The 72,089-nt window shown below is 42.5% G+C and overlaps 1 protein-coding gene across 7 annotated transcripts; it reads left to right on the forward strand.

Annotated features, from left to right (window-relative positions):
* The first annotated feature begins 25,912 nt into the window (after positions 1-25,912).
* RBM39 (RNA binding motif protein 39) lies at positions 25,913-53,698 on the forward strand. Of its 7 annotated transcripts, none has more exons than XM_073683708.1 (20): positions 25,970-26,290; positions 36,510-36,570; positions 36,787-36,952; positions 37,709-37,861; positions 38,212-38,261; positions 43,691-43,885; positions 44,890-44,955; positions 46,105-46,155; positions 46,722-46,839; positions 46,940-47,092; positions 47,956-48,093; positions 48,203-48,268; positions 48,354-48,558; positions 49,742-49,819; positions 50,179-50,235; positions 50,397-50,429; positions 51,670-51,799; positions 52,071-52,176; positions 52,737-52,815; positions 52,901-53,698. In XM_073683708.1, the coding sequence occupies exons 7-20, from the start codon at positions 44,915-44,917 to the stop codon at positions 52,999-53,001; spliced, it is 1,356 nt and encodes a 451-aa protein (XP_073539809.1). In that variant the 5' UTR covers positions 25,970-26,290; positions 36,510-36,570; positions 36,787-36,952; positions 37,709-37,861; positions 38,212-38,261; positions 43,691-43,885; positions 44,890-44,914; the 3' UTR covers positions 53,002-53,698. The 7 variants fall into 7 exon arrangements, with proteins under 7 accessions (XP_073539805.1, XP_073539809.1, XP_073539810.1 ...); XM_073683709.1 differs by having other exon boundaries at positions 36,787-36,859; XM_073683704.1 differs by lacking the exons at positions 36,787-36,952; positions 37,709-37,861 and having other exon boundaries at positions 25,913-26,057; positions 26,209-26,290.
* Positions 53,699-72,089: the final 18,391 nt, after the last annotated feature.

Raw genomic sequence — 72,089 nt, forward strand, 5'->3', positions numbered from 1 at the left:
TTAATTATAGTTGCTACACCTGCTTTTTTCTTTTTATTCATTGTTTTGAATATATGGGGGTAATTTTTATGATTAAATTGTGGTTGCTTATCCGCTGCAAATTTTATTTCTTGTAAGCAGATGATTTCTGCCTTATATTTATTACTTATGGAGAGTGACACACCAGCTCTGGCATGTCAAGGTAAGGAGGCTTATTCGCCATGCAATGCTCCTCTGGGAAATTTAATATGCAAATTGCCTCTTCGGAGAAAAAGAGGACTCGTACTCTATAGCGCCACCTATTGGAAGTAGCGATCCTACAAGTCACAATCAACCCTTTAACGAGTCGTGCAATATGAATCTTGGCTAGGTGAGAGGCTCTGGACCCCTTAGACCTCAGTTCAGAGCCTCTCAACTAGCAAAATCAGTTCTCATACTTTGCACTGACGAGGGCCAACAGCCCGAAACACCGTGTCTGCAAATTGAGATTCTGATTTGGCTTTTATCCTAAGTCATATTGCATGACTCGTTAAAGGGTTGATTGTGACTTGTAGGATCGCTACTTCCAATAGGTGGCGCTATAGAGTACAAGTCCTCTTTTTCTCCGAAGAGGCAATTAGCATATTATATTTATTAAGCTCTTTCCAGAGTGTAAATCTTTAGTGTGGTCTATTCAGCCCTCTAACATTGTATGTAAGTATGTTAAGACTCATTTCGAGTAGTTATAGGTAAATTACTTCCTAAGATTGGTTATAAGTTGGAGCCAATTAAAAAAAAAATGGACTGTTTTATAAATAGACTTGGACTATATGAATTCTAGATTTATCTATATATTTAGTATTCTAACAATAACAATACAAGATTTAAGTGTCACAAAGTGTAACAACGTATTACAATGTATTATATGTCAAAATAACATTCAAAATTCTAAATAGTTAAATCAGAGTTCTTGGAAGATCCTACCAAAAGTAGGATATCTATTATCCTGGGAAAGTTTGTGTGAGAGCCCTTGGGGCAAACCCCAGTGCTTGAAGATTCCCTCAATTAAGAGAGCAAAATCAATTAATCAGGAACACATTAAAACAAGATAATAGTACCTATTAAACAAAATTGGCTATCAATAAAAGTCATGTTATCATTAGTTTTCAACGCTTGGGGAGATGTGTTAAAGAGGATGTTGTCTTGGCACCACAGCCTTCTTTAAATGCCATTATAAATTTTAGCCCGTCCTCGGGATTTAAGAGAGGAGTTGTTTTCACCTCATAAAAAAACAATAGCTTCCAAGGAAAACCCCATCTGTATTTAATTCCCTTATTTCTTAAGGTAGTAGTGGTTTCCTTAAAAGCTTTCCTGCCTTCAATAGTCTCTTTAGAGAGATCTGCAAAAATTTTCAGGTTATCAAAAGGCTCTGGGAAGGTTTTATGTTCTTTTAAGAAATTTTGTATCTTTACCTTCGTGTTATAAAAATGAATACGCATTATGGTATCTCTAGGAGAGTCGACTGAGATGTGGTTCGGACGTGGGAGTCTATGAATTCTATCTATTGTTAGTTCAGAATCGGGAATAGAGGGAAGAATTTTTTTACATAGAGATTTAATGTAGCCCTCTAAATCATTTGGTACAACACTTTCTGGGATTCCACGGATTTTCAGGTTATTCCTGCGATTATGGTCTTCAAGGTCAGCTAATTTATTTTTAAGTTTGCTTATTTCTTTTTGCGTGTCATAGTTTATTTCAGAATTTTTACTCACTATTTCTTCTACTCTCAATAGCCTGTTTTCACTCTCTTCCAATCTTTTATTAAAAGACTCAAGAGAAGATTGAATGAAAATCGCTTGTTTTTCAAAATTGAGTTTCATATTCTCATTGATGACCCTGACCAAATTTGACATGTATACTTTTGTAAAATTTTTGGGTGGGGGAAGATTATTGTGACTACATGACTGGTGTCCCTCTGAATCTGAAACGTACGGAGAATTATCTATTTTTTGTTTATTTTTCTCTGGGCTAGGATTAGGGGAAGAGTCATCAAAATTTGGCTCTAAATCAGATTCCTCTCTTAGGCTGCGTGCACACGATGTGTTTTTCATGCGTTTATGCTGCGGAATTTCTGCAGCGGAAACGCATCAAAAACGCATGGTAATCCGCACCCCATGGTCCCCAATGGCATTCCGCAATGTCAATGCACATGCTGCGGATTTTTCCGCAGTGTTTCTGCAGTGCAAATAAATCCGCAGCATGTTCATTAATTTTGCGGAAGCGCCGCCATTGACTTGCATTGAGACGCATAGAATCCGTCTCTGTACATTTGTACAAGCGGATTCTATGCGTCTCTATGTGCGGATGGTACCCAGTTCTGGAGGAGAGAAGACTCTCCTCCAGACCTGGGACACTTTTTTCCTTTGCACACAGCACTGCAGGGGAAATAACAGTCTCTGGTGATTTAGACCCGCCGGCTTTCACAGCTTATTTCTTCACCAATATTTGGCCAAATTCTGTGGGAGATGTCTCAAAATGTTCCAGAGACTCTCTAGAATATGCCCCAATAAAGATTATGAGGGAAATCTTCTTTAACCCCTTTAAAGCCCATGACGTACTAATACGCGTCTGTGCCCTGGGCTTTAAGAGTCTGACCCGTATTAGTACGTCATCGGGATCGTGCGCGCACACAGGCTGTGCGGGCGCGATCGCCGACGGGTGTCAGCTGATTGTCACAGCTGACACCCGGTACTATGTGCAGGGAGCGGTCCCGCACCGCTCCCGGCACATTAACCCCCGCAATGCTGCGATCGAAGTCGATCGCAGCATTGTGGTGGCTTAGGGGAGGTGATCGGTATACTCACCTCCTCTTCCGGCCTCCAGCGCTGTCTGCCGCGGCTTCCCGGGTGTTGCCATGACGACTCGATGTCGTCATGACAACATCCGGGTCACCAGACAGCAGGAAGATTGTTTGGTCATGCGCAGTGCACGACCAAACAATCTTATCATTGTGCAGCGCTGACTGCCTGCATAGCACAGAGATGGTGCTCCATCACTATGCTATGCAGGCGATCAGAATAAAAAAAAGTGAAAGTCCCACAGTGGGACAAAGTAAAAAAGTAAAAAAACTCCCAGAAAGTGCAAAAAACTGAAAAAAAAATTGTAAAAATATAAAAAAAAATAAAAAAAATAATCCACTAAAAATAAAAATATAATGTACCCATCAATAAATATTATTATGAAAAAAAAACAAACAATAAAAGTACACATATTTGGTATCGCCGCGTCCGTAACGACCTGACCTATAAAACTGTTCCACTATTTAACCCCTTCAGTGAACACAGTAAAAAAAAAAAAAAACGAAGCAAAAAACAATGCTTTATCATCATACCGCCAAACAAAAAATGGAATAACACGCGATCAAAAAGATGAATATAAATAAAAATGGTAACGCTGAAAACGTCATCTTGTCCCGCAAAAAACAAGCCACCATACAGCTCCATCATCCAAAAAATCAAAAAGTTATAGCTCTCAGAATAAAGCGATGCAAAAAAATATTTTTTTCTATAAAATAGCTTTTATTGTGTAAAAGCTCCAAAACATAGAAAAACTATATAAATGTGGTACCGCAGTAAACATACTGACCCGAAGAATAAAGCTGCCTTATCAATTTTACCACACGCGGAGTAGAATAAAAAAATAAAAAAAAAAAACAATTCCTGAATTGTTGGTTTTTGTTTATTCTGCTTCCCAAAAGCTGGAATAGAAAGCGATCAAAAAATGTCACGTGCCTGAAAATGGCACCAATAAAAACGTCAACTCATCCCGCAAAAAACAAGCCATCGCATGACTCTGTCGGCCAAAATATGGAAAAATTATAGATCTCAAAATATGGCGATGCAAGAACTAGATTTTACAAAATATTTGTCTTTTAGTGTGTGACAGCTGTCAATCATAAAAACCCGATATGATTCTGGTATCTCTGTAATCGCACCGACCCGAAGTATAAAGTCGTCTAATCACTTATACCGCACTAGGAACGGCGTAAAAAATAAACGCTAGGGCTGGGGTTGGGGTTGTGCTAATGTTAGGGTTGGGGTTGTTTTTTTTTTCAAAAGTAAAAAAAAAAAAAAAAAAAAGATGACGATATGGCAACTAGTGTTGAACACAAGTGCTCACTACTTGAGATTGCATCGGGTGCTCGGGTATGCACTGAGTATCGCGGGTGCTCGAGTCTCCGCCCCATATGCTTCACGGCCAAAAAAACCTCACGGGGATTGCCTGCCATGCACGAGCGATCCCCGCATGTTTTTTTGGGGGTGTCTAATAACCGTGAAACATGCGGGCGGGGACTCAAGCATTTCACTTGAGCACCCGTGATACATGGTGCATACCTGAGTACCCGATGCAAACTCAAGCAGCGAGCACTTGCGCTCAAGAGTAATGACAACTTATTCAATATGATGACCTAATGTTATCAAATTCGGTGTCGCACCTCTGGGTTCAAAATGTTCACTATACCCCTTAATAAAATCCTTGAGGGGTATAGTTTCCAAAATGGGGTCACTTGTGGGGGAGCTCCACTGTTTAGGCACATCAGGGTGCGACATGGTGTCCGCTAACAAATTGAATGGAAAATGGGCTCAAAATGTTAGCGGACACCATGTTGCGTTTGGAGAGCCCCTGTGTGCCTAAACATTGGAGCTCCCCCACAAGTGACCCCATTTTGGAAACTAGACCACCCAAGGCACCTATCTAGATGCATAGTGAGCACTTGGAACCCCCAGGTGCTTCACAAATTAACTCGTAAAAATGAAAAAGTGTTTTTTTTTTTCACTTTTTCATTTTTACAAATCAATTTGTGAAGCACCTTGGGGTTCCCAGTGCTCACTATGCATCTAGATAGGTGCCTTGGGTGGTCTAGTTTCCAAAATGGAGTCACTTATGGGGGAGCTCCAATGTTTAGGCATCACGGTGTCCTAAACTGTGCTCCTGCACAGGCGCACTTCTCTCTTCCCTGCCTAAAGTAGAACAAAGTTCGGTAGTGTGCATGCGGCAGCTTTACCTACTTGTCATCAGTGGTCTTTTGCCTTTCCTCGCTCATGCACACTACAGTACTTTGCTCTACCCTCGGCAGGGCAGAGAGAAGTGCGCCTGCGCAGGAGCGTGGTTGGGGGACACCGTGATGATGACGTTGGACGCATCATCCACATGAAGTAGAGAAGGAGGATGATGAATGTAAGAAGACAGGAGGTGCCGGATCAAGACCACAGACGCCCATTGGAACGGACCACACTGTCTGTGCTTTGCATAGGGGATTGGGGACATATATACAGCATTCTAGTATGCTGTAACAGAGGACTTAAAGGTGCTGGCTGTACTTTACATGGGGAAAACCTGGTGACAGGCTCCCTGTAATTTTCAAGGTCATAACGGTGCATCAAAGTTTAGACCACGCCAAGGGTCCATAGAAGTGTCTTCATTTGCATATTAAATGCCGCTTTTTCAGTAAATATTACGCTAAACTATATATGCCTGGTATTATTTTAGTAGGGGCTATGTCCCCTATGTAAATCTGTATGCAGTCTAATTATCATTTTGGGGTGACAGACTCCCTTTTAGTAAGCTTAAAATTCATTTCATCCAACAAATGAATGTTTTGCTCGTGCATTGGGTGATTGAAAGCCTGTTTAGATAAGTAGATATCAGTTTCCCACTATCAGCTGCAGTGTTAAAGGGGTTGTCTGGTCTAAAACTACAAATCTGCAGTCACTCTATGTGACTCTAAGTGACTGCAGATTTGTGAATCCTCACATCAGGCATTACTTGCTGTGAGGATTCTCCGGTGTCAGCGTTGGGAACGGTGGTTATGTGACTGCAAGTATTTGATTTGCATACTGTCCACAATCAGACTATGCAAGTAAATTGAGTGAGGCCGTGTCCATCTAGTCGGATTGTGGCTAGGAGTATGCATATCGCATGCTTGCTGTCACATGACCACTGTTCCCAACACTGACACCAGAAAATCCTCACAGCAAACAGTGCGTGATATGATGGGTCACAAGTCTGCAGTCACAAAGAGTGATTGCAAATTTGTAGTTTTAAATCGACAACCCCTTTAATTCTTCTTATAGAAGAACCCCTTTAATTCTTCTTAAAGGGGTTATTTTAAGTTGGAAAGTTATCCGGTTCTCAGGATCGGTGGGAATCATGGCAGTTGATTAAAAAGTTATTCCCTATCCAGTGGATGGGGAATAACTTTCAAACTTGAGATATCCACTTTAACCCCTTAACAACATCTGACGTACTAATACGCGTCTGTGCCCTGGGACTTAAGAGCCAGACCCGTATTAGTACGTCTTGGCGATCGCGCGCGCACACAGGCTGTGCGGGCGCGATCGCCGACGGGTGTCAGCTGATTGTTACAGCTGACACCCGATACTATGTGCAGGGAGCGGTCCTGCACCACTCCCAGCACATTAACCCCCGCGATGCTGCGATCGAAGTCGATCGCAGCATTGCGGGGGCAAGGGGAGGTGATCGCAGATACTCACCTCCTCTTCCGGCTTCCAGCGCTGTCTGCAAAGGCTTCCCGGGTGTTGCCATGACGACCCGATGTCGTCATGACAACATCCGGGTCACCAGACAGCAGGAAGATTGTTTGGACATGCGCAGTGCATCTCCAAACAATCTTCTCCCTTTCCAGCGCTGACAGCCTGCATGGCACAGGGATGGTGCTGCATTCCTGTGCCATGCAGGCGATCAGAATAAAAAAAGTGAAAGTCCCACAGTGGGACATAGTAAAAAAGTATATAAACTTTCAGAAAGTCGAAAAAAAAAAAAAAAAATTGCAAAAATATAAAAAAAAAAATAAATAATAATAATCCACCAAAAATAAAAATATAATGTACCCATCAATAAATATTATTATAAAAAAAAAAAAAAAAAAAAAACAATAAAAGTACACATATTTGGTATCGCCGCGTCCGGAACAACCTGACCTATAAAACTGTCCCACTAGTTAACCCCTTCAGTGAACACGGTAAAAAAAAAAAAAAAACGAAGCAAAAAACAATGCTTTATCACCATACCGCCAAACAAAAAATGGAATAACACGCGATCAAAAAGACAAATATAAATAAAAATGGTACCGCTGAAAACGTCATCTCGTCCCGCAAAAAACAAGCCGCCATACAGCTCCATCAGCCAAAAAATAAAAAAGTTATAGCTCTCAGAATAAAGCTATGCTAAAAAATAATGTTTTCTATAAAATTGCTTTTATTATGTAAAAGTGCAAAACATAGAAAAACGATATAAATGTGGTACCGCTGTAAACGTACTGACCTGAAGAATAAAGCTGCCTTATCAATTTTACCACACGCGGAACAGAATAAAAAAAAACAAAAAAAACAATTCCTGAATTGTTGGTTTTTGTTTATTCTGCCTCCCAAAAATCGGAATAGAAAGCGATCAAAAAATGTCACGTGCCTGAAAATGGCACCAATAACAACGTCAACTCATCCCGCAAAAAATGAGCCGTCACATGACTGTCTGCCAAAATCTGGAAAAATTATAGCTCTCAAAATATGGCGATGCAAAAACTAGATTTACAAAAAATGCGTCTTTTAGTGTGTGACAGCTGTCAGTCATAAAAACCCCATATGATTTCTGGTATTGCTGTAATCACACCGACCCGAAGAATAAAGTCGTCTAATCACTTATACCGCACTAGGAACGGCGTCAAAAATAAACTCTTGGGTTAGGATTGGGCTAGGGTTAGGGCTGGGTTTGGGGTTGGGGTTGTGCTAGGGTTAGGGTTGTGCTAGGGTTAGGGTTGTGCTAGGGTTAGGGTTGTGCTACCGTTAGGGCTGGGGTTGGAGTTAGGGTTGGGGTTAGGGTTGTGATGGGGTTGGGATTTTTTTCAAAAGTAAGAAAAAAAGATGACGATATGGCGACTAGTGTTGAGCGCAAGTGCTCGCTACTTGAGTTTGCATCGGGTGCTCTGGTATGCATTGAGTATCGTGGGTATTTGAGTGACATGCTCGAATCTCTGCCCCATATGCTTCGCGGCCAAAAAAACTTTACGGGGATTGCCTGCCATGCACGAGCGATCCCTGCATGTTTTTTTTTGGGCGTCTAATAACCGTGAAACATGTGGAGCAGGGACTCGAGCATGTCACTCGATCACACGCTGTACATGGTGCATACCTGAGTACCCGATGCAAACTCAAGTAGCGAGCACTTGCGCTCAAGACTAATGACAACTTATTCAATATGATGACCTAATGTAAACAAATTCTGTGTCGTACCTCTGGGTTCAAAATGTTCACTATACACCTTAATAAAATCCTTGAGGGGTATAGTTTCCAAAATGGGGTCATTTGTGGGGGAGCTCCACTGTTTAGGCACATCACGGGCTCTCCAAACGCGACATGGTGTCCACTAACAAATTGAATGGAAAATCGGCTCAAATTGTTAGCGGACGCCATGTTGCGTTTGGAGAGCCCCTGCGTGCCCAAACATTGGAGCTCCCCCACAAGTGACCCCATTTTGAAAACTAGACCCCCAAGGCACCTATCTAGATGCATAGTGAGCACTTGGAACCCCCAGGTGCTTCACAAATTGATTCATAAAAATGAAAAAGTGTTTTTTTTTTCACTTTTTAATTTTTATGAATCAATTTGTGAAGCACCTGGAGGTTCCAAGTGCTCACTATGCATCTAGATAGGTGCCTTGGGGAGTCTAGTTTCCAAAATGGGGTCACTTGTGGGGGAGCTCCAATGTTTGGGCACACAGGGGCTCTCCAAACGCAACATGGTGTCTGCTAACAATTTGAGCCGACAATTTGTTAGCGGATACCATGTTGCATTTGGAGAGTCCCTGTGTGCCCAAACATTGGAGCTCCCCCACAAGTGACCCCATTTTGGAAACTAGACCCCCCAAGGCACCTATCTAGATGCATAGTGAGCACTTGGAACCCCTAGGTGCTTCACAAATTGATTCGTAAAAATGAAAAAATGAAAAAAAAAACACTTTTTAATTTTTACGAATCAATTTGTGAAGCACCTAGGGGGTTCCAGGTGCTCACTATGCATCTAGATAGGTGCCTTGGGGGGTCTAGTTTCCAAAATGGGGTCACTTGTGGGGGAGCTCCAATGTTTGGGCACACAGGGGCTCTCCAAACGCAACATGGTGTCCGCTAACAATTTGAGCCGATTTTCCATTCAATTTGTTAGCGGATACCATGTTGCATTTGGAGAGTCCCTGTGTGCCCAAACAGTGGAGCTCCCCCACAAGTGACCCCATTTTGGAAACTAGACCCCCCAAGGCACCTATCTAGATGCATAGTGAGCACTTGGAACCCCCAGGTGCTTCACAAATTGATTTTTAAAAATGAAAAAGTGTTTTTTTTTTTCACTTTTTCATTTTTATGAATAAATTTGTGAAGCACCTGGGGGTTCCAAGTGCTCACTATGCATCTATATAGGTGCCTTGGGGGGTCTAGTTTCCAAAATGGGGTCACTTGTGGGAGAGCTCCAATGTTTGGGCACACAGGGGCTCTCCAAACACAAAATGGCGTCCGCTAATTATTCAAGCAAATTTTACAATCAAAAAGTCAAATGGCGCTCCTTCCCTTCCGAGCCCTGCCGTGCGCCCAAACAGTGTTTTTTCCCCACATATTGGATATCTGCGTGCCCAGGGGAAATTGCACAACAAATTTTGGGGTCCATTTTTTCTTGTTACCCCTGTGAAAATAAAAAAAATTGGGTCTAAAGTAACATTTTTGTGAAAAAAGTTAAATGTTCATTTTTTTCTTCCACACTCAAAAAATTCCTGTGAAGTACCTGAAGGGTTAATAAAGTTCTTGAATGTGGTTTTGAGCACCTTGAGGGGTGCAGTTTTTAGAATGGTGTCACTTTTGGGTATTTTCTGTCATAAAGACCTCTCAAAGTGACTTCAAATGTGATGTGGTCCCTAAAAAATGGTTTTGTAAATTTTGTTGGAGAAATGAGAAATCGCTGGTCAACTTTTAACCCTTATAGCTCCCTAACAAAAAAAAATGTTGGTTCCAAAATTGTGCTGATGTAAAGTAGACATGTGGGAAATGTTATTTATTAACTCTTTTGTGTGACATATCTCTCTGATTTAAGGGCATAAAAATTCAAATTTTGAAAATTGCAAAATTTTAAAAATTTTTGCCAAATTTCCATTTTTTTCACAAATAAACGCAAGTGATATCGAAGAAATTTTACCACAATCATGAAGTACAATATGTCACGAAAAAACATTCTCAGAATCAGGGGGATCCGTTGAAGCGTTCCAGAGTAATTACCTCATAAAGTGACAGTGGTCAGAATTGTAAACATTGGCCTGGTCATTAACGTGCAAACCACCCTCGGGGCTTAAGGGGTTAAAGAGTATCTAAACTTTTGGGATATTTTTTAGGGTTTACACCCATTCTGAACAGATCGGTGGGTCACCCAGTTCTGAGGCCCACACCAGTCGCTAAACAAAGACCTCCTAGAAGACCACAGCTCAGGAGAGCATGCACACAGCACAGAGTGGATCCAGTGAGTAGAAAATCATAGTCCTGTCTCCTGAGCTGTGCACTTCTAAGAGATCTTTTAAGCAATCAGTGTGGGTCTCAGGTCCAACCCCATAATGCCTTTTCTCCACACTGAGCCATCTTCAGACTCACACCAATCTGCTGAGATTTAATGGACCTAACACATACAGTGGGTACGGAAAGTATTCAGACCCCTTTAAATTTTTCACTCTTTGGTTCATTGCAGCCATTTGTTAAATTCTAAAAAGTATTTTTTTTTCTCATTAACCCCTTTCTGGCCCAGGGCGTATTAATACGTATCTGTGCCCTGGACCCTATGGGCCTGATACGTATTAATACACCCTGGCGATTTCGCCCGCACACAAGCGGTGCGGGCGAGATCGCCGCCGGGTGTCAGCTGATTGTTACAGCTAACACCCGGTACTATGTGCAGGGAGCGGTCCCGCACCGCTCCCGACACATTAACCCCCGAATGCTGCGATCGAAATCGATCGCAGCATTCCGGTGGCAAGAGGAGGTAAGCGCTATACTTACCTTCTCTGCCGGCGTCTGAGTCCGGTCCCAGATGTTGCCATGGTGACCCGAAGTCATCATGACAACATTCGGGACACCAGGAGGCAGGAAGTTGCTTTGGTCATGCGCAGTGTACGACCAAAGTAACTTCTCCCTGTGCAGCGCTGACAGGCTGCATGGCATAGGGAGCTGCTGTTCTCTATGCCACGCAGCGGATCAGGCTGCAAAAAGTGAAAGTTCCATAGTGGGACAATGTGAAAAAGTAATAAAAATGTCAGAAAGTGAAAAAAAAATGTAAAAATATATATAAAAAAATGAAAATAATAATAATAAAAAAATAAAATATATCGTACCCATAAATAAATAATCTTATGAAAAAAATAAATAAATAAACCAATAAAAGTACACATATTTGGTATCCCCCCCGTCCGGAACGACCTGACCTATAAAACTGTCCCACTAGTTAACCCCTTTAGTGTACATGGTAAAAAAAAAAAAAAAGAAAAAGAAGAAACCTAAAACGATGTTTTATCATCATACCGCCCCAAAAAAAATGGAATAAAATGCGATCAAAAAGATGAATGTAAATAAAAATGGTACCACTGAAAACGTCATCTTGTCCCGCAAAAAACAAGTCACCATACAGCTCCAACGGCCGAAAAATAAAAAAGTTATAGCTCTCAGAATAAAGCGATGCAAAAACAATTCTTTTTTCTATAAAATAGTTTTTATTGTGTAAAAGCTCCAAATTATAAAAAAATATATAAATGCAGTACCGCTGTAAACGTACTGACCCGAAGAATAAAGCTACCTCATCAATTTTACCACACGCAGAACGGCATAAATACCCCCCCAAAAAGCCAATTCCTGAATTGTTGTTTTTTGTTTATTCAGCCTTCTAAAAATCAGAATAGAAAGTGATCAAAAAATGTCACGTGCCCGAAAATGGTACCAATAAAAACGTCAACTTGTCCCGCAAAAAACAAGCCCTCACATGACTCTGTCGGACGAAATATGGAAAAATTATAGCTCTCAAAATATGGCGATGTAAAAACTAGTCTTTGCAAAAAAATGCGTCTTTTAGTGTTGACAGCTGTCAATCATAAAAACCCGATATGAATCTGGCATCGCTGTAATTGCACTGACCCGAAGAATAAAAACGTCTAATCACTTATACCGCACGAGGAACGGCGTAAAAAATAAACTTTAGGGTTAGGGTTGTGCTAGGGTTAGGGTTGTGCTAGGGTTAGGGTTGTGCTAGGGTTAAGGTTAGGGTTGTGCTAGGGATAGGGTCGTGCTAGGATTAGGGTTGGGGTTGGGCTAGAGTTGGGCTAGAGTTAAGGTTGTGCTAGGGTTAGGGTTGGGCTAGGGTTAGGGTTGGGCTAGGGTTACAGTTTTGCTAGGGTTAGGGTTGTGCTATGGTTAGGCTAAGGTTAGGCTTAGGCTAGTGTTAGAGTTGGGCAAGTGTTGGGCTAGGGTTAGGGTTGGGATTTTTTCAGAAGTAAAGAAAAAAAAATGACGACGATATGGCGACTAATGTTGAGCAAGAGCTCGCTACTTGAGTTTGCATCGGGTGCTCGAGTGACATGCTCGAGTCTCCGCCCCAAATGTTTTGCAGCTGTTATACAGCCAAAACAACCTTGCGGGGATTGCCTGCCATGCACGAGCGATCCCCGCATGTTTTTTTTGGGTGTCTAATAACCGTGAAACATGCGGGGCAGGGACTCAAGCATGTCACTTGAGTACCCGCGATACTTGGTGCATACCTGAGTACCTGATGCAAATTCAAGTAGCAAGCACTTGCACTCAAGATTAGTGACAACTTATTCAATATGATGACCTAATGTTACCAAATTCTGTGTCGTACCTCTGGGTTTAAAATGTTCACTATACCCCTTGATAAAATCCTTGAGGGGTCTAGTTCCAAAATGGAGTCACTGGGGGGAGGTGGGGGTGGTTTCCACTATTTAGGCACATCAGGGACTCCCCAAAAGCAACATGGCATCCGCTAATTATTCAAGCAAATTTTACATTCAAAAAGTCAAATGGCGCTCCTTCCCTTCCGAACCCTGCCATGTGCCCAAACAGTGGTTTTCCCCCACATATGGGGTATCGGCTTACTCAGGAGAAATTGCACAACAAATTGCATGGTGCAATTTCTCCTGTTACCTTTGTAAAAATGCAAAATTGGGGGCTGAAAAACATTTTTGTTGAAAAAATGTGAAAATTTTATTTTTACAGTTCAATGTTATAAACTTCTGTGAAGCACCTTGGGGTTCAGGGTGCTCACCACACATCTAGATAAGTTCCCTAAGGGGTCTAGTTTCCAAAATGGGGTCACTTGTGGGGGGTTTCCACTGTTTAGGCACATCAGGGGCTCTCCAAACGTAACATGGTGTCTGCTAATTATTCAAGCAAATTTTACAATCAAAAAGTCAAATGGCGCTCCTTCCCTTCCGAGCCCTGCCGTGCGCCCAAACAGTGGTTTTTCCTCACATATGGGGTATCTGCATGCTCAGGGGAAATTGCACAACAAATTTTGGGGTCCATTTTTTCCTGTTACCCCTGCAAAAATAAAAAAATTTGGGTCTAAAGTAACATTTTTGTGTAAAAAGTTAAATGTTCATTTTTTTCCTCCACATTCCAAAAATTCCTGTGAAGAACCTGAAGGGTTAATAAAGTTCTTGAATGTGGTTTTGAGGGGTGCAGTTTTTAGAACGGTGTCACTTTTGGGTATTTTCTGTCATAAAGACCCCTCAAAGTGACTTCAAATGTGATGCGGTCCCTAAAAAAATGGTTTTGTAAATTTTATTGTAAAAATGAGAAATCGCTGGTCAACTTTTAACCCTTATAGCTCCATACTAAAAAAAAATTTTGGTTCTAAAATTGTGCTGATGTAAAGTAGACATGTGGGAAATGTTATTTATTAACTATTTTGTGTAACATATCTCTCTAATTTAAGGGCATAAAAATGTAAATTTTGAAAATTGCGAAATTTTCAAAATTTTTGCCAAATTTCTGATTTTTTCACAAATAAATGCAAGTGATATTGAATAAATTTTACCACTATCATGAAGTATAATATGTCACGAAAAAACAATCTCAGAATCAGTGGGATCCGTTGAAGCGTTCCAGAGTAATTACTTCATAAAGTGACAGTGGTCAGAATTGTAAAAATCAGCCTGGTCATTAAGGTGCAAACCACCCTCGGGGGTAAAGGGGTTAAAGTACACTCTGCACCCCATCTTGAATGAAAAAAAAAACAGAAATGTAGAGATTTTTGCAAATTTATTCAAAAACAAATACTGAAATATCACATGGTCATAAGTATTCAGACCCTTTGCTCAGACACTCATATTTAAGTCACATGCTGTCCATTTCCTTGTGATCCGAATCCCAACAGTGAAACATGGTGGTGGCAGCATCATGCTATGGGGTTTTTTTTCAGCTGCAGGGACAGGACGACTGGTTGCAGTGGAGGAAACATGAATGCGGCCAAGTACAGAGATATCCTGGATGAAAACCTCTTCCAGAGTGCTCTGGACCTCAGACTTGGCCGAAGGTTCACCTTCCAACAAGACAATGACCCTAAGCACACAGCTAAAATAACAAAGGAGTGGCTTCAGAACAACTCTGTGACTATTCTTGACTGGCCCAGCCAGAGCCCTGACCTAACCCCAATTGAGCATCTCTGGAGAGACCTGAAAATGGCTGTCCACCAACGTTCACCATCCAACCTGACGGAACTGGAGAGAATCTACAAGGAAGAATGGCAGAGGATCCCCAAATCCAGGTGTGAAAAACTTGTTGCATCATTCCCAAGAAGACTCACGGCTGTATTAGCTCAAAAGGGTGCTTCTACGCAACACTGAGCAAAGGATCTGAATACTTATGACCATGTGATATTTCAGTTTTTCTTTTTTAATAAATTTGCAAAAAATTCTACATTTGTTTTTTTCAGTCAAGATGGGGTGCAGAGTGTACTTTAATGAGAAAAAAATTGACACTTTTTAGAATTTAACAAATGGCTGCAATGAAACAAAGAGTGAAAAATTTAAAGGGGTCTGAATACTTTCTGTACCCACTATATAAGATATCTTCCAAAAGTTAAGTTACTCTTTAAATGTTTAATAAAGCTCCTGCCTAGGACCAAGCAGTACTGTGATTCCTGTATGGTCTGCAGTCTGATGATGGCTGGTAAAAACTCCTAGCATCTCCTACCATTGTTAAGGACATACTGGGAGTTGTAGGTTAATGCGATGCAATTGTATTTGGGGCTGACTTGACACTATACTTGATTGCTGAAAGCTTGGCAATGTATTCATGTACTGATGGAGGCTCTGGTGATGTATTACTATACTGACGGTGGTTGTAGTGATGTATTACTGTGCTGATGGTGGTTGTGGTGACTTATTACTGTACTGATGGTGGTTGTGGTGATGTATTACTGCACTGACTGGTTCTGGTGATGTATTACTGTACTGACGGTAATTCTGGTGATATAGTCATGTAGATGTTGTAATCTTTAATTTATCAGACTTGATAAATAAACATTATAGGGTCAGTGTGCTGGACTAAAAATACTGCTGTCTGAATGTCTGTCATCTCAACAAGAAATTGACTAAAGCCCCCATACACTATGGACAGCTGTCCAATCGTTCAGCCGGCAGCTATCTTGCCTGGCTCTCCCATATACAGGATTGGTCACTCTGCTGGGTGTTCTTGTGTTCTCTAGCAGAGCCGTTGTTAGACATCTCTGGCTGCAGCTTATCACTAAGAGAACAAAAAGATCTACAGTCTGAAATAGGACATGCCGAATTCTTATCTCCCCTGACAATCATCAGTCAGAGCCACCCATACAAATTGGACTGTCAGTGGAACCTGTTGATATCAGCGGGTTTGGCCAAATTTAGTTTAATGTGTATGGTGGTCTTAACTAGTATCTGAAGGGTATGGGCACTGTCAGGATATGTGTACACGACTTCTTTTAGACATCTGTGAATGCGAATCTGTGAATAAATTGTTTATTTATTTTTTTTAAATAAACTATTAAGCGGCTTCCAAACAGAGGCCGTCCATACAATGGACTGGTCACTTCTTTTTGCCACTTCATGTTTTAGGAAACCTGAAATGGTTAAAAAAACTCAAAGAACTGAACATATGAACAGCGAGTCGTCTTGCAGTGTATAAGCTCTTTGTTTTTAGCATATATTTAGCACTTTTTACTGCGGGTTACAAATTGGTTCTGCCTGAAAAAAAAGCTGTGTGCACATATCCTTAGTCTGACTGATCAATAGGGGGCGTACCATTTAAAGTGCCTAAGGCAGCATGAATGCTAAATACGGCCCTGGGCGTAGGTTCACCTTCCAGCAGGACAAGGACCCTAAACATACTGCCTTTGATATTCATGTGTTTGAATGGCCCAGTCAAAGTTCAGACCTAAATCCCATTGATATGTGAAAAGACTTGAAAAATACTGTTAAGCCCCCGTCTCACATAGCGAGATCGCTAGCGAGATCGCTGCTGAGTCACGGTTTTGGTGACGCAACAGCGACCTCACCAGCGATGTCGCTATGTGTGACACTTTGCAGCGATCAGGCCCCTGCTGTTAGGTCGCTGATCGCTGCAAAGTGTCCTGGACCATTTTTTGGTCGTTGCTCTCCCGCTGGTCAGCACACATCGCTGTGTGTGACCAGCAGGAGCAGCGATCAGGCTGGTAACCATGATAAACATCGGGTTACTAGGGGCACACGCGCACCTAGTAACCCGTTGTTTATCATGGTTACGAGCCTGCTAAAGTGAGCGGTAACCTCCCGCTCACTGTAGCAGAGTGGTAACCATGATAAACAACGTGTTACTAGGTGCGCGTGTGCCCCTAGTAACCCAATGTTTACCATGGTTACCAGCCTGCTCCTGCTTCAGCAGGCAGGTAACCAGGAGCAGGACATCGTGGAAAGATTCTTTCCACGATGTCGCTGCTCCCCTGATCGTGGGTGAGCCTGCCTGTTTGACAGCTCACCATCGACCACACAGCGACGCAGCAACGATCCCTGACAGGTCGTATCGTTGTCGGGATCGTTGCAGCGTCGCTAAGTGTGACGGGGCCATTAGTGTTCACAGAGGCCTCCATCCAATCTCACTGAGCTACAGTTAGTTTGCAAAGAATGGGAAAAAATGCAGCCTCTAGATGTGCAAAGCTGGTAGAGAAGTACCAGAAAAGACTTGCAGCAGTTATTGCAGAGAAAGATGGTCCTACAAAGTATTCACTCAAGTGGGCTGAATACAAGAGCACATCACAATTTACAGATTTATATTAAAATATTTATAAAACCATGTATCATTTCCTTTACACTTCACAAATGCTTGCTACATAAAATACCAATAAAATACATTTAAGTTTGTGAGTAAGGTTAAGTTCACACGATGCGTTTTTGATGCGGAAACGCTCCGAAAACGCTTGTTAATAGGTCTGCCAGGTATAGCAATGCGAATCCAGATGTGCTGTGCACATGATGCGGAAATTTCCACTCCGGATTCGCATTGCAGTAAAAACCGCAGGATGACCATTGTTTGGGCATTGAATCGCAGCAAACCCGCAGGTATAATATCTATACCTGCGGATATGCTGCATTTCAATTAAAGTCAATGGGCGCGAATTTGCGCTGGAAACGCGCTGCGGGTGGTACCCAGGTCGGGAGAGGAGGACTACTTCTCCTCTCATCCGACCGCCGCTCTCGCTGATAACAGTGAGAGCGGCGTTGACGGGAGGAGCAGTAGTGTGGTCTGCCCAGCCCGCTGTAAAAAAAAGAAAAAAAAAGTAAAAAAAATAAACCTCTATACTCACCTGTCCGGCGACCCCCGGCAGCGATCCTGTCCTCCCGACGGTATACTGTGGGGAGAGGGCTCGCTCCCCACAGTATACTGTGCTTCCAGGACCTACGCTGACGTCACCGATCAACTGAGCGGTCTCGTGACCATCAGCTGATTGGTGACGCCAGCAATCAGCTGATGGTCACTAGACCACTCAGTTGAACGGTGACGTCAGCGATCAGCTGATCGGTCAAGTGTCAGTATACAATGCTGTCTTCTACAGCAGTGACATCAGTGATGGCTGATGTCACTGCTGTAGAAGTGACCCGGATCGTCGTGGGACAATCGTTGGCGGTACGTGGACTACGTCGTTGACGGCGGACAGGTGAGGGATATGGTTGTCTGTTATTTTACGTTTTTTTTTTCAGGAGATCGAGGGATTCGGGAACTGGGAGGGTAATAAAAAAAATTGTAGAGCCATGTGTTTTTTTATTTCATTAAAATGCTTTACTCTGGTTGTGTCTTTTATTGAAAAAGCGGCGACCATTTTACTACGGAGTTAGTAATGGGGGTGTCTTATAGACGCCCTCCATTACTAACTTGGGCTTCACGTCAGCCGCCAATACAAGGCTGACGTGAACCCCAACTCCATTACCCCACTCGCCACCGCCACAGGGCAGTGGGAAGAGCGGAGGCTAAGTGCCAGATTTGGTGCATCTTATGGATGCGCCATTTCTGGGACTGCTGAGGGGTTAGATTAATAGTCGCGAAGGGGGCTAGTATCCATGGCCCCTTCCCTGGCTATTAATATCAGCCCGCAGCTGTCTAGTTTATCCTTTGCTGGTTAAATTTTATAGGGTGACCCCACGTAAAAAAAATTCTGGGGTCCCCCTGTAATCTAGCCAATAAAAGCTAAACAAACAGCTGTGGGCTGATATTAATAGACAGGGAACATTGTTGGCTAATGGCCCCTTCCCCGGCTACTAATATCAGCCCCCAGCGGTCGGCTTTCCCTCTGCTGGTTATAAAAATGACACGGGAGCCCACGCCATTTTTTTTTTATTTTATTTTAGGCTCTGTGCCCATGATCCGGACATAGCAGCGCTTTGGACGCATATTTTTGCTGCGTCCAAAACGTTGCATTCTATTGAACGCAGGTAAATCCACATGTTCACTGAAGCATGCGTACAGTGGTGGCCAAAAGTATTGGCACCCCTGCAATTCTGTCAGATAATACTCAGTTTCTTCTTGAAAATGATTGCAATCACAAATTCTTTGGTATTATTATCTTCATTTAATTTGTCTTCAATGAAAAAACACAAAAAGAATTGTCCTAAAGCCAAATTGGATACAATTCCACACCAAACCTAAAAAAGGGGGTAGACAAAAGTATTGGCACTGTTTGAAAAATCATGTGATGCTTCTCTAATTCGTGTAATTAACAAGACCTGTAACTTGCCTGTGGCACCTAACAGGTGTTAGCAATAACTAAATCACACTTGCAGCCAGTTAACATGGATTAAAGTTGATTCGACCTCTGTCCTGTGTCCTTGTGTGTACCACATTGAGCATGGAGAAAAGAAAGAAGACCAAAGAACTGTCTGAGGACTTGAGAAACCAAATTGTGAGGAAGCATGAGCAATCTCAAGGCTACAAGTCCATCTCCAAAGACCTGAATGTTCCTGTGTCTTCCGTGCGCAGTGTCATCAAGAAGTTTAAAGCCCATGGCACTGTGGCTAACCTCCCTAGATGTGGACGGAAAAGATAAATTGAAGAGAGATTTCAACGCAAGATTGTGCGGATGGTGTATAAAGAACCTCGACTAACATCCAAACAAGTTCAAGCTGCCCTGCAGTCCGAGGGTACAACAGTGTCAACCCGTACTATCCGTCGGCGTCTGAATGAAAAGGGACTGTATGGTAGGATACCCAGGAAGACCCCACTTCTTAACCCGAGACATAAAAAAGCCAGGCTGGAGTTTGCCAAAACTTACCTGAGAAAGTCTAAAATGTTTTGGAAGAATGTTCTCTGGTCAGATGAGACAAAAGTAGAGCTTTTTGGGAAAAAGCATCAACATAGAGTGTACAGGAAAAAAAAAGAGGCATTCAAAGAAAAGAACACGGTCCCTACAGTCAAACATGGCGGAGGTTCCCTGATGTTTTGGGGTTGTTTTGCTGCCTCTGGCACTGGACTGCTTGACCGTGTGCATGGCATTATGAAGTCTGAAGACTACCAACAAATTTTGCAGCATAATGTAGGGCCCAGTGTGAGAAAGCTGGGTCTCCCTCAGAGGTCATGGGTCTTCCAACAGGACCATGACCCAAAACACATTTCCAAAAGCACTATAAAATGGTTTGAGAGGAAGCACTGGAGACTTCTAAGGTGGCCAGCAATGAGTCCAGACCTGAATCCCATAGAACACCTGTGGAGAGATCTCAAAATGGCAGTTTGGAGAAGGCACCCTTCAAATATCAGGGACCTGGAGCAGTTTTCCAAAGAAGAATGGTCTATAATTCCAGCAGAGTATTGCAAGAAACTCATTGATGGTTACCGGAAGCGGTTGTTCGCAGTTATTTTGGCTAAAGGTTGTGCAACCAAGTATTAGGCTGAGGGTGCCAATACTTTTGTCTGGCCCATTTTTGGAGTTTTGTGTGAAATGATCAATGATTAGATTTTTGCTTCATTCTCTTTTGTGTTTTTTCCTTGCAAGCAAATTAAATGAAGATAATAATACCAAAGAATTTGTGATTGCAATCATTTTCAGGAAGAAACTGAGTATTATCTGACAGAATTGCAGGGGTGCCAATACTTTTGGCCACCATTGTATTTACCGCATTCTATAAATTCTAGTGGTCAAATTTCTGTTGCGGAGACTAGCGACTCCGCAAGAGAATCTGACATGCTGCGGTCCTGTAAGATGCGCTGCATGTCAGTGTCCACGGGTGATTCGCAGCCTCTGATGCACGCATAGGTAACATGGGATTTCTAGAGATCCCATCCACTATGCTGTAGCATCTGGACGCTGCGGGTTTGACGCCGTATAAACACGCAGCTTCAAACCTGCAGCGGCTCCTGATCAAGGTCATGTACCCAAACTCACCCGCAGCGTGTCAATTTCTGTAGCGGACACGCTAGTCTCCGCTGCAGATTTTGACTGATTGAATTGTCATTATATGTGGTGGATTCATATGTACCGACAACAAAAGTGCGGCATTAGAACACTGCGTTTTGGATGCAACAAAAATATGCTGCGTCCAAAGCGGAGCTTGTTGCTGTTCATGGGGACGTAGCGGCTAATGAACTAGCTGTGAGATGTTATTAATGGCCAGGGAAAATGTTTGCAAATGGTACCTTCCCAGGCTAAAAATACCAGCTCACAGCAGCTGTATAAATTACATGAATAGAAATGCTAATGAAGATTGGGTGAATGGGACTAGCTGACACCTAGCTCTTTTGTTTGGTTATGACAAGGTGTCAATCAGACCTTTTCATGACCAAACTTAATTAAAGTAAAGTAAAGAGTTAAATAAACACACAGACACATAGTAAACACTTTATTTGAAATACAACAGACATTTTCTTTAATCATTCAAATTAACCAATATACTCACCCCAGTTCTGATGGTAATCCAAGGTTTAAGCAATGTCCCACCAAATAACTTTATTTAGCTCCAAAAAGCATTCATTGATGTACAAAAACGCTTCAAAAACGTGTCAAAAATGCGTGTAAAATCCTCATGCGTTTTTCCTGCCAAGGAGATGCAGAAACGCTCATGAAATTTCTGCTTCAAATACCCATCGTGCGCACATAGCCTTAAGGTGAAAAAAATGTGGAAAAGTTCATGGGGTATGAATACTTTTTCACTGTTAGGAAAGTTTAGATTTTAACTGTTATATTAATTGATCTGGACAGCCTATTGGGAGTATAACAGATTTAGTAGCGTTAAGTTTGTAAAATGATACCAGACAATGTGGAGAAAATGGACAGAATGGTAGGGAGCAATATCTCCGGATCAGAACAGGACACAATTACATCATCAGCGTACAGGCCTATAGAATGTGAACTTTTCTCATCTTGAATAACTTTTATTTGATCACAGTAGCGGATAGATTCTGATAGTGGTTTCATCACCATTGCAAAAATCACAGGTGATAATAGGCAGCCCTGCCGAGTAAAGTTTGTTATTTGGAACAGAGAAGACAGGAATCCAGATGACAAGACTCTAGCCCTGTGATTAGTATACAAGGCCATTACGACTTGTTTAATAAAGCAGGATAGTCCAAATTTGGAGAAATATGATATACCCAGTGCACCCTATCAAAAGGTTTTTCAGCATCCAGGGAAAGGAGTGCACTGGGAACCCAGGATTTCCCAGCTATATATAGCAAGTCAATCATGCCTCATGTACCATCACTAGCCTGTCTAACAGCAATGAATCCCACCTGATCTGGAGAGCTCAGAGACGGTAGAATTCTATTAAGTCTATGAGCCAGTAATTTGGAGTATATTTTGAGGTCACAATTGAGTAATGAAATTGGTCTAACATTTTCAGGCTTGTGGGTGTTTTACCTGATTTTGAAAGGGTGGTTATTGTAGCTTCTAGATTAGTTGAAGAAATATGTCCCTTATTTTGCCAGTAAGAGAAGAGTGTAAGGAGGTAGGGAGATATTTGCGGTAAGAAAGTTTTATAATACTCATTTGAGAGTTCGTCTCGACCTGGAGCTTTTTGGGATTTAGTTGTTTTAATAACAGAGATGATTTCTTTAGTGGAGAAGGGACTATTCAACCATTGCAACTCATCCTGCTTGACCTTAGGAAGGTTAATTGATTCTAGGAACCCGCATATATCCTTTGCTTGAAGTTGGGGTGTAGTAGAGTCTGTGTTAATCCCTCCCACCCATCTGAGCCTGCGTCAATAAGGCTATGTGCCTACGATGCAGAAATGCCTTGGATTTTTCCTGAGCGTTTCTGCATCTCCCTGGCAGAAAAAAACGCATGTGGATTGTACATGCGGATTGTATATGCGCTTTCCTGCCAGGGACAAGCGGAAGTGAAGCGTTCTTCACATGCATTTCCGCATGCGGGTGTCAAGTGCTTTCCAAGCGATTTTAGCATCACTTAGAAAGTGCTTGACAACTTGGTCACACTATATAAATCCATGCAACCGGCATGGATTTATATAGTGTGACCGAAAGAATGGTAAAAAATAAATATTATACTTACCTTCTGATGGCCCGCGGTGTCCTTGTCTTGCCGGCAGCTGGCGGTAGACTAAAGGACCTGCCTATGTCAGCGGTCACGTGACCCGTCACATGACTAAATGACGTCACCGCAGGTTCTAGTCTACTGCGAGCTGCCGGCAAGCAGAGAAAAGGACGCCAGGGGCCATCAGAATGTAAGTATAATATTTATTTTATTCTTTTTTTACAGGTACTATGGTACCTGGGTCCGGAGGAGAGTCTCCTCTTCTCCAAACCCGGGTACCATCCGCACATTGAAACGCATGGATTCTGCATGTACAGATCCAGTGATGCGGATTCCATGTGTTCCAATGCAAGTCAATGGCAGCGAAAACGCCGCGTTTCCACAAAATAATTGGTAGTGCTGCGGATTTTTCCGCAATGATAATAAGCAGCGGAAATTTCCGCAGCATGTTCACAGCACATGCGGATTATCATTGGGGAACATGGCAGACCTTCTACTAAGTGTTTTTTAAGTGTTTCTGCAGCGGAATTGCCGCTGCGGAAGCGCTTAAAAAACGCATAGTGGGCACACAGCCTTACAGAAAATTTTTTTTTTGTGCATGCGGGATTTCACTTATTCCCATTCCTTATTCCTATACTGTAATTTAGTATCACTGGCGCAAAGGGGTGGCATGATTACTTTTGATTTACGCTTAATTGTTCGGATCTTACAGCAAGAAAATGGCAGAAGGTACAGCAATAAACGTTACATATTTTGAAATGGCTGACCAAGCCCTATTTCAGGATACTGTTAGAATACTACAAAAAAATCACCTGACAGATTCACTTTAAGGGTTTTATTAAATCTTTCTACCAAGCCATCAGTTTGTGGGTAAGACTGATGTACAAAGATGCTTGATTCAAACCTGGTAACCTTTGACATAAATGGAGTACCCTGATCCGTTAGAACCTCTTTATGGATCCCCACCCTGCCAAACACATGTACCATCTCTCTTGCAATAGTTTTTGTAGCCATATTTCTTAGAGGTAGAGCTTCTGGATATCTGGTGGCATAGTCTAAAACCACGTTCACACGTTCAGTATTCGGTCAGTATTTTACCTCAGTATTTGTAAGCCAAAACCAGGAGTGGGTGATAAATACAGAAGTGATGACGCGTTTCTATTATACTTTTCCTCTGACTGTTCCACTCCTGGTTTTGGCACAGCACGCCGATACAGTTACACTCTGCAGCAGAGCAGGGAGACTTGATCTCCCTGCACTGCCACTCGGCCTCTATGGGGCCCTTAAGCAGCAGGGGAGGGACCGGTGCCAGCACCAGTCCCCCCCGCCCATCAACGCAGTTTCAACTGTATCTGCTGGATGTCAATACAGTTAAAAGCAATGATGAGACAGGGAGCCCTCTCCCATCATTCCCCCTCTGACGTCACTGACTCGGAGCAACGGGGAATAAGGAGAGGTATTGTATTTTATTTTTAATGGGGAGTGCATTATACTGTATGGAGGTCTATGGGGAGTGCATTATACTATATAGAGGCCTATGGGGAGTGCATTATACTATATAGAGGCCTATGGGGAGTGCATTATACTATATAGAGGGCTATGGGGAGTGCATTATACTATATAGAGGCCCATGGGGAGAGCACTATACTATATAGAGGCCTATGGTGACTATATTATGCTATATAGAGGTCTATGGGGACTGCATTAAGCTATATAGAGGTCTATGAGGAATGTAGTATACTATATGGAGTACTATGCAGTGCATTACACTATATGGAGGCTATTTAGGGGGCCATCATAGTGTTGGGATTACAGTGAGGGCCATCATACAGTGTGGGAGGTAATATGGGGTCTTCATACAGTGTGGTGGCCACCATACAATGTTGGAGCCATCAAATAGTGTAGGGGCATTATACCCTGTATAGGAGAGTATCATACTGTGTAGAGGGGAGCTGTACAGGGGGAGACTTGGGACATTATTAAATGTTAAGTGGGCACTTATAGTTATAGGGGAACTCAGGTGATTGTGACTATCAAAGGGGCACACAGAGGCATTATTTGCTAGGGGGCAAAATGTGGGCTTTGTTTTTTTATGGCACTTGCACGGGGCATTATTATAGTCTAGAGGTTTGTTTTATTATCTAGATGGCACACAGTATCACAGCAGGTGCAGTAATAGGGACACATATGGCAGCAGCGGATCAGCATTGGGTTATAAGTAAGATGAGGCGATTGTGCAGGTTGGGAATAGATGGGGACGTTGCTAGAAACGTGAGAAGTCAGATGTGTCCTTGATCTAATCTCTGCAGACGAGTCGTGGCTGGAGAAGTTGTCATGTCGGTCTGGGCCAGATGGAAAAGTGAACGATTCCCACAGAAAGAACGTCATCTGTAAGTCACTAATTCTAATTGTACTGTAACCTCTTTAGTGTTCTGCAGGACTGGTATCTACCACTAAATGGTCACCATATGACGGTAATATCAGTGCTTTGTATAGATATTTTTTTAGTAATAGCGCGGTCATCTGCTGATGTCTCTTACATCCCATATTAGGGTGCACCAACATAGTTGTAATCAGGGTTACCTGGTTAGGGGCCCACTCAGAAGTCCCCCCCCCAGAACCAAATCTCTTGCCTGCCTGAGCCAGGTAATTGTAGGGACACTGGTGACCATACGCTATCCTAGCCATACGTACAATATGGCACAGCACCCACTGCTATGGTGTGAGGGCAATGCGCAAAGTAAGATCTCTATAGAAGCGCAGCTACGGCGCACGCTGCGAAAGTTCCCACAAATCGCTAATACTACGTGTCTGAGCCGCCGCGGCCATTAGCTGGCGGTTACCTCAGACAGAGGCGGGCGCCGTCTCCCAGACAACTGCTGACGAGCAGCACTGCTGTGTAGCCACGCCTTTCCGAAATCGTCATGCTACCCCTGTATCGTCGTGTTGGAAACCCCGTACTAGTGTAAGGAGCCTGGCGGCCGCCATTTCGGGGAGTCGCAGGTTTGCCATTACACGGCCGTCATCTTCCCGCCCCGCAGGCCCCGTTATAGCTGTGTGGTCCCGGCTGCGGCCTCCCTTTGTCATCTTGTCTCTCCTCTCCGTCCTGTGTACACGCGTTGTTCGCCAGTAACGACGCCCTGTTCTCTTGTAGATTCAGCGCCATTTCTTTCTCAGCACAAACAAGGCCGAGGCCTAGCATCGATCAGCCCTAAGAGCATCCGGGCTCTCCTGAGGTAAGTCCGCGCTCCTCCATCCTCACACGGCCCGGGCAGTTCAGACTTGTCCCGTCGTCGTGTACCGTCTGTGTGAGGCGTCTCCCGGCTCGTCATGTGGAGAGGACGGCGGCGGCCTCTGGTGATAACGTGCCATAGAGGTCGGCGGCCCCGCTAGTAAGGCTGGGCGCTGGAGGTCGGCGGCCCCGCTAGCAAGGCTGGGCGCTGGAGGTCGGCGGCCCCGCTAGTAAGGCTGGGCGCTGGAGGTCGGCGGCCCCGCTAGTAAGGCTGGGCGCTGGAGGTCGGCGGCCCCGCTAGTAAGGCTGGGCGCTGGAGGTCGGCGGCCCCGCTAGCAAGGCTGGGCGCTGGAGGTCGGCGGCCCCGCTAGTAAGGCTGGGCGCTGGAGGTCAGCGGCCCCGCTAGTAAGGCTGGGCGCTGGAGGTCGGCGGCCCCGCTAGTAAGGCTGGGCGCTGGAGGTCGGCGGCCCCGCTAGTAAGGCTGGGCGCTGGAGGTCAGCGGCCCCGCTAGCAAGGCTGGGCGCTGGAGGTCGGCGGCCCCGCTAGTAAGGCTGGGCGCTGGAGGTCAGCGGCCCCGCTAGTAAGGCTGGGCGCTGGAGGTCGGCGGCCCCGCTAGTAAGGCTGGGCGCTGGAGGTCGGCGGCCCCGCTAGCAAGGCTGGGCGCTGGAGGTCAGCGGCCCCGCTAGCAAGGCTGGGCGCTGGAGGTCGGCGGCCCCGCTAGCAAGGCTGGGCGCTGGAGGTCGGCGGCCCCGCTAGCAAGGCTGGGCGCTGGAGGTCGGCGGCCCCGCTAGCAAGGCTGGGCGCTGGAGGTCGGCGGCCCCGCTAGCAAGGCTGGGCGCTGGAGGTCGGCGGCCCCGCTAGCAAGGCTGGGCGCTGGAGGTCGGCGGCCCCGCTAGCAAGGCTGGGCGCTGGAGGTCGGCGGCCCCGCTAGCAAGGCTGGGCGCTGGAGGTCGGCGGCCCCGCTAGCAAGGCTGGGCGCTGGAGGTCGGCGGCCCCGCTAGCAAGGCTGGGCGCTGGAGGTCGGCGGCCCCGCTAGCAAGGCTGGGCGCTGGAGGTCGGCGGCCCCGCTAGCAAGGCTGGGCGCCGGGGGTTAGCCAGGAGGGGTAGCTCATATCAGATGAGCTCTGGGCTTAGAGTTGGCATACGATTTGTCAGACATTTGTTGGGGTGATCTGTTGCCCCTGTAAGGGTCTTCTGAATCTCATAGTTTCGGGCATGGTGATTTTCCAGGACTGGAGATGAGCACCCAGAGGTGTCGGACATTGGCTTGGTGCCAATTAACACCATGTTCACGTGTGAGCCCTGTCTGGATCAAGCAGAAATTGGACTCACTCCCTTTCAGAACACGAGTTTTGCCAAACGTGCATGTATGTGAGGCAGTGAGGAAAGAAGCCGCTGTTTATTACCAGTTTTACTGTGGCACAGACTAAGGACTGGCACAAGACTGGCTGTGGCTGGTTTCCATCTGTTACTAAACTAAAACTTCTCAGTGCGGTGTGATAGGACGTTGTGTATTATGTAAAGAACCTTCAGTCCTAGAGTCATTTTTGAAACTTGTATGCTGAAAGCCATTGCAAGGTCAAAGTACAGAGTAGCATGTGCTCGCTTGGAAATTATAACTCAAGTCAGAAGACTTGAAGTAAGTGGATGGACTTTTAACATATGTTTTCAAGTGCATTTACTGGAAGGAGCAGGTTTATATGTAAATAATACCTCCTGTCAGAATGCAGTGCAGATGGAAGCTCTTTACTGCAGGAGCTTGGCTAATCTGTAGGGGTATCAGTGTACTAAGTCAGTTTTTTTTCTAGTAACAACCAGCAAAATTGGCAAAGCGGCCGTTGACTATTAGGCAATATTCAAGTATCTGTGAGGGTATCAGGGCTGTGGAGTCTGTATAAAATGGACCAACTCCTAAAATATATAATAAATTGGGTACAGTAGTTCAATGCAGTTTGTGGGGAATATTTTTTTCATAAGAATTTGGGAAAGTTCAGAAATGTCCTATAAATGTCTGTCCTATTCCTGATCTAAGGGTCTAGACTTTTAGCTGAGATGAATCTGTGCTACAGTAAATTTATCACTTAAACATGAGCCATGTATGAGGGAGTCGGTGTCATGGAAATTAAGGAGTCGGAGGTTTGGCTTACCCTCCAGGGCTGAGAAGTATGTATGTTCACATGTAGCCTCTTTGCAGTGTTATTATTGGTTAATTTACATGAAATACACTAGTATTGGCAGGAAAAATGCTGTATACGTTACACATGGTTTTAATGCGTTTTTAAGTCAGTTTCTCACTCTTCCTCCTCTGGATGTTGCAGTATCCTCCTATCTTAAAAATGCACCTGGTTTTAAGGGCAAATATGCATGTAAACTAACAACTGTTTTTTTTTTTTTAATGCCCCGATTTTAATGGGTAGAAATTACAGGGCTGTGGAGTGGGAGTTGGTATAAAATGGACCGACTCCTAAAATATATAATAAATAATAAATTGGATACAGTATTTCAATGCAGTTTGTGGGAAATATTTTTTTCATAAGAATTTGAGAAAGTTATGAAATGCCCTATAAATGTCTGTTCTGTTCCTCCACTTTATGTTCATGCTCAGTAGTGAGGCAGGGCTGTGGAGTCGGTGCTTTGGCTTACCGACTCCTCAGCCCTGGAATGCAACAAATATGATGAAAATATTAACGGTTTTTTTTTTGTTTGTTTTTGAAAAAACAAAACAGTACCTCAGGCAAGATAAAAATACACAACATGGACATGATATTTTAGAAATAAAAAATAAGATTATATTCACCTTCCGACGGCCCCCGGTCTCCTTCCCTGTGCTTGCCAGCAGACTGAAGGACCTGCGGTGACGTCAGTCATGTGACCGCAGGCCCTTCGGTGCAATTTCCAGCGATCAGGAACGAGCGCAGCAACACACCCCGGGCCATCGGAAGGTAAGTATAGGTTATTTTTTTATTTTTTACCATTCTTTTACGGTCACACTATATAAATCCATGCTGTTTGCATGGATTTATATAGTGTGACCTAGTTGTCAAGCACTTTCCAAGTGATGCTATCGCCTGGAAAGCTTTTGTCAATCCGCATGCGGAAATGCAAGTGAAGAACGCTTCACATCAGCATGTATTTGGCAGGAAAAACGCATGCACAATCTGCATGCGTTTTCTCTGCCAGGGAGATGCAGAAATGATGCAGAAATTTTCTGCTTCATTTCTGCATCGTGGGCACATAGCTTAAGCCTATGTTCCAATCACCCCTCTTCCCCCAATGGAAAGGAAGATATATAAAAAAATATACACGTTATATCGCTTCATTCAGAAACGTCTGCTTTATCAAAATCTAAAAATAATTAACCCAATTGGTACACACCGTAAGCTTAAAAAATTTCAAGAACGACAACATTGTTTTCTGGGTCTCCGTAATTCCACAAAAATTGCTGTAACAAGCAATTAAAAAGTTACATCCATCCCAAAATGGTATTTACAAAAAATATTGTCTCGACCCCATAAAAAAATAAGCCATCACAGAGCTCCATCAGCGTAAAAAATGAAAATGTTACATGTCTCAGAAAATGCAGACTCATCCCAAAATCTTTTTTTTTTACCACTAAAATATTAAAACTGGGCATGTTGGGTATCACCATAATCATATTGATGAGGAGAATCATATTGGAAGATAATTTTTACCACAAAATGTACACCGTAAAAACAATTTCCCAAAAACTATGTCAGAATTGCGTTTTTTCCCACAATTTCACAGCACTTGGATTTATATCCACTATGCTATGTGGTAAAATGAATGGCGTCATTCAAAAGTACAACCTGTCCCTGTGGACAGAAAAATTAGAGTTATGGCTCTGGGAAGAAGGGGAGGTAAAAAACAAGAACACACAAAATGAAACTGGCCTCGGCATGAACATTTTAAAGGGGTGGTCTGAAAGACAAAGAAGTAATTTTCGTTCTAAATCCCTATCTAATTAGGGCCATAATGTCAACTATGTTCTAATATACTTGCATTAAAAATTCTCTAATTTTTCCTTTTTTTTTTTTTTTTTTTTCCTACTTCAGTTTTGATGATGCTTTGTTTGAGAATTCCAGTGCATGCTGGGATAATCAAACAAAGCGTCACCAGTGACTAACTGGATGTATGCCATTTCGAAGGAAATAGTTAGAGTACCTATGACATTCTGTATCTGTCCTTTTTAGTTAAAGGGAACCTACACTGTGTTCCAAATTATTATGCAAATAATATTTTCTCAGATTTTCCCAAATTACCTATATGAATTGCAGTCATTGTAATTTTCCAGTCAAATAGCTATTAGAGTACAATTGAAAGGTTTTTGTACAAACTGCCTATGATAACAGTATATTTTTAAAAAAATGAAAAACTCAAACTGCACTCAAAATGCATGTTCCAAATTATTATGCACAGCAGAGTTTTCAACCTTTTCATTTTAATAAAGAACAAAAAAATTGTCATTTTTGAAATTATAAGCATTAGCAGGTTATTACAAACTGAAATCAAACAGTTTTCAACTCAAAACTTTATTCTAGGTGATGTTACATTTGCACATAGGACCGCTTGTTCGAAAGGAGCTTCTGAACTCTCTCGTCCATTGAATTTGTCAAGTTTTGGATGGTTGCTGCTTCCAATTGTTTTGCATGAGGACAGAATACCCTCCCAGAGCTGTTGCTTAGATGTGAACTGCCTCCCGCCATCATAGGCACTCCTTTTGATGATGCTCCAGAGGTTCTCAATGGGGTTGAGGTCAGGGGAGCATGGGTGCCACACCATAAGTTTGTCCCCTTTTATGCCCATATCAGCCAGAGATGCAGATGTGTTATGTGCAGCATGAGATGGGGCATTATCATGCATGAAAATGATCTTGCTGCGGAATACACGGTTCTTCTTCTTGAACCATGGAAGGAAGTGCTGTTTGAGAAACTCAACATACATTATGGAGTTCATCTTTACCCCTTCAGGGATCCTAAAAGGGCCGACAATCTCTCTCCCCATGATTCCAGCCCAAAACATTACTCCACCTCCTCCTTGTTAGTGCCGTAGCCGTGTTTGCATGGGGTGTCCATCAACCAGCCATCCTCCACTCCATCCATCTGGACCATCGAGAGCATTTCATGCATGATAATACCCCGTCTCATGCTGCACATAACACATCTGCATCTCTGGCTGCTATGGGCATAAAATGGGACAAACTTATGGTGTGGCACCCATGCTCCCCTGACCTCAACCCTATTGAGAACCTCTGGAGCATCATCAAAAGGAGTGTCTATGATGGCGGGAGGCAGTTCACATCTAAGCAACAGCTCTGGGAGGGTATGCTGTCCTCATGCAAAACAATTAAAGCAGAAACCATCCAAAACCTGGCAAATTCAATGGACGAGAGAGATCAGAAGCTCCTTTCGATCAAGGGGTCTTATGTGCAAATGTAACATCACCTAGAATAAAGTTTTGAGTTGAAAACTGTTTGATTTCAGTTTGTAATAACCTGCTAATGCTTATAATTTTAAAAGTGACCATTTTTTTGTTCTTTATTAAATGAAAATGTTAAACTCTGCTGTGCATAATAATTTGGAACATGCATTTTGAGTGCAGTTTGAGTCTTTCATTTTTTTAAAAAATATACTGTTATCATAGGCAGTTTGTACAAAAACCTTTCAATTGTACTCTAATAGTTATTTGACTGGAAAATTACCATGACTGCAATTCATATAGGTAATTTGGGAAAATCTGAGAAAATATTATTTGCATAATAATTTGGAACACAGTGTATTAGGGCCCCCAGAACCACCAGCAGTTGTCTACCTATCTACATTTCCTGCCTAAGGCTATGTGCCCACGATGCAGAAATGCTCAGGATTTTTTCCTGAGCGTTTCTGCATCTCCCTGGCAGAAAAAAACGCATGCGGATTGTACATGCGTTTTCCTGCCAGGGACATGCGGAAATGAAGCGTTCTTCACTGGCATTTCCGCATGTGGGTGTTAAGCGCTTTCCAAGCGATTTTAGCATCACTTGGAAAGTGCTTGACAACTCTGTCACACTATATAAATCCATGCAAACGGCATGGATTTATATAGTGTGACCCGAGAGAATGTAAAAAAAAAAAAAATAATAAACCTATACTTACCTTCCGATGGCCCCTGCAGCCTTGCTGCGCTCCTGTGCTGGCTGCCGGCAGATCGCGGTACGCTGTACTGAAAGACCTGCCGTCACATGACTGTGACGTCACCGCATGTCCTTCAGTCCTGCGCAATCTGTCGGCAGCCAGCACAGGGAAGGAGTCCGGGGGCCGTCGGAAGATGAATATAATCTTTATTTTTTATTTTATTATTTTTTTACAGCTTTTAATGGTACCTGGGTGTGGAGGAGTCTCCTGTCCTCCACACCCGGGTACCATCCGCACATTAGGATGCGCCAATTCCTCAAGTACAGATGCAGTCTTGCGGAATTGGCGCGTTCTAATGCAAGTCAATGGCGGCAAAAACGCAGCACTTCCTCAAAATAATTGGTAGTGCTGCGTTTTTTTCCGCAATGATAATCTGCAGCGAAAATTTCCGCAGCATGTGCACAGCACATGCGGATTATCATTGGGGAACATGGCAGGCCTTCTACCATGCGTTTTTTAAGCGTTTCTGCAGCTTCTCTGCTGCTGCTGAAATGCTTAAAAAACGCATCGTGGGCACACAGCCTAACAGTCCCTTTATCACATTGGACACTTAAACATGTAATAACATGACTTGGAAGAGGCTGCGTCAAATCTCTTGCATGCGTGCGACTTTGTTCCCGCACATCACTGAGCCTTTGAAGCCAGGTGTTCGTGTCCCGGTATCAGAGAGGCGCACTAGCATGTTTGGAAGTGCAGAAGACTTCCATTATGTGCAGTGCTACCCTCAGAAGCCAGGACACGTACACCTGGTTTCAGAGGCTCAATGATGCGAGATTTGGATAGCGCTGGCTCTTGTAAATCAGGATATCATGCCCACACGGAGCTTAGATAGGTAGACACAACTGCTGGTGCTTCTGGGGGCACAGGGGACCTGACAGATTACCTTTTAAGAGAAGACATCCACGGACAGGAATTTAGTAAATATGGCCTGACAAAAGCAGCCTAAAATCTCAATATTGCCAGGATTAAAGAAAGACCTGACTTTTTAGCAAAAGTCGGGTCCCAACTTCTGGGATTCTCTCATGCGGAGTGGAATCCCACAACGCTCCAGGGCCCCCTTCACTGTTAAAGCAAAAGGCATTGTGTTATTGCGATATCTCGCTCTTTGAACTAAATCAGTGTTGCCATGTTTACTAAGCAGTTACTGATGGCAGCATTCATGCGTTACCAATCTGTACCGATCTGAAATTGCTTAGTAAAAGATGAGGTAGCGCTGATTAAGTTCAGTGCATGAGATCTTGTGATAATACACAATGTTTTGCTCTTTCGTAGTGAGGGGAGTTGTGGAAAATTGGGATTTTGCTCTGTATGATGGGATATCAAAAGACTTTTGCTAGAAAGTCTGGTCCTCAAGCCTGGCACTAGGAACCGTTATGGGCATTTTTGTTAGAGGATTTTACCAAATATAACTTATATGGCATAGTAGATTATGGGTACTCTTTAAAGGGCTTTTCCCACAAACAAAAGTTCATTTTAATCAATAGATCTTGGAAGAATAATAATTTCCTCAATTGGATGTTAAATTAAAATGTTCCTGTGCTGAGATAATCTTATAAATGTGCCCCTGCTGTGTACTGTGTAATGGCTGTGTCTGACCGTACAGGGACATGGTCTGATCATACCACATCCTGGACAGGGGAGGAATCAAGCGTATACAGACATTACAGCTGGGGATCACAGGTGATTCTTTTTGTGAGGTAAAACATTTCCCTGCCTGTTTTTAAACAATGTTTTACTCCAGGAGATGCGGTATGATCAGACCATATTCCGTACACAGTCAGACACGTCATTACACAGTGTGTGACAAAAGCCTTAGTGACTGCTGACTAATAAACCTGGGCAATCTCTTATGTATTGAACAAGGTTGCGTGCACGTCTAGTCAGAATGTGGGAGGAAGTATGTATATCGCCTACTTGCGGTCACGTGACCACTCTGTCTCACGCCAGCACCGGAGAATTCTCGCTGCGAGCAGTGTACGCATTACAAGTCTGCAGTCGCAGTGAGTGACTGCAGAGTTTCATGATAAACCCCGACAACCTCTTTAATTAGATAGCATGAAAATAAGCCAAGTCAATTGCAAACTTATCTGCTGTCATTTTCCTGCATTGAGAGCTTTTCTGTCATGGTGTTAAGCTGATTTTTATGGACCTTAGCTACTAGTGCCTGGCCAATTGTGGGCATTAGTTACATTCCAGGAGATTTATTAACTCTTAACATCCCAGTTGCCTCTCCAGCAATTGAATTCTATACAGCCGTTCGCAGCTCATCTCCATCTCAGCTCCAGATGAGCTGCTGTTATAAATCTTGCAAAATCAGACTGCAGCATAGTCTTCTCTGGAGCAGGTCTCCTAATCATGGCTCTCAATTTCCTGAGCCCTGTACTTGTTCAAATGCTTAGTTATCTATATGTAAATACAGTGATAGTAGTGTACAGTTAAGAACAAACCTCTAAGAGCTGAATGTTACAACAGAACTTGTGCTGACCTTTATAATTCTATTAATGGTACAGCTCTGCTATTCCCCAGATCTTTCACGGAAGGAAGTAAGGAGATGGCATAGTCCTGAGCCTCTCGATGCAACTTGAGAAAACACCTTTTAAAGGAAATATGTCAGAAGGAATACACCCACCAAACTATATGTACATGTTGCTTTTTCAAAGACAAGTCCAGCAATATCTTAACATTTCCCTTCCGTTTCTCCTTTACGGAGAAATTAATGAATTTATATTAAAATAAGGCTATAGATATGAAGCTTCTTTTACTCCGGCAGTATTCCCATGCCAATGCCACTTACTCCAGTATGACTGACTGCTCCTTTGCTTGACGTCACACAGCATAGAGCCTGTCAGTCGGAGGAGACGCTGGGTAAGAAATAAAGCTGGAGTGACAGAGCCTTCAGATTTACCATAGCTCTTCAGCCTCCGTAATGGAGGAAAGGACTGGCCATGTAACTGTTTTGCTGGACCTGTTTTTTAAAAAGCTACATGCGCATATAGTTTGGGGGAAGGTGGGTGAAATCCTGCTGACAATTCTCTTTAAGTAGCTAAGCACATAATCATGACGCAACAAGAAATTGTTTGTAGAATGTGTGGTAACTATGCTTTGATTCTCTGGAGATGTATATGTAAACTTGTATATCTCCTGGTACTATACAATACCCTTGAACTTTGCTGGTGCAACACATAAGTGATCATTAAAATTGTTTTTGTAATATCTTAAAATAAAAAAACAAGCTAACCCCCAACACTTGTCAGTTTAAGTATTGTGTAGTGATTGAATTGCAGAACTCTTGGAAGATGAACTTAGTATCCCCCCTGTGGAGGAAATGGGCATGTAAGTTGTCTGAAAGGGAATCTGTAAATTTGATCAAGTCTCCTGAGCAGTCTATATGGGCATGTAGGTTATGGGAAGTTGAATAAAATCATACTTTGATATCTGTGATCTGATATCTTATTCCAGAGAAATCTACATTTTTCTTACTTGTAAATGAGCTGTTAAGAGCTATGGGCAGGACACAGATCTTCCTGAGAATCTGCCTAGAGAGAGATTTTTTCCAGTGTGAGACATAATTGACAGTCTGCTCTCCTGGTATACGTGTCTCACACTGATAACTCACCCTTTCATGTAAAAAAAAAAAAAGACCCGGAGGCAGATTTTCAAGGATCGTTGTCCAGCCCATAGATCTTAACAACTCATTTACATATTTAAAAAAAGTGGATTTCTTTGGCTTAACATATCGGATCACAGATATCAAGATATAATTTTATGCAACTCTTTAGACATGCATGCCCATATACACGGCTTAAAAGGGTTGATCCTGTCAAATACCCTCTAATGCCCCCCTTCTAAAATGTAAAAATTTACCAAATATAATTGCTTCCAGCAAAGACTGCCACAAGTCCAACAATCCACATAAAATCTTCCTGAGCTTAAAACATATCTAAAGTTAGCAATTCTAAAAGGCCTGACTTTACATAATCTTTGTAGTTTCTGCTTCTGAGCAGTTAAAGACTTTCAACTTTTTCTTTACAGATTGACCAAAATGGCTGATGACTTTGATATAGAAGCTATGCTTGAAGCGCCCTACCGGAAGGTGAGAAAAATCTGTCTCATGTTTTTATTTTTCAAGCTTAGTTAATCTTTGAAACTCCTGCAAAAAATGTTAACTAACACCCCTGGAGCTCTCGTGACTTATCCCTTGGAGATGTTTCATAACTTGAAAAGTAAATATTTACTGTTGATGTGATGATTTTGTGCAGTAGTTTGACTTCAGCGTGATAAATAAATGCCCATCTATCTCTTTTTGTAGACTTGCCTAACGATATATCACCTCTACTCCCATGAATTCACCTTTGATTCCAGTGTGAACTGTCAATCATAAGGTAGTAATTGAGTGACGTATCGCTGTACCGTGGTCCCCTAGGTAAAAAGACTTGCCTATGAACTGCCGAGCTTCGGTTTGGCTTAGCAACAAGGTGAATAAAGTGGTTTTGGGAAAGAAATGGGGTTCCAAGAATATCCACTTTCACCAGCCAAGATCAGGGCAGTTCAAGCAGATTTTACTCTGCACGTTTTACTATATTTTGTAAATATTTTTTTTTGTTAAATAAAAGTGGGAAGAAAACTGGTGGAAAGTTTGACATGGGAAGCTTTCAGCCTTACAGTAAATAAACGTGACCAGATTCTTGGATTTCCAACTAAAGCACTCTTTCTTCCCTTTTATCCTTTTTTTGTGAAATTACTTGGCTATTATGCTGATCTGTACCTGAGGCTCAGCAAAGTTTTGTAGTATTGTAACACAGACTTCACGTACTGTATATGGCGCATTATGTTTCTGTGTTGCCTTAATGCAAATTTCCATTTTGGAAATGTAAAATCTCCCTATCCTCACCATGTCTGGGGAAATAACCAGTAATTTGCATGCAAAAGCATAGAAAAGCTCAGTGTGACTGAGGCCTCATTGTAGGCATTTGAAAAATCCAAGTTTGAACTTGGATTGTGGTTTATTTACCACTTAATTTCTCTACGCTTGTTTATGTATTGACAGTTATCCCCTCATAATGAAGATACTGGTCATAGTGTAAAGGCTTCCTGAGCCTTAATTAAACATGGATATTTTCGTATTACTAGGAATGGAAGTAGGAAAATGTTTAGGTTTGACAGGTACATATTTGATGATTTTTCTTGGGAGTCAACGTTACTAAAGCAGTGTGAATCCCTGTTTGCTTCAGGGCGAGATGTGTGACAGAGGTGGCATCAAGCTCTTACAGTCCCAACCCACCAACGAAAATGGGCGAAGATCACAGGAATGGCATCGATCACAGGAATTGGATAGTGGTTGCTGCTAGCGTGGCCACTTTGCTCTTAGGCAAACGATAGCCTTGGTACTGACCAGAAGGACCACAGCACCTAACCAATGTTTAAATCAATACAAATTTCCACATGTAGGCAAAACTACAGCATTTTACAGTCACAGGATGCTCTACGACATGAACTGTTTAAGTACAGACAACTAAACCAAATTGCACTAGTTAATTTTAGCGCTTATTGACATTGTAGTGGAACTCTTAAACAAGTTCCCATGTATATCTTTTTTTTTTAGCCTTACACACATTTTTTAGTAATTTAGTCATTAAATTTTTGTTTATTCTCTCATTCCAATCCCCTTTACCCTTTGCCCACTTGAAATATTTCCTCTTCGCCCTTATGATGTTCTTCTATCAACCCTGCTTAGGACGAGAACAAACTGAACAGTGCAAATGGACATGAAGAGCGTAGCAAGAAGTATGTATCCCTGTATATTCTAATATACTCTATCTTGCTATTTTTCATGTGTTAATATTTCCTGTAACTTGCTTGCCTCGTATTGACAGTGTATATTGACATGCTATTTTTCATGTGTTAATACTTCCAGCAATTTGCTTGCCTTGTATTGTCAGTGTATACAGTACACAACTTGTTGAAAATTGCAAATGATGTAAAAGTGTGTGACTGAGCATACTGCCATTATCTGCACTAAACTCTTGTGATGCTCCTGGATATGCTGATAGCGAATTCTATTGTGTTAACCTAAAGGTGCATACATATAAGGCTGTGTGCCCACAATGCGGATTTGAAGCGCGGAAACACTCCAGAAACGCATTGCATACCTTATCCCATGACTTCCTATGACATTCTGCAAGTTCTGCGCACATGGTCAGGATTTTTTCTGCGCCGATTTTACTCGCAGAAAAAATACGGACATGACCAATTCTTGTGCGTTTCTGCGTGCGTATTTGCCTATACAATGCATTGGAAAAACACATGGCAAATACGCACGCAAAAACGCATGTAAAAACCGCATGCTTTTTTCTGCCAAGGAGATGCAGAAATGCTCAGGAAAATTTCTGCTTCATTTCTGCATCGTGGGCACTTAAGCCTTAGACTAAAGTTGGTCGAAGTGGTCGTTAATGTGTATGGAGGTCTCAATACTCTTCTGCAAAACATGTCAGGGAGAGGAAAGAACTGCTAATCCTTTGGTACACCAGGAGATAAAGGATGCTGCTTGTCTTTAAATTTTAGTTTGACCTAGTTTTGGCAAATCTACAGTGTTGAGAGGTTTCTAAGAATATATATATTTTTTTAAATCCCTGTTTTGCCCAGTGCACTGCCTCTACTGCTGCCTGTCTTTGTTGACTGGAGTGGTGATGACACTAATTCAGCTCTTGTGACTGCTGTAGCCTTTTACTGGACTTTGCAGTCTTGTACAGATTACCTTGGCATCAATACAGAGCACAGTAATTGGCTGCAGTGGCCATGTACACTGCAGCCATAACAACTGGCAATGAAAAATAATTCCTGGTAACCCCTGTGAACCTAAACAAAAAAGTACCAGTATTTAAATAACATGTATATGCATTATATGTGGCAGGCACTGCTGCTCAGTCAGCTCCATACGTGTTGTGGGTGTAGGCTGATACTTGCCTGCAGCTTCTGTGATCACAATGTTTAAAGAGTAACCGTCGTTTTTATTTGTTAAATCAACAGTACATATGAAAATAAGCAACTTTGATATGTTTTCATTAGAGAAATTTGCTTCTTTCTCTGACAGGACTCATATTTAATCTTTAAAATTTTCAACTCGCGGGTAAAATCTGTATTCAGTGAAGAAGTACTTTCCCATTACTGAAATAGAATTTTATCAGTAGCGCTTGTTATTTCCTATCTAGATAGAAGGCAGAGGAAGGAGGTGCTAGAGGCAGAGCCCCCCCCCTCATCCACATAGAATCTTATAGTAGCAGCTTTCATCCATCTCAGTAATGGGAAATGTCTTCACTGAATACAGATTTTACCTGTGAATTGAGAATTTTAACAATGAATAGTCTTGGCAGAGAAAGAAGCAGATTTCTCTGATAACATATATTACAAAGTTGCTTATTTTCATGTGTACTGTTGAGTTATAAAATTAAAATGATGGTTATTCTTTAGCCTCTTAGAGATTACCTATTATCAAAAATCACACCCTTTTCTAAATATTCATTAGTTCATCAGCTGTCATGTGCCGCTTAGAGCCATGGGTGGAATCACGATCCACCTGCGGCTGTTAACATGTTAAATGGCGCTGTCAATCTGACAGCGGCATTTAACGTGATTGCACCAGAAGCGTGTCACTAACTTCGCTCCTGTGCTTGTCATTGCCGATCTGCTGTGAGCACTACTCCGTGGCTGGCGTTCATAGCAGATAAGCATTTCTGCTACTCACAGCAGTGCTAAAGCCCTGCTGTGTGTAGCGCAAGTGATCAGATGATCACAGCTTCAAGTCTCCTAAGTAGACTATCGAGTAGTAAAAAATTGAAAGAAAACTAGGAAAGTTCAAATCACCCCCTTTTGCCCCATTCAAAATAAAACAAAAATACACATTTGGTATCTCCACGTTCAGAAACGCACGATCTGTGAAAGTATAAAAATAATTCATCCGGTCGGTAAACAACGTAATGAGAAAAAAATTAAAAACTCCAGATTTAGGTTTATTTTGGTCACCGCAACATTGCAATAACAGGCAAATGGTATCAATAAAAACGTCAGCTTGGCACGCAAAAAATAAGCCCTCACCTAGCCACAGATCCTTAAAAAATGGACATGCCACGGGTCTCAGAAAATGGTGCTGTGACTCCCCCCCCCCCCCCCCCCCCCCTCCTCTTTTTTTTCACCTCTTAAACAAGAACCTATACATGTTTGGTATCTGCGACTCGCATTGACCTGGAGAAATCATAAGGGCAGGTCATTTTTAGCATTTAGTGAACATGGTGAAAAAAAAATATGTAATTGCACTTTTTTTTTTTTTTTTCCTCGTTTTCCAGTACACTATATGGAAAATTCAATGATGATGTTCAAAAGTACAGCTCGTTCCGCAAATAAAAAACAAGCCCTCACGCCATATTGACAAAAAAAAAGTTATGGCCCTGGGAAGGAGAGCAAAAAACAAAAATGGTAAATGGCCTGGGGGTGTAGGAGTTAAAGGCATTTGCATACCTTGTGAAGGGGCGTGCAAATGGTATGCAATCTGCCGACTTTCAGCTGGAACAGAAGTTTCCAGCATGCAAAGTAGCACAGAAGTGATCGATCTGCACTCAGTTTAGAGCTCATTTTCAGTTCTATAGCATCATAATGTGCGTGCAGCTGTTGGGACCATAGTTTTACTTTTTAGTTTTCACTTCCGCTTAGCAACACTTCATGGCCGTCTTGCTGCTTTCTTCTCTAATCAGTGTTTTCACGTCGATAAGAGCAGTGTGATTGTCATGGATATTGAAGTGCTGCCGAGTGGCAGAGAAAACTCTTCTAATTAAAACGAAACTATGGCCCCGACAGCAGTGTGCACATTTATCTGTCACTTCATATCACTGAACTATTTTCTTTGCACTAAGCAGTGAGAGTCTTGCAAACTTGCTGTTTAGTGAGGAGAGAACGTGGTGTGAACATTAATGAACGTGCTGGTGTTAGGACAGTTATTTCATTACAAGAGTTCTCATTGCTGCTCCACAGCATTTCTGTCCATGCATGGCATTGACTTGTGGACAAGCTTATTAACCCCTTACTGACATTCGCTGTACATCTATAGCACAAGCCTGCTAGTGAGCTTGCACCATACTCTGCAGATAATGGCTGTGTTACAACATTTGTGCAAAAATATTGCGATTTTTGACATTTATACTAAATTAGCACGGTGGCTCAGTGGCTAGCACTCCAGTCTTGCAGCGCTGGGGTCCTGGGTTCAAATCCCACCAAGGACAACATCTGCAAGGAGTTTGTATGTTCTCCCTCTGTTTGCATGGGTTTCCTCAAGAGTTCTGCGGTTTCCTCCTACACTCCAAAGACATACTGATAGGGAATTTAGATTGAGCCCCAATGGGGACAGCCATGATAATGTATGTGAAGCGCTGCGGAATATGTTGGCGCTATATAAAAAAACTAAAGATTAAAAAAAAAAAAGCGCCAGAACGGACAGGAGGGGGTGTGATTACTCCTGTCCATCAAATAAATCACAAGTTGCACCACTAAAATGGCATAACTTACCCCAGCATTGTATGCCAGCCCCTGACGGTGGTGCAAACTGAGCATCGGACGCACCTGATCCATTAAGCTGTGTGTGCTGTTTAAGGTCAGTGTGTTCCAGCAAGCGCTTCGAGACTGGTGTGTACAACCCCCAGTCTTAAAGGGGGAACCTGTCACCAGAAAAAAACTATTAACCTGCAGATTAACCCCATATCTACAGGTTAATGGCGCTATGCTGGCCGGCGCCTGCACGTAGCCTAACACTGCGGTGAGAAAAAGAACTTTATTCTTCACAGCAGGGTTCCCATTTCAGTCACTGCCAGCGAGGATTCTGCCCTGAGTATACAGAACAGCAACTGTAACCCTGCCCCAGGCACTGACTGACACTGGCTTTACATTGAGGCTCGCTCTGTCAGGGCCAGGGCAAGGTTACAGTCGCCACTCTGTATACTTAGAGCGGTGACTGAAACCGCGCCACCTGACTTAACACCGGCCCTGACTTAACACCGGCCCTGACTTAACACCGGCCCTGACTTAACACCGGCCCTGACTTAACACCGGCCCTGACTTAACACCGGCCCTGACTTAACACCGGCCCTGACTTAACACCGGCCCCAATGAAGAGCCAGTGTCAGTCAAGGCCAGGGGCGTGGTTTTAGTAACGGGGGCGGTGCTGCTGCTGGGTCAGCCATCACTTTGTTTATACAGAGAGGTGGCTGTAACAGCGCCCCCGTCATTAGGGCCAGCTGTCAGTCAGGGCCGGCGCGCGGTTACTGTCGTTCTGTATACTCAGAGCGATTGCTGAACTGGCGCCACCCCCGTGACTTAAACTGGAACGCTGCTGGGGAGAATAAAGTTAATTTTCTCCCCACAGCACTGGGCTACATGCAGGCACTGGGCATCATAATATCACTATTAACTTTCAGATTTACCCCATATCTGCAGGTGAATAGCTTTTTTTTTTCTGGTAGGTTCCCTTTAATTGCCCCTATTATCACCAACAGCAGCACACTTCCTCTTATACCTTTTTTATGTGCATTAGAAACCTGTGGAGTCAATGAGCAGCTGTCAGCCACTAGATGGTAGCGTGCTTTCTTTAAAAAAAAAGTTGTATAAATCAATGGCTTTTAGATGCTGCCTTTCAAAGCAAACAATATTTAAAACTAACACCCATATAATTTTTTTTTCCACCTTGTGTGTTTGCCCTGATAGATATTCTTCAAATCCTGTGACCATTTCCGCTGATCAGTTAGCCATAAGGTGGGACCTGCTACGTCTCAACCGATCTTACTCGTTAGCTAAAAAAAAGCTGTCAATCACCAGCTCACTAGATTCCTAAGCACACTATAAGAAGGAATTGTAATGCAAAATTACAAGTTAGTTTTGTAGGAAAAGGTAATAAATCATTCTGCTAGGTCCTGTTTTATACCATGCTGCACACAAATTGGACTATGTTAAATTTACAGGATTTGTCAAAATCCCTCACATTTGCTGAAAACTGACAGTTATCTCATACTTTGGCACATCATTAGGCTATGTCACCATTGTCTGATTGGCAGGGGGCTGAGAACTTATCACTTAATATCGACGTCTGTTTCTTTTTATTACAATGCAATGGTAAACTTGAATTAATAAAATGTCTGAAATTGCGACACTTTTTACATTTTGTTTGCTATTTTAAGGCGAAAGAAAAGTAAAAGCAGAAGCCGCAGCCGTGAAAGGAAGCGTAGTAAGAGCAAGGAGAAGAAACGCAGCAGGGAGCGAGAGAGGAAAAGAAGTAAAAGCAGAGAAAAGAAGCGCAGTCGCAGTAAAGAACGGAAGAGGAGTCGGTCAAGAAGCAGAGATCGGAGGTTCAGAGGCAGATATAGAAGTCCATAGTACGTATATATATATATATACACGCCTGTGTAGTATCATAATCTCATTGTAGTAAGAAATTATCCTTAATGCCCTCTGCATCACTCTTCTAACATAGATTGGTACTTTCTGGATACTATTACCATGGATGAAGCGGCTGTAAGACTAATGTACCAGATATGGTCTGTTATCCTTTTTAAAGTGCACCTCTAAAAATGGTTTTGGCATTCTGTTTCTTTACTACGGAGCACCAACTTTCACCCCACTGTCCCCTTTCAGAAGTTAGGCCGATACAGGTGCATTTGTACTGCAGTCACTTGAAACATCTTGAATGCAGGTGATCTGCATTTGAATTGTTGCTTCTAAAACACACTGACTGTCCCAGTGATGATTTAGGTGTGTCATAGTAACAGGGGTGAGTAGTAATATACTTAATTACTTAAAGTTCATATATTTACAGAGGTCACATTGAAATGTGTTGTACATTTGACACTAAAGTCTTAAGTAAGGCTCAAGTGATGTAATGGTGCTTCTTACAAAGGCACTGGTTTATGGAACATCCAAGAATTCATCACATGTTATAGGCATTGAATATCTGTTGGCCATGCAAGGTGTTTTGCAGGTAATTGCCAGTCACTACAATGCGTTTAAGTATTCACGCATTGCATATTTAATCTGTTTTAGATTTCCCTTTTTTGCTTTGACATTTACACTAAAGGCAACTCTGCATTAATGTTAGAAATGCCGACTGGTCATTTGTTTGTGATTTGCTTTCACTAAGTTTGTACAGCTTCTTTCCTAATCATTTAAACGATTGTGGCTACAGTATTGGCCAAATTGACACTTGGTAATTAACAGGAAATTAATACAAATATAGACAAGTGTCATAATTTTTTGCCTATTTTAGCAACTTTGCATACTTTTTTATTTTCTTGAAGCATGAGTTATCTTTCAAAGTGGATGTTTATCAATGTTAAAATGACTTATTTGTACAGAACTTAATGTGTTTTTAATCCATTTATAGTTCTGGACCAAAATTTGGTAGCTCCATGCGTGGAAAAATGGGAGTACAGCACAACGTGAAGATAAGGTAGGCAACCTCTTGTTAGAGATGTTTAATAATGTTCAGTCTTAGCCTTAAGAGTACCTATACTTAAATATTTTCAGAATAAGCTAGTGTATGTGCATAAAGAATAACACCTTTTCTGGCCATTATAAGACTTGTGTTCTATATTTTTCACTAGTTTTCCCCTCTGTAGGCTCTGTTTTGCAATTGACTCTGAACTGGTAGAGGGTGACTAGCTGCTATGTCTCAAGGCATGGAAGAGATACTAAAGCTAAACTAAACTGCAGCACAATCTGTCTCCTTGCTTGCTTGTTTTCACACCTGTTTCCTCCCCTCTCCATAGACTTCAATATGCTTGGTAACCGAAAACCTCAACGGCTGGCAGTCAGTCTTGTTGGATTTAGGCGGAATAATAGATGATGAGTTCAAGGGGGAAGATAATTGCATAAGTGCAGAAAGTACATTTTACATAGTGTCTTATATTTGCTTGTATGATTAACTTGTATTTAATGGAAGTATAGTATCCGTTTATAGTGTAGTTGGGATCCTTATACAATGATTGCATATTCTATATGGGGACTTGCTTAAGTTCCCTGTACAATGGTTGATCAGGAGCGTCACTGTGCAGAAGAAAATAGGCGGATGCTTTGGTGATCCCAGCGGTCTACCCCCTTCTGATTTTGTATTGTTGAAGGGTTCTGCTCTTTACTCACCCTCCCTGGTTCAGCATTAAGGTTCCGCTGAGTGTTTCATTGCCTGCATCTCTGCCGGCAATATCTGAGCTCTGCAGCTTTGTCCAAGTTGAAGGTAAGAGCCGCTGAGCTCCCTGATTTGAGTGCAGCTGTGTCGAAGTGACACCAGCGCTGCGGACGTTGACTTTGGGAGCAGCAGCAGAAACTGTGCTGAATCCCGCGAGGGTGAGTAAAACAGTTTTTCTTTAAAAAAAACTGCAGCCTGGAGGAAAGGGTTGAGAGAAAAAAAAAAGTTTGCAATAGGATTTAAACACTTCTGTTCACTTAGTTGAGGCAGCATTTGTACTTGGGATTAGCATTTTGCATGGAGTAAGGTGGTGAGTTTAACGAAGTGTGGATGTCAATATTGTAATTATTTGTTGTATATTTTGTATAGTTAGATACAAAGTGAACACTGTTAATGCTATTTATTTTTTTTAAAGCGTCGTTCAAAGAGTAGAAGCCCACAGAAGAGAGAGAAAAGCCCTGTAAGGTATGAAACTTTTGTGCTTCAAATTCCTTCTGATTTGATGTGGTGTTTAGCAGGAACCATAAGACAGCCTCAGTTGGCCCCATATTAAGTAAATAGGGCTCATAGAACACAATTGGTAACAACCATGGCTTCCGATACAAGTCATGATTCATAAGGCCCATGATAGTATGTCTTGTGTTTTGTACAGAGTGGTTCAAAGAGCATGGTGCAAACTTATAGCCTCCATAACTAAGAGAACATAACACAATTTTGTTAAGCTGAAAAGACAGTCAAAATGTTATCCATACACTACAAATGTTCAGTGATTTCCATTGGTGACATGGCAGATGTCAAGGTGCAAGTCCAGTTCTGTCCAGACACTTGCCACCTTATCCTCAAATATGGACTCTGCTGTTTTAGGGATGCTTTATTTCAGGTCAATTCACCATTCATTATCACTAAAATTTGTACCATTCTTTTTGTATCTCTCTGTATTATATTAGGCTATAGAACTGTAAAATTAAACTTACACAAACTGATGATTTAATGTTTTTTCTCCCTTTTTGCCAACTTTTTTTTTTTTTTAGAGGGCCAATTGATAATCTATCACCAGAAGAAAGAGATGCCCGCACTGTGTTTTGTATGCAACTGGCAGCAAGGATCCGCCCAAGAGACTTAGAAGAATTTTTCTCAACTGTTGGCAAGGTAAGCAATAGCGTCAATAATAATATATATATATTTCTTTATTAATGCATTTTTTTTAGTGTGTATGTTGTATTGTTTTTAAAATATCTGTGTTTCTTAGGTTCGCGATGTAAGGATGATCTCTGACAGAAATTCCAGGCGTTCTAAGGGCATAGCTTATGTTGAGTTTGTTGATGTTAGCTCTGTACCTCTGGCAATTGGTTTAACAGGACAGCGAGTCTTGGGTGTTCCTATAATAGTGCAGGCTTCTCAGGTAAGTTAATATTCATGCAGTATGGTTTGACTGTACTTTTTATGACTACATATGTCTCCAAATGAAGCAAACTAGGCTTGAGTTAAACAAAATGGTCTTGCAGCTGCATAATGACCCAAAGAGCACATCCAAATGCACAAAGGTCATTTGCATAACGTTAAATACTTTTGTGTAGAAGATTTTTGAAAAACAATGAACTTTTCAAATACAATTAATCTTCAAACATTTTTCTACTGAAGGCTTACTTAAATAGCCTGCTCTCTGAATGTATTTGCACTAACCATATATTTCATTCTGCAGCAAGCTTGTCTTCTGGTTGAGCATCTGTAGATGAGTGAGTTGTGTGCAGGTACTGGGGAGCCCACAACTTATTTTAAGTAGTGTTCCCAACACTGCAAAGAGGGTAAATCAGAACAGTCATGAGACAGGCAGGCATTGATGTTCTATGTAGCGGTCTGCCTGCACTATGGCCGAGAACCCATAGTGACAGTGAGCATTCTCGCCACACTGTTCTGTATAGCTGTCTGGCTGTGCAGTATAAGCCAGAAGCTCCTACTATGAGTTCTTTGCCATAGTGCAGGCAGACAGATGCATGGAACTACATCTGCCGAACTCATGAACGTTCCGATTTGCATTCTATAGTGTTGTGAGCATTACTCAAAATGTGCTCACTGATCTGGTCAGTGTGAAGCAGCTGCTGCAGATAATTTCAGATCGGCCCCTATTCTCTAAATTAGACACTTGGTAGAAAGGATACCATACATACTCTTGATACGCATCAATTAGTGACAACTACAAGTGAGTGCAATTAGGGGAGAACGTGTGTGACAATAATTCTAATAATTGCCTTTTTTTTAATACAGGCAGAAAAGAACAGAGCTGCTGCAATGGCCAACAACTTGCAGAAAGGCACTGCAGGACCTATGAGGTTATATGTTGGATCCCTTCATTTTAACATAACCGAAGACATGCTGCGTGGAATATTTGAACCTTTTGGCAGAGTGAGTGTAAAAGTTAAAAAAAAAAAAAAAAAAAAAGCCATGGTTTCTTTTTCTGTTTTTTTTTTTTCTGTGTTTTCTGATTGTAATTTTTTTTTATATATATATCAAGATTGAGAGTATTCAGCTGATGATGGATAGTGAAACTGGCCGCTCAAAGGGATATGGATTTATTACAGTAAGTACTTAATTTACCGGTTTTTGTAATAAGTGAGCTGAAGCATTCAGATAAATAACTTTTAATTTTTCCTTATCAACTTTAGTTTTCAGATTCTGAATGTGCCAAAAAAGCTCTGGAGCAGCTGAATGGATTTGAACTGGCTGGACGACCCATGAAGGTTGGACACGTGACAGAACGCACCGATGCTTCAAATGCTAGTTCATTTTTGGATAGCGACGAGCTTGAGAGAACTGGAATAGACCTTGGTACTACTGGTAGACTTCAGCTGATGGCAAGGCTTGCAGAAGGTATGCATCATAAGTAATTCACATTAAACTTCACTTATTTTTACATTTTATTATAAACCCATAGCAGCTCAACCTGACTTCATTTCAATCAATAATTTATGCAAATTGTGATGTTTCAATATTAAGTTAATTAATGGATAGCCCTTTTTTTTTTTTTTGGATGGGGGGGGGTTCTGTCTTTTGTTTGTTTTTTTTAACTGGACAAAAATGGATGGTAGTATGAATACCCCTCTGCCATTGAGTCACAAAATTCAGTATCGCGTAAAGATTGAACCTGAGTTTAGGAGTTCAGGCTAGTAAGACACTGGGAAATTTAGAACAAAATGTGAGCAGTTAAAGCAGTTAAAATAAGATCAGGAAAAGGGGTTATTGATGAGATTGGGGGGGGGGGGGGGAAGTATTGGTCAGCAGAGACCATTAGAGAAAAAAAGTCCAAACTAACTCTACAAAGAACTTTGCATCAATCAAGTTTATCTTGACCACACTTTAATTTTTCATCTTAGTCCTGCCATAAGATGTTCAATACTTACAGATACTTATACCTTTATCGACTTTCCTGACTGGTTTTAATGAAAAATATCATTCCTCATATCCTAATAATTCAGAAGCATCTTTTCTTTGTTGTCAAAGGAGTTGATCATTAGGACATAAAAACATACGTGTGGGAGATGGGACATTTGATACTGAGAGGCATGATACATAGTATGGAAGTGTCAGCAGGGAAAGTTCTATCCATACAGTAAGGTAATCTGTATGACACTCTTGGCAATAGTCGGGTTAGGCCCTCATTCAGTTTTGGAGGGAACTTATAGACATCTGTTAAATCTGGGAGGAGGGTGGGGGCAGGTTGGTGCCGCCAGGTAAACCCGAACATGTCACGCTGAAGAGCTAGGAGAACGTCTAGACATTGGTCACTTTTTCTATCAGATGCACAACCGTTACATGCAATGGAGATAAAGGCTCCCCGCCCTGCATATTGGTACAGGTCCCTGCGGTCTAACCCCCACAGACTAATAAGTTATCCTCAGACCATCCCTTTAGGACTGTCCTCATGCTGCATTTGCTGCTGCAGTAGTATGTGTGTTATGCAATTTATAGTAAGGTACCTTGGAAACCGGTACTTTCCATTTTATCCAAAATTTGTAGCTCTATTTTTTGTTCATTTTTTTTCTTCTTTTGACAGGCACTGGATTGCAGATACCTCCTGCTGCACAGCAGGCATTGCAGATGAGTGGTTCTTTGGCTTTTGGTGCTGTTGCAGGTATAGTCCCTTCTAATCACTATTGGGCTTTTAACGTGTACCTTAAGTTGAATAGAAGAGCAATTAAAATTAAGGTTTTTGCAAAATTGTTCTATTTTGATACTAGGCCATCTGGTTCTAAGCTGCAGCACAGATTGGCCACGGTCCTTCATTTGGGCGGCTCATTACCCTGCAGTAGGAGATAGTTGCCCATAGCCTAGTACCCTTTCATGACCCGGCAAATTTCTTTCATTCACCCCCTTTATTAAAGAGCCCATAACTTTGTTTTCACAGACATATTAGCCATTGCTTTTTTTGGTTTTTGTTTTCATGCCTTTCATTGTTGGGGAAAAAAATAACTTTGCAATATTATTTTCCAGGTGATTTTGGTGATCCCAAACTTCTCAATTATGGAGCGGTGGATTTTATAAATAAAGGTACAGATTTGGCTTATCTTACAAAAAGCTACCTGACAATATAAGTAAATTGAAGGGGAGGAAGGGTGATCAGCATATTCCTTTTAAAAGGGGTTCATATGCTTACTCTACATTGCGGTGTAGCTTTTATGTTTAATTGTTATTCTTTTTTATACATTCAGATCTTCAGTCAAGAATTTCACAACAAAGTGAAGGTTTGTATCCCCTCCTGTTTTTTTCCACCCCCCCCTCCCCATCCTCGCCTTTCTTTACTCTTAAAGATCAATTGTAGTTTGTTGCGTGCACTATATGGCCACTTTCAGATGTGTCAGATCTGTAAAATACATGAAAAATGGGACATTCAGCACCCCAATGACACAATACATTTTTCATATTATATTTTGGACTTGCCACAGATTTCTGCCATGAATGTCAAGAGTGAAATCTGCTTCAAGTGCCGTCTGTTTTTTTTTTGTTTTCTTTCTTTTCCATAACTGGTGAAGTTGTTCACATCATATTCTATACATCTTGCTGAATTATAAATTTGTGTGCTTTTAATTTCACCCCTGGGTGATTTTTTTATTTTTTTTTATTTTTTATTCTCCTTGCAAGAGCCATAACTTTATTTTGCCATCCACATAACCTTATGAGGGCTTGTTTTTTTGCTTGATGAGTTGTACTATGAGTGGCCTCATTCATTTTATCATGTGATGCACTGGAAAGTGGGGGAAAAAGTGCATCCAAATGTCAAAAAGAAAAAAAAATGCAATTCCACAATTATTTTTTGGTTTATTTACTATATTCTGTATACAGTAAAATTGACCTGGCAATATGATTTTCCAGGTCAGTACAAGTACTCAGATACCAAACGTATAGTTTAGGGGTAAATCTGTAAAAAAAAAAAAATTTGCTTTTGTCGCCATTTTCTGAGACTCGTAACCTTTTCATTTTTGTGATATGGTGCTGTGTGAGGGCTTTTTTTTTTTTTTTTATTGTGCCCTGAACGGACGTTTTTACCGATAACTTTTTGGGGTAGATACGATTAAATCAGTCGTCATCTACCAGGAAAGATGCCGGCTGTGTGCGAGCCCACATCAAATTTGGAGACAAAACTTTTGACATACATGTACGTCAAAGGTTGTGAAGGGATTAAAAGAAAAACCCAAACAGAATCCATAAGAGTCTGGTAGTCATTGAGTTTTGAAAAAAAACAACCTGAAATCATCATTTAAACATGAGTCCATGACACAGGATGGAAAAAAATCTAAATAATGTGAGCTTAGACTGCAGTTTTACATTGCAGAATGTCTGTGTACCATGCATCGTCAAAATGATGCAGCCAGACATCGTTCACGTCAGTGGCGGCTTTGTATGAGACTTTCTGCAGATTGTTTTGCTCAGTCTGTCTGTCTGGCATGATCCATATCATAATGTATAACTTTTTGCACTTTACAGCCCTTGCTGCTGCTGCCGCCTCTGCTGCTGCCATCTCATTGACGTCATCCTCTTTACCAATTCCTGCTGCGGCTACTCAGCCACTTGCCACACAATGCTTCCAGCTGTCAAACATGTTTAACCCACAACAGTAAGTAACTTTGCTTTATATTACTCATGTTTGTCTATTGAAGCAGAGGTTTTGATTATGTACGGTATATTTTAAAATGTATAAAAACCAATGTGATACAGACACAGATGGCACACAGATGACAATACTCGTCTAACCCCAGCCTAAAACCTTTAATTACACTTTTGTGTGTTTCTAGATGTAAACTATTGAAGATTTTTGGATTCCTTGTCTCTTTGGTAGTGCTAGTAATGAATTTGTGACTGTAACTTTTTTTTTTTTTTTTATTCAGGGAAGATGAGCCAGGTTGGGACACGGAGATAAAAGATGATGTGATTGAAGAATGCAACAAACATGGAGGCGTTGTTCACATTTATGTAGATAAGAGTTCACCACAAGTAAGTTTCTTACTTTGGAAAATAATTTCTATAATGTATGTGTGTTGCTCAGTTTACTGGTATATCAAAGTAAATAGCAAGCTGCATTATGACCCTGCTGCATTGTCTCCATTAAATCTTGTGAACACTTATACTGTGTTCATTTTGGTTTTTTCTAATCTACTAATGCCCTTGATTATAGGGGTTTGCAAGATAACACTAACAGTGCACACAGGTAGCTGCTACCTTTGGGGTACCTTTTGCACTAAACACCTCTATAACCAAGGACATTAAATGTCATATAATAAAATAAGATCTGCCTTTTACTCTTGGCCGTTTCAGCTCCGCCTCTCTGCGTATACATTAGAAGCATGGGAGTAATAACATGTTTTGGAGTTGTGTATTTTTCATTATTTTACACATTGATGCTCTTGTGCAGCGTTTGCATTATTCTGGATAACCTTTTTTGAACTTGAAACGCAAGCGCCTTTATACTTAGTGTGATTCAGTGTCTTATCTCAAGTGGGTTTTTTTTGCATTGTCTAAGAACTTTATTAAAATGTTTTCCTCTTACTTTACAGGGTAATGTTTATGTTAAATGTCCAACCATAGCATCTGCAATTGCAGCAGTTAATGCTTTGCATGGAAGGTGGTTTGCTGGTAAGTTATTATACTTGTCAGTGTTGTCATAAGTAGTGTAAAACTTGTAAGTTACTTTAAACTGATCAATTTTTGTTCTCCATAGGTAAGATGATTACTGCTGCATACGTCCCCCTTCCAACGTATCACAGCCTCTTCCCGGATTCCATGACATCTACTCAGCTTCTGTTTCCTGTTCGTCGATGATTCTGACCCAGACTATTTTGTACATAGGATATACTATACTTTTCAAAAGAGTGTTGTAGGGATTCTTTTATTTAGATGCAGTTGGAAGGGAATGGGTGTACTGTATTTTTGTGTACAAATCTAAAACCTTAATGCAGTGTATTGGCTTAACTGCAATTCAATCTGTTAATTTGCTGTGCTGCCTTACTGTCCAAGAGGAAATGGGACAGCAAAAAGTAAAGGGCAATGAAAGAAATACCTGAACTGTTATTGTGTTGGGGATTTAAGTACAAATCATAAAACCTGTTACAAAAGTTTAAAAAAAAAATATATATAGTGCTTTAACATGTTTCTCAAAGTTAGCAAATGAGGAAAAGTAAAGAACTGCAGTTTAAGTCTCAAATGATTACATTTTATGTATCTGTGAAATTTATTTTGTACATAGTTCTGGTATTCCTTCTATACCAAGTAAAATCTCAAAGGTGTTTCCAGGCAGGAAATGTAAGCATTTGTGTTAGAAGGCTGTCAGGGAATGCATTGACATTTTGCTTGGTTGCATATAATCTTTTTTGCTCTTTAAGCTCTGTGAGCTCTGAAATAATTTTATTTTTTTGTTAATTTAGTGTGTTTGACAAGACTGCTTAATATTTCTATCCAACAACTTTCATATTTCAAGTATCTTTGTAAAGAAGCTCTCAAATAAAATTCTTTGAAACAATGTCATATTTTGATCTGATGAATTAAATAGTCCTATAAGGATTAAGGCTTTTTGCTAAGGTCTGTGCTTTTGCGTCAGCAGTTGGGTGGCTGAGCTGGATTCACAGAGTTGACTGCAGATGTGTATACATAATTTTAATTCTATCCTTGACGCCTGTTGCGTTTTAGTGAAACTGGATAACACTTTTAAGGCATGATTACATTCCTGATTATATATACACACATGACATGTAGAACCCTTAATCCCTTAACGACCGCCAATGTGCATTAGAATGGCGGTCGTTAAGGGGCCTTACTCCGGATCGCCGTGTTAAAACGGCGGTCAGTAACAAGGGAATAGCGCGCCATCACAGGGCAGTTCCCGCAGGCAACAGCTGTACATGACAGCTGACACCCTGCGGCAATGGCCGTGACTGTTTTGTCAACAGCGGTATCTAAGTCGTTAAAAGACCACCTATGGCAGGATTGAAACACCATCTCCCCCACGATCATAATAGCTGGTGCTGATCATTGCCATGGTACCCTGAGGTCATCTAATGACCCCAGGGTACAGTGGCCTGTGAGATCTAGCTATCAGCAAGGTCTCTCAATCACAGTACATGAGTCACTTACTCGTCTCAGACTCTGCAGTACATGAGTACTGCAATGCATGAGACGAACGAGGAGAGTAAAAATTAAACGTCCCAGAAGAACAAATCTGTCTGATCACTTTTACTGCACTGTGAACTGCGCAAAAAAACCCCTGAATTTCTGTTTTTTGTTCAGTGTCTGAAAAATTTGAATAATAGAGCAAAAAACCAACCAATAATAAGAGACCAAAATGGTCCAAAAAGACAACGCCAACTTCTGCAAAAAATAAGCCGTCATACAGCTGTTTGCCATAAAATAAAGTTAGAGCTCTCAGAATATATATTTATTTTACTCACTTACAGTATATAGCGCCATTAGTTCCACGGAGCTTCACAGACAATATCGGCACTGTCCCCATCGGGTCACACAATCTAAATTCCCTATCAGTATGTCTTTGGCGTGTGGGAAGAAACCGGAGGAAACCCATGCAAACAAGGGGAGAACATGCAAACTGCTTGCAGATGTTGTCCTTGGTGGGATTTGAACCCAGGACTCCAGTGCTGCCCCTAATATGTAGACAAAATTAGTATTTTTTTTTAAAGCATTTTTAGTGTGTGATAGCAAAACAAATATATACAGTACAGACCAAAAGTTTGGACACACCTCATTTAAAGATTTTTCTGTATTTTCAGGACTATGAAAATTGTACATTCACACTAAAGGCATCAAAACTATGAATTAACACGTGTGGAATTATATACTTAACAAAAAAGTGTGAAACAACTGAAAATATATCTTATATTCTAGGTTCTTCAAAGTAGCCACCTTTAGCTTTGATGACTGCTTTGCACACTCTTGGCATTCTCTTGATGAGCTTCAAGAGGTAGTCACCGGAAATGGTCTTCCAACAATCTTGAAGGAGTTCCCAGGGATGCTTAGCGCTTGTTGGCCCTTTTGCCTTCACTCTGCGGTCCAGCTCACCCCAAACCATCTCGATTGGGTTCAGGTCTGGTGACTGTGGAGGCCAGGTCATCTGGCGTAGCACCCCATCACTCTCCTTCTTGGTCAAATAGCCCTTACACAGCCTGGAGGTGTTTGGGGTCATTGTCCTGTTGAAAAATAAATGATGGTCCAACTAAACGCAAACAGTATGGAATAGCATGCCGCTGCAAGATGCTGTGGTTGCCATGCTTGTTCAGTATGCCTTCAATTTTGAATAAATCCCCAACAGTGTCACCAGCAAAGCACCCCCACACCATCACACCTCCCCCTCCATGCTTCACGGTGGGAACCAGGCATGTAGAGTCCATCCGTTCACCTTTTCTGCGTCGCACAAAGACACGGTGGTTGGAACCAAAGATCTCAAATTTGGACTCCTCAGACCAAAGCACAGATTTCCACTGGTCTAATGTCCATTCCTTGTGTTCTTTAGCCCAAACAAGTCTCTTCTGCTTGTTGCCTGTCCTTAGCAGTGGTTTCCTAGCAGCTATTTTACCATGAAGGCCTGCTGCACAAAGTCTCCTCTTAACAGTTGTTGTAGAGATGTCTGCTGCTAGAACTCTGTGTGGCATTGACCTAGTCTCTAATCTGAGCTGCTGTTAACCTGCGATTTCTGAGGCTGGTGACTCGGATAAACTTATCCTCAGAAGCAGAGGTGACTCTTGGTCTTCCTTTCCTGGGGCGGTCCTCATGTGAGCCAGTTTCTTTGTAGCGCTTGATGGTTTTTGCAACTGCACTTGGGGACACTTTCATAGTTTTCCCAATTTTTCGGACTGACCTTCATTTCTTAAAGTAATGATGGCCACTCGTTTTTCTTTACTTATCTGCTTTTTTCTTGCCATAATACAAATTCTAACAGTCTATTCAGTAGGACTATCAGCTGTGTATCCACCAGACAAGTATATAATTCCACATGTGTTAATTCATAGTTTTGATGCCTTCAGTGTGAATGTACAATTTTCATAGTCATGAAAATACAGAAAAATCTTTAAATGAGGTGTGTCCAAACTTTTGGTCTGTACTGTATATCTGTAATTGCAGCGATCCTAAGAATAAAGCTGTCTCATCACTTATACTGGATGGTCAATTACGCAAAATCTCGGATGGAACCACTCATTTGAGAGGCACATGGAGTCCCTTTGGACTCCCGTCAGGTCTGTGCTGCGGCAGTACCCATTATTTTAGTTTTTTTTTTATTTTGTGCACAAGTGTGGTTGACCACAGTTCAGTGCACGCCTAAAATGATGGATACTACTGGAACAGACACCAAATGGGCTCAAAAATGTCTTCATCTGCCTTATTATGGTGGGTGTTTCTGTCCGGGGTGTGAATCCCATATTTTGTGGGATGTTCTTGGACACCCCAACGTAAGTGCTCAGCGTAGAACACAAGAATGTGATGCCTCATACTGAAAGCGATTAAAAGAATTATGTACCCCAAAATGTTACCAATAAAAACCCTAATTCCACACAAAACCAGCCCCTACTCAGCTCTGCCACTACATATAGAGGAGTCCAACGTTACTGCTAGAATAAAGACTAGAAAATTGACATTGCTCCCACCCACTGAAATAAAATTTGGTGAAATTTGCACTCCCAAATGCCCCCCTCCTGAGCCCCACTGTGCCTAAACTGTAATAAGCAGCCAAGTTTGGCATTACTGTAACAGGGAAAGCCCAAATAACCATTTGCAAAAGTTACTGCAGCCATAAATGTATTAGTTGAGCAGTACAATTTATACAATAGGGTCACATTTGGGGTTTTTCTGCTGTTCTGGCACCTTAAGGGCTCTGAAAATGTCACCTGCAACTATTCTACCAAAATATGTGCTCCAAATAGCTCCTTCCTGCTCATCCCTGACATATGGCCTAGCAATAGTTTCTCACAATATATGGGTCATCATCGTGTTGGCGAGAAATTGAGCAATTGTGGGATTCAGTTTCACCTATTAACCCTTGTGTAAATGACCTTGCAGCAAATACAAAGAAAAATTAAATTTTTACTAGTGATGATCGAGCACTAAAATGCTCGGAACTCTAATCCAGACGGACGCTCGGACGGACTCAACTCGAGTAATGAGTATAATGCAAGTCAATGGGAAACGAGCATTTTTCCGGAAGACCCTAACGGGAAGGGTGTGGGGGGCAGGAAAATCGCAGAAATGGTTGGGAAACAGGATGGGGAAGACGCCTGGACTCATCTGACTTCCAGGTCGCTGCTGGAACAATGTTGTCAGAGTATTACACCACTTTATAACTGAAGCTAAAATGGATTTTACAGGAAAAAGTTACAAATCATTCTTTCCTTTTATAATACTTGTATATAATGCAAAATTAACCACTTCGCACCAGAGCCTGTTTTTGCCTTCGTGACCGGGCCAATTTTTTCAATTCTGACCACTGTCACTTTATGAAGTAATTACTCTGGAACGCTTCAACGGATCACCCTGATTCTGAGATTGTTTTTTTCGTGACATATTGTACTTCATGATAGTGGTAAAATTTATTCGATATCACTTGCGTTTATTTGTGAAAAAATTGGAAATTTGGCGAAAATTTAGATAATTTAGCAATTTTCAAACTTTGAATTTTCATGCCCTTAAATCAGAGAGATATGTCACACAAAATAGTTAATAAACAACATTTCCCACATGTCTACTTTACATCAGCACAATTTTGGAACCAAAATTTTTTTTTGTTAGGGAGCTATAAGGGTTAAAAGTTGAACAGCGATTTCTCATTTTTCCAACAAAATTTGCAAAAACATTTTTTTAGGGACCACATCATATTTGAAGTCACTTTGAGGGGTCTTTATGACAGAAAATACCAAAAAGTGACACCATTCTAAAAACTGCACCCCTCAAGGTGCTCAAAACCACATTCAAGAACTTTATTAACCCTTCAGGAGCTTCACAGGAATTTTTGGAATGTGGAAGAATAAAATTAACATTTAACTTTTCACAAAAATGTTACTTTAGACCCAATTTTTTTTTTTTTCACAGGGGTAACAGGAAAAAATGGACCCCAAAATTTTTTGTGCAATTTCTCTTGAGCGCGCTGATACCCCATATGTGAGGGAAAACCACTGTTTGGGCGCACTGCAGGGTTCGGAAGGGAAGGAGCGCCATTAGACTTTTTGAATGTAAAATTTGTCTGAATAATTAGCAGACGCCATGTTGCATTTGGAGAGCTCCTGATGTTCCTAAACAGTGGAAACCCCCCATAAGTGACACCATTTTGGAAACTAGACCCCTTAGGGAACTTATCTAGATGTGTGGTGAGCACCTTGAACCCCAAGGTGCTTCACAGAAGTTTATAATATTGAGCTGTAAAAATAAAATTTTCACATTTTTCCCACAAAAACGTTTTTCATCCCTTAATTTTGCATTATCATAAGGGTAATAGGATAAATTGCACCATGAAATTTGTTGTGCAATTTCTCCTGAACACGCCGATACCCCATATGTGGAGGCAAACCACTGTTTGGGCGCACGGCAGGGTTTGGAAGGTAAGGAGCGCCATTTGACTTTTTGAATGTAAAATTTGTTTGAATAATTAGCGGATGCCATGTTGCATTTGGGGAGCCCCTGATGTGCCTAAACAGTGGAAACCCCCCACAAGTGACACCATTTTGGAAACTAGACCCCTTAGGGAACTTATCTACATGTGTGATGAGCACCTTGCACCCCCAGCCGCTTCACAGAAGTTTATAATATTGAGCCGTAAAAATAAAATTTTCACATTTTTCCCACAAAAAATGTTTTTCATTCCCTAATTTTGCATTATCATAAGGGTAACAGGATAAATTGCACCATGAAATTTGTTGTGCAATTTCTCTTGAGTACGCCGATACCCCATATGTGGGGGAAAACCACTGCTTTGGTGTACGGCAGGGTTCGGAAGAGAAAGGAGCGCTATGTTGGCTGGGATAGGTTGCAGACACCATGTCACATTTGAAGAGTCGCTGACATGCCGAAACAGCAGAAACCCCCACAAGTGACCCCATTTTGTAAACTACACCTCTCAAGGAATTCATCTAGGGAAGTAGTGAGTATTTTTTAATTTTTAAATTTATACCATTGGGCAGTGAAAAAAGCATGATTATATTTTTACCACAAAAAAATGTTTTACCCTCAGATTTTACATTTTCACACAGGGCAATGGGTAAAAATGGTGCCGAAATGTGTCACACAATTTCTTCTAAAAGTGTCAATACCTCATATGTGGCTGTATCGTACCGCTCAGCCATACGGCGAGATCTGGGAGGGACGGAGCGCTATTTGACAATTGGAGAACAAATTATTGTAGAATAGGCATTTGGATTTGGGAGCAAAAAATTTTCTGAATTTCTTTAGGGGGGCAAGGGCCATTTCGCTTTTCCAGAGCCTTTCTGCTACCAGTAACTTGGAAGTCCCTTATATTTTTAACAGATGACGGACCTGAGTGGGGACTAGCTTTTTTTGAGGACTGAGTTGAAGCTTTTATTGGGAACATTTTACATAACATTTATCCGGCGCTCTAGGCTGAGCACTTACATCGGGGTTTCCATCTAAATTTCCAAGTGATGTAATTCAGATGAAACCCCTGCGGGATCCATTCACTGTAATAAGGCAGCAGAGTTACTCTGGACTCCGTCTGGCCTCTGTTTAGCGGTGTCCTTTTTTTCAGAAGTGCACAAAACTGTGGCCAACCGCACTTTTATGCACGCCTAAAACAAATGACACCGTGGGATCCCTGGCCAGACGGCATCCACAGTGCCTATATCTGTCTCATTACAGGTAATCTTCCGTCATGGGTTCCGGCTGAATCACATATTTCAGAGATTTACACGGAAACTTTGGGGTAAGTGCTCAGCGCAGAGCGCAGGATAAATGTAAGGCTCTGCGCCTTACTACGATCTTTGGGAGACATAATAAACTAATCAGTAGCAGGTGAAGAATTGGTTTTATTTATTTTTTACGCCGTTCCTAGTGTGATATAACTGATTAGATTACTTTATTCTTCGGGTCGGTGCGATTACAGAGATACCAGATTTATATTGGGTTTTTATGACTGACAGCTGTCACACACTAAAAGACGCTTTTTTTTGCAAAATCTAGTTTTTGCATCGCCATATTTTGAGAGCTATAATTTTTCCAGATTTTGGCCGACAGAGTCATGTGACGGCTTGTTTTTTGCGGGACGAGTTGACATTTTTATTGGTACCATTTTTGGGTACGTGACATTTTTTGATCGCTTTCTATTCCGTTTTTTGGGAGGTAAAATTAACAAAAACCAACAATTCAGGAATTGTTTTTTGAGGTTTTTTTTTATGCCGTTCTGCGTGTGGTAAAAGTGATCAGGCAGCGTTATTCTTCGGGTCAGTACGTTTACAGCAATACTACACTTACTGTATATTTTTTTATGTTTTGGCGCTTTTACACAATAAAACCATTTTATAGAAAAAATATTTTTTTTGCATTGCTTTATTCTGAGAGGTATAACTTTTTTATTTTTTGGCTGATGGAGCTGTATGGCAGCTTGTTTTTTGCGGAACAAGATGACGTTTTCAGCGGTACCATTTTTATTTCCATTTTGCTTTTTGATCGCATTTTTTCCACTTTTTGTTTGGCGATATGAGGAAAAAGCATAGTTTTTTGCTCCGTTTTTTATTTATTTTTATTACGGTGTGCACAGAAGGAGTTAGTGTGACAGTTTTATAGCTTGGGTTGTTTCGGACACGGTGATACCAAATATGTGTACTTTTTTTATTTTTGCATAAATATACGGATTTATCGGTTTAATATTTTATTTATTTTTATTTATTTTGTAATTTTTTTTTAACAGTTTAAAAACATTTTTTTTACTTTTTTTTTACATTTTTACTTAGTCCCTGTATGGGACATTAATTTTTATTTTTCTGATCACTGATCTCATGTAATGTAATAGACATGTATTACATTACATGAGATCTTCCCTGACTGTTTCACAGTCAGTCTCCTGCCTGGCTTCAGCTGCAGGCTGAGCCAGGCAGAACACCATATATGGCAGATCTGGAGGCGGTCATGTGACCTCCAGCTGCCATAGCAACGTCAAGTCCTGGAAGGTATAAGGGGGCCGTCGGAGAGGTAAGTGGACGACCCCCTCTCCTTCTGCTGTCTTCTATATGCCGCGATCACTATAGATCGCGGCATATAGAAGACAGCAAAGGGTTAACATCACTGGGACCTGATCCAATCAGGTCCCGATGATGTTCCCTGTCAGAGCTATCGCTCTGCACCGCTCCCGCAGCGCTTGCAAGACCCTGGGGGTCCTGAGCGCTGCGGGACCACCCACCGTTTTTAAACGTCCGCGCTGCACAGAGCCCAGGCAGCGCGGACGTTTATCTACAGTGGGCGGTCGGGAAGCGGTTAAAAAGAAAAAAAGCTCTTCTACCCCTTAATAGCCAGGCCATCTCACTGTATTTCCCGGTCACCTATGAATACAGTAGATAACATAGAAGGAGAAATAAAACGACACCCACCGGTAAATGTATTTTTAACATTTTATTACCTTATCTGGACATGTGTGTGACATGGTCTGATACATCCTGTTTAATTTATGAAGGAGGGACTCTGAAACTTGCAAAGCCTATGCGGACAATGTAAGAACTGCCAAAAATTAGAAGGAAGAGGGACTCTGATACACCCTGTATTAGACATAAAGGAAGGCCTCATACACATGCTGTTAAAATTGTTAGGTAGAGGAACTCCTTGACTCATAAAGCCTATGCACGAAGTGCAAAGGCTATAAAAATTTGAAGGAGGAACTGCAATACTCCCTGGAAGACTGGGGAACACCTAACCCTTGGCCTGGGAAATTGATGCGTGTGGGTGCTCTGGGGAACAGTTGACCTCCTTCTCCCTCTGGCCATCTCACTGCCTGTTGTCGTGCTGCGGATCCCTCCCCCATTGCCATGCTGGTCTTGCTATGCATGGCACCTTCCCAGGCTGGGTTGGTGACTTCATCGTCCACCACCTTGTCTTCCACTTCCGCATGCTGGTCCTCCTGACTTGTTGATTTAACATCATTTGTTGGCAACTGTGTCTCATCATCATCTACCTCTTGAGACACCAATTGCCGTTATGTTGAAACATTCCAGAGTTATTGCCCCATAAAATGACACGTCAGATTTGAAAAATTTGGCCTGGTCACTGAAGGGTTAAGACTAAATATGAAGGCAGAGAAACTACTCTTACCTTCTTGATGCAACTTAAGTTTCTTAGTGGAAACCACTACAGGGGGAAAAAAACTCTCCAAAAGTACTTGCTAAACTCTACAAAACTGCTTCAAGAAATTAAAAACTCCCCAAAGTAAAAAGGTGTCCTGAAGCATTTTTTGCAGCCTTTTGATTAAGTGCCTAGTTTGGAGCATTTTCCAACATGCACTTTTCTTTTCTCTTGTCAGCTTTTCAAAACCTGAAGTGGAAAAAACACTCAAAAGACTGAACATACAGTATGAAATGTGTCTTTTTACAATTAAAATGAATAGTAAGAGTATTTCATAATTTTTTGAGCAAATTTTAAAGGTCTGCTCCAAGACTCGTAAAAAATTAACTTTACTCCTCACTTCTAGATGCCTGGACCTCAAGTTCGCTTGCCTGCTATAAAAGGTTGAAGTTTAACCTGTTTACGACCTTGGTCATATCCCTGCACTCCATGCGGGCTACGGCACTGAGCCCGCATGTTTTTGGACACCTGGCAGCTGATCTGTACAGCTGACACGTGCCCCTAACAGCTGCCGGTGGAGTCGCAACAATCCACCTGCAGCTCTTAACAAGTTAAATGCCGCTGTCAAAACTCTGACAGCGGTATTTAACATGCATGCGCTAGAAGCTCGTCATTATCTCCACCCATCGGTGCCTGTGTGACATGACGCGGGTTGTCGATGGGTTGGCATGACAACCCCGTGTCTGCAGGAGACCCCTGCGGTTGTTATTGCTGGGATGCTATGAGCACCGCCCAGCAGTCGGCGCTCATAGCAAGTGAGTATTTTTGCTTCACACAGCATGGCTTCAGCCCTGCTGTGTGTAGCACAGGCGATTGAATGATTGCAGCTTCTCGTCTCCTATGATGACTATTGAAGTGAAAAGTAAAAACCATGTATATTACTTACCAGTAATGTGTTTTTTATCAGTCGATCATGACAGCACCACGAGGACAGGAAACCTACATGCTTAAAAGGGGTGGCCCTCTCTTCTCGCCTCAGTTTGGTTTCCCATCCTTGATGGAGGGAACCTCTGACAGGCTTACCTGTGAAGACGTTTGGAAGAAGCGTGCTGTCCAGCTGCGCCCCTGTCTGGGATCAGCAGCTGCGGTACCGTCCTGTGCCCTGGGCTGTGGGAGCTGCGCCCGTCTGGGGTGGCAGCTCCAGCCAGATGAAGCGTGATGACTGAGGCTGCGCCCCTATCTGGGGATGGCAGCCCCAACTTGAGGTGGGCACAGCATTGGGGGCTGCGTCCCTGTCTGGGGTTGGCAGCCCCAAACCTGCTTGCAGGACGCTGGAGGGAGCGGCCGGGGTAGGGCCGCCCCTAGCAGCAGGTGAACGCTGGTGCTGCTTCCCTGTCTGGAGCAGGCAGCTGGAGGGAGAATGCGCCGATTGCAGGAGCTGCGCCTCTATGTTCAGCGCCCCATGCTTCTGGTCTTTTACTAGGCCGGGGGCGGGGCATGATGATGTCCGGGCAGTCATGTGACCAGACAGGAAGTCCAGTCCATGTGCATGTAGACGCCGGGGGAGCGCTGCAATCTTCCCTCCAACCAGCAGATGGCGATCAAAAAAAAAATTGGGGGAATTAAGGGGAAGTAGAAGCTCCTATTTAAGCGTCCAGATATCACTGCTCTAGGCTTCCCAACTACTTCAGGTTTCTATTGTTAATGGATTCTGAAGACGAGCAGCAGCAAATCCAGCGGCCGCCGCTTTCTCCATCTCATCAGGCGCCTGAGGAGCCCCAGGAGATAAGACCCCCCGAGTCACCATCAATTCTCGGACTTAAGGTAGACGAACCTGGTCCGGCCATCGTGACTCTAACAGGACAGACGAATCTGCAGTCCCTAGGGACGATCCCCTGGCTGAGAAAGGTCCTCCAGCTAAACCGGTACCGGCTATTTGAGCTCTGGGTAAGTGATCTTCAAGAAAGTTCACTTAGGTAATAAGGTGTCCCTTCTTCTTATCCGTTTAGGGGAAGAAGTGTACCTCCAAAGCCAAACACAAGCAATGTGCGTTATGCGAGGCCATATTGGCGGACTCATATTGCAAAAAGATAATTAGCTCATATCACCTGATACAGGAATCCCAGGCTCACGGATTAGTGTCCAGCATACACTTGCAAGGATATATAAAGAAGGTAAAATCCGGTGCCACATGCGATAAATCCTTTTATTCCAAAAATAAAAATCACAACGTGTCCCTAGGAGGGGAACAACTGGACGCGTTTCGAGGACACAGCCCCTAAATCGATACTGACGATTTAGGGGCTGTGTCCTCGAAACGCGTCCAGTTGTTCCCCTCCTAGGGACATCATGTGATTTTTATTTTTGGAATAAAAGGATTTATCGCATCTGGCACCGGATTTTACCTTCTTCATATTGCAAAAGACTGTGCTTGTCCTGCATAAACCAAATGGCGAATGAGACCCCTAGTTTCGCCTCAGGCTTAAAATCCCTAGTTAAGTCAGAGGTGAGCAAAGTCCTCTCTAAAAAGTCTAGGAGGAAGGAAGCTAACTATGAGGTCTCCCCAACTCCTGATTATTCTCTATCGTCAGCCGAGGAGGTGGGACTCTTGAGGATTCATCTTCTTCTTCATCCTCCTCATCCTCGGATAGTGGTTCAGGCCTGCACTGCTTTCCGTTAAATGAAGTTGATAGATTGGTTAAAGCGGTCCACTCAACCATGGGCATTACAGACCACAGACCAGAGAAGTCAGTCCAAGACGTCATGTTCAGAAGACTAGGGCAGAGGAAGAGAAAGTACCCCTTTGAGGACTCGGCCTCCTCCTCCTGGGAGAAGGCTCCAAAACTAGACGCAGCTATAAATAAAGCTTCTAAAATGTCATCTCTCCCCTTTGATGATATGGGGGGCCCTTAAAGATCCTCTGGACAGAAAAGCGGATGTGTTTCTCAAAGGCACCTGGGAGACAAACGCTGGGGCTTTAAAACCGGCAATTGCCGCGACTTGTACAGCTAGGTCTTTGATGATATGGCTAGATCAGCTGGAGTCGCATTTAGAAAACAATACATCCAGGAAAGAGATTTTGTCTAGTATCCCACTCAGGCAGGGGGCAGCTGCCTTCCTAGCGGATGTTTCCGCGGACTCGGTTGAGTAAGCTGCTAGATCGGCCGCCATGTCTAATGCAGCCCGCAGGGCTCTGTGGCTCAAGTGTTGGCCGGGTGACATCCAGGCTAAAACTAAACACTGTGCTATACATTGCAAAGGGGAATATCTCTTCGGTCCAGTCCTGGATGAAATCCTAGACAAAGCAAGCGACAGGAAGAAAGGTTTCCCTAGCCTGAGAAGATTTGTACGTAAAAGACCAGAGAGAGACCAGGATAAATGGGAAGACCATAAACCAAAAGATAGCGGTCTTCTGTTCAGTACGTCTTCTTCCACTCGGGAGCCCCGGAAATCGAGTCAATGACTCGTAGCTCAGGTAGGGGGGAGGTTGACTGGCTTCTTACCTGCCTGGACAAAGATTTCAGCCAGTAACTGGATCCTTAATCTGATAGGTTCGGGTCTGAGATTCCAGTTCCAAGCAGTTCCTCGTGGAAGGTTTATCTTGACTGCAGTCCGTTCCTCTATATCAGAACAGTTCGCTCTTCAGGAATAAGTACTGGACCTTGTTCATAAAGCAGTCCTGGTGGAGGTCCCGTCGTCCGAAAGAGGGTTGGGATTTTACTCCCCTCTCTTTCTGGCCTCTAAGCCGGACAGTTCTTTCAGGTGTATTATAAATTTAAAAGCACTGAATAAATTCCTGGTAAACCCCACCTTCAAAATGGAATTGATAAAGTCAGCAATAAAGTTGCTGTTTCCAGACTGTTACTGTTAGAACTCTCCTGTTTGTTTTTTCCATCTTGTGTTTTGCGGTCACGTGACCATCTGCCTTTATATTCCAGCTCCGCCTTTTTGGCTGTGCTGGACTTCAGTGTTGTTTGACTGTTTTGCTAGCCAGGTGCTTCTGTGCCTATCTCCTTTAGGGACCTCTAGTACCCTTTTGTCAGTTTATCTTTTGTGTTTTGCAACAACTTTCTCTGTTCAGGAGGTGTCCCATTTTTGTTCCAGTCCTTAGTTCTTTTAGGGACCCCTTCCCTTCATTCTATAGGTCTTCGTTCAGACTAGCCTAGGAATAAGGCGGGTCTGTTCGCTAGGAACAGGCAGCCCGCTACATCGTAGGGATTCAGCTTAGTCTTATTTTAGGGAAAACTTTCCCCTTCTTTCCTTAGTACTTGTTTGCAGATCATAACAGTAAGTCCAGCCCAAAAAAATAAGGAAATATTTATACGGGGATCAGTATGGCTTCCGTCCAGGATTTGGCTCAACGCTTGCAGAGGTTGACTCTGGGGGTGGCCAAGCTCCAGCAACACGTGTGAGTAGCTGTTCCGGAGCGCATTTTGTGGAACCCAATGTAGGACTGCCTGATGTTTTTTATGGTAAACAGCAAGATTTATTTTTCCTTTAAAAATGCTTGTTTGTTATATTTTCGTTTGAGACCAAGGTCCTCTGGGAATGAATTACATTGGTTTTATTATGTCACTTTTGCGCAATGAACCACAAGGGTGGGCCTTTTCTCTTCAACGTAATGATCCATGTTTGAGGTCGGTAGAAGAGTTTTTTTCTGCTATGTGTCTTTTATATGACGATCCTGATCGAATCTCATCTGCTGAGGCAGAACTCAGACGTTTGAATCAGGGGTCAGATGATGCTGAGATTTATTGCACACACTTTAGAAGGTGGGCTTCTGAAGTCAGATGGAATGATTCTGGTCTGAAATGTCTATTTCTTGCTGGTCTGAGTGAAAGGGTTAAGGATTTGCTAATTGCATTCCCTGCACCTGAGACTCTGCAGGATGCCATGCAATTAGCTGTTCGTGTGGATAGGAGGCTGAGATCTAGGCGGAATGAGGTAAAGACTCCTGTAATGCCAGGTCCTAGTCCCCAGAAAATCTACTCAGACGGCGGAGAACTGATGGAGGTTGGGGCAATGTCGCTCCGCTCTCAGGAAAGAGACCGGAGGTTCGCCGAGGGATTGTGTCTTTATTGTGGTAAAGCTGACCATTTGATTAAGTATTGTGAGCTTCGTTTAAGTAAACAAAAAAAAAAAGGTCATGTATGCCCGTATAGCTTGTTTATGCTCTGCAGGAATATTTCTTTCAGGGAGTACTACTTTGCAGGAAAATTTGATTGAATTTCAGGTATTTGTGGATTGTGGTTCAACACTTAATGTGATTGATAAAGGGTTTTTGGAAAAACTTAAATTGAAATCCAAACCTTTGTCATCACCTATTTCTGTGATTGCAATTGATAACACTCCCTTGAAATGTATTACTCACAAGGTTGCTGCATTTCCCCTCACTATCAATGGTCTTCACCAAGAAATTTTGGACTTAGTTGTATTAGATAATTTACCCTCTCTGGTCGTTCTAGGATTGCCTTGGTTAAAACTGCACAATCCTTTGCTGGACTCGTCTACTAATATGATAAAGTCTTAGAGTCCGAAATGCTATGATAAATGTTGTAATGGTCGCATTGCAGCTGTGGGAAAAGGGGAATTACCTGTACCTATTCAAGATTTTTGGAGGTTTTTTTCAGAGGAGGAGTCACAAGTTTTACCTCCTCATAGGGATTATGATTGCGCCATTGAGTTTGTTCCGGGAGCTACTCTTCCCAAGTGTCGCTTGTTCAATCTAACTATCCCTGAAAGAAAGGCCTTGGAGGAGTACATACAGACTAGCCTGGCTGCTGGTCACATTAGATCTTCTAAGTCGCCTGTGGCAGTTGGATTTTTCTTTGTTAAAAGGACGGGGGTTTGCGTCCATGTCTGGATTTTTCTGAAATTAATAAGATTACCGTACGCAATTCCTACCCATTGCCGTTAATTCCTGACTTGTTTAACCAGTTAGTGGGGGCCAAGTGGTTCTCTAAGATTGATCTCCGGGGGGCATACAATTTGTTGGAGGGTGATGAATGGAAAACTGCTTTTAACACTCCGGTAGGTCATTTTGAGAATCTGGTGATGCCTTTTGGTCTTACCAATGCACCTGCATTTTTTCAGAACCTTATTAATGACATTTTGAGACCTTTGATTGGTAAGAATGTGGTTGTGTATTTGGATGACATTTTGATTTATTTGCCATATCTGGAGTTCCATTGGCAGAGTGTACGTGAAGTTTTGCAGTTATTGAGTGATAATTCACTCTTTGCTAAGCTGGAGAAATGTGAGTTCGCTGTGCAGAAAATTAGTTTTTTGGGCTACATTGTCTCCAGCGAGGGCTTTGAGATGGACCCGGTGAAGGTTCAGGCTGTGCAGGAATGGCCTAGGCCTATTGGTTTGAAATCTATACAGAGATTTTTGGGTTTTGCCAATTATTACAGGAAATTCATTAAGAATTTTTCTGTAATTGTTAAACCTCTAACCGATCTCACCAGGAAAGGTGTGAATACGGTCCAATGGACTACTGAGGCTATTGAAGCGTTTAAGTATCTCAAAGAGAGGTTCAGTTCAGCCCCTATCCTTATGCAACCTGATGAGACCAAGCCTTTTTGGTTGAGGTCATGCTTCATCAGTGGGGGTCGGAGCAGTTTTGTCTCAGGAGAACAAGGATGGAGTACATCCTTGTGCCTTCTTTTCAAAAAAATTTCCGGAAACCAAATTGAATTATGATGTTGGAAATCGGGAATTTCTGACTTTTTAAACTCACATTTGAACATTGGCGTCATTTTTTGGAAGACGCTAGATTTCCTATTCAGGTTTTCACAGATCATAAGAATTTGATCTATCTGGATGCTGCCGAGCGCTTGAATGCCCGTCAAGCTAGGTGGGTGCTTTTTTTTTTCTTGGTTTCATTTTTCTGTTACCTATATCCCTGGTACTAAGAATGTTAAAGCTAATGCTTTATCTCGCAGCTTCTCTCCTGCGGTCGGTGCCGAGGAGGAGGAGAACATTTTACAGAAAGGAGTTGTGGTGGCAGCATTGGACTCCGTTTTTGAGAATGGGATTCTAAAAGCTCAAGATGATGCTCCATCTAACACTCCCCATGGGAGAGACTTGTTTGTGGTGTGTCATGAGTCTCGGTTGGCAGGTCATCCAGGAATTTCTGAGACTAAAGCCCCCGTCTCACATAGCGAGATCGCTAGCGAGATTGCTGCTGTGTCACGGTTTTGGTGACGCAACAGCGACCTCACCAGCGATGTCGCTATGTGTGACACTTTGCAACGATCAGGCCCCTGCTGTGAGGTCGCTGATCGCTGCAAAGTGTCCTGGACCATTTTTTGGTTGTTGCTGTCCCGCTGGTCAGCACACATCGCTGTGTGTGACCAGCGGGAGCAGCGATTAGGCTGGTAACTATGGTAAACATCGGGTTACTAGGGGCACACGCGCACTTAGTAACCCGCTGTTTATCATGGTTACGAGCCTGCTAAAGTGAGCGGTAACCTCCCGCTCACTGTAGCAGAGTGGTAACCATGATAAACAACGGGTTACTAGGAGCGCGTGTGCCTCTAGTAACCCGATGTTTACCATAGTTACCAGCCTGCTCCTGCTTCAGCAGGCTCGTAACCAGGAGCAGGACATCGTGGAAAGATTCTTTCCACGATGTCGCTGCTCCCCTGATCGTTGGTGAGCCTGCCTGTTTGACAGCTCACCAGCGACCACATAGCGACGCAGCAACGATCCCTGACAGGTCGTATCGTTGTCGGGATCGTTGCAGCGTCGCTAAGTGTGACGGGGCCTTAAGAGACTTATCTGTCGCAGTTTTTGGTGGCCTGGATGGCAGAAAGAAGTCATCAAGTGGGTGCGTCAATGTATGGTGTGTGCTAGGTCAAAGGCTTCACATACTCCTGCTGCCGGGTTGCTTTGCCCTCTGGAGGTTCCAAGTGCGCCTTGGACGCATCTCACAATGGATTTTATTACTGATCTACCACTGTCCAAGGGTTTTACTGTCATCTGGGTGGTCGTGGACCGTTTTAGTAAGATGTGTCATTTGGTTCCATTCATTAAGTTGCCCTGCGCCAAGACACTTGCTAAGGCGTTTGTTAAGGAGATTGTCAAGCTTCATGGCGTTCCCACGGATATTGTTTCTGATAGAGGACCTCAGTTTGTGGCTCGCTTTTGGCATGCTTTTTGTGACAGGTTGGGAGTCTATTTGTCATTTTCGTCTGGGTATCATTCTGAGTCTAATGGACAGACTGAAAGAAAGAACCAGGATGTGGAACATTTTTTGCGATGTTTTGTGGTGGACAATCAAGAGGTGTGGTCTGCGTTTCTGCCTCTCGCAGAATTTGCTCTTAACAATCATACATCCTCCTTAGCTTGGTGTTCTCCTTTTTTTTGTTGTAGTGGGAGACATCCGTCTTTTGGTTCGTTCTCCAACTTGGGGTCGGCGGTGCCGGAGGAGGAGAATTTTTCCAGTGATTTGGAGAGAGTTTGGACTAATGTACGTTGCAACCTTCAAGAGGCTAACAAGAAGTCCAAGAAGTATTTTGACAGGAAACGAAAGGAGGTTTTGTTTACTGTGGGTGACATGGTTTGGTTGTCCTCAAGGAACCCGCGGTTGAGGATTCCCTCTAAAAAACTGGGTCCTAAGTTTGTGGGTCCTTTTAAAGTGCTTCAGGTTGTTATCCCGTCTGCGGTTAAGTTGGATGTCCCTACTTCCTGGAAGATATCTGGTCTCCTGGAAGGGTTTCGGTCCCGAAGATAACTCCTGGGTAAGGGTGGATGATGTCTCTGCTCCTAGGCTTGTTAGAGCTTTCCACAAGAGGTTTCCGGATAGGCCTGGGCCTGGAGGATCCGGAGGATCCTCTTAAAAGAGGGGGTACTGTTAGAACTCTCCTTTTTGTTTTTTCCATCTTGTATTTTTTTTTTGCGGTCACGTGACCATCTGCCTTTATATTCCAGCTCCGCCTTTTTGGCTGTTCTGGACTTCAGTGTTGTTTGACTGTTTTGCTAGCCAGGTGCTTCTGTGCCTATCTCTCAGTTCGCTTGGTCCTTTAGGGACCTCTAGTACCCTTTTGTCAGTTTATCTTTTGTGTTTTGCAACAACTTTCTCTGTTCAGGAGGTGTCCCATTTTTGTTCCAGTCCTCAGTTCTTTTAGGGACCCCTTTCCTTCATTCTATAGGAGTTTTGTTCAGACTAGCCTAGGACTAAAGCCCCCGTCACACTAAGCGAGATCGCTAGCGAGATCGCTGCTGAGTCACAAGTTTTGTGACGCAACAGCGATTCCGCTAGCGATCTCGTTACGTCTGACAGGCAGCAACGATCAGGCCCCTGCTGTGAGATCGCTGATCGTTACAAAGCTTCCTGGACCATTCCTGGGTCGTTGCGCTCCCGCTGGGCAGTGTGCATCGCTGTATTTGACACCTAACCAACGACCTCGTTAGCGATTCAGAGCTGAGACACGTAGGCGTGCATAAATTGGACTTTTCCGCGCCCCTCGTCCCCGATTGGAGGTCGCTACAGCGTTCTCATTTCCGGCCGTGCATAAAGACGGCATCAAAATAGCGATTCCATCCTTTGTTTCTGACCTCGTGCTGGATTGCAGATCCTAGCAGAGGTCTCCGGGCTGTTCATATTTGTTCATTGGATTTTGCGGATCATTGTA

This window comes from Phyllobates terribilis, unplaced genomic scaffold, assembly GCF_046119375.1.
Source record: "Phyllobates terribilis strain yellow unplaced genomic scaffold, ASM4611937v1 Scaffold_5__5_contigs__length_657084704, whole genome shotgun sequence".
Taxonomy (NCBI): Eukaryota; Metazoa; Chordata; class Amphibia; order Anura; family Dendrobatidae; genus Phyllobates; species Phyllobates terribilis.

What these genes read in the sequence shown, in the direction of transcription:
- RBM39 (XM_073683704.1), top strand. Translation starts at nt 36,520, where the DNA reads ATGGCTGATGACTTTGATATAGAAGCTATGCTTGAAGCGCCCTACCGG. An exon ending in CAGCACAACGTGAAGATAAG is followed by an intron (nt 44,956 to 46,104) that starts GTAGGCAACCTC and finishes ATTTTTTTTAAA; the next exon opens with GCGTCGTTCAAAGAGTAGAA. An exon ending in GCATGGAAGGTGGTTTGCTG is followed by an intron (nt 52,816 to 52,900) that starts GTAAGTTATTAT and finishes TGTTCTCCATAG; the next exon opens with GTAAGATGATTACTGCTGCA.